We start from the raw sequence: 53,278 nt of genomic DNA on the forward strand, positions 1-53,278 counted from the left end.
TTTCTTAGAGTCCAGTGTATACAGATGGAGACAGACCCTGAAGAAGGGCAGACAGTGGTGCAGAGCAGGGACATAGGTGTGCAGAGAAGCTGTTCTGCACCGGAGGTTGGGGAGACCTCTCTGCGTGGAGGTGGAGAGGCGGGCAAGCGGCCCAGGCAAAGGGTCAGAGCTGGTGGAGGCCAGGTGAAGGGAGCAAGGCCAGGACAGGTTCCAGTGTTCCCCACTGCCTTCCTCTGAACAGCCCAGTGGCCCTTGTGTGTATTTGATGAGTGGATGCTGAGACTTTGAAGGGTAGAAAACCCAAGGGACCCACGAGTTTGGGATGTGGTAACTGGAAATGGGCAATTTGCACAGGAGGAAAGTGGTTAGCAAGCAAGATGCTGAAAGACAGATCACAAGATCGGTTTAACAGAGAAATAAGCCTTTTTCTATGAAAGAGAATGACTTCTCCTGAGGCTGGTGTCAAGATTTATTGTCACAAGCAGTTAATGAGGCTCAGAACCAGGCAGGCCCGATCTGACCTTGGAGGGAGGGGCTTTTCTCCGGAGCCTTATCTGGGTCAATATATCTGAATGTCACAGCACTCTGCTTACACAGTGTTGGGGTCATAAAATGTATCTAGCGCCTTTTGTATATGTACTTTTTTTTCTCTGCCCACCAGAATCATTTCATAGCCCTAGTCTTCCTTCCACTCTGTCATCAGAAGACATGGACCTACGTTCTCATTAGTTCCCATAGCCAGCCTCTTTAAAAGTACCTCGTGGCCAAGCCCAAGTCCAAAGGCTGAGATCTGAGGATCATGGATTAAAACCACACTGGAGCCGGTGCAGTGGCTCACTCCTGCAATCCTAGCTACTCAGGAGGCTGAGATCTGAGGCTCAAGGTTCAAAGCCAGCCCAGACCTGAGACTCTTGATCTCCAATTAACCTCTACAAAATGGGAAGTGGGGCTTGGCTCAAGGGTAGGGCAGTAGTCTTGAGCTGAAAAGTTCAAGGACAGCCCCCAGGCCAAGTTCAAGCCCTATAACCCACAGGGGAAAAAAAAAAAAAGCACCACACTGGGCAGGAAAGGAAAGTCTGTTAGACGTTGCACAAGCTTTGTCTCCAGTTAACCCAGCAAAAAGCTGGAAGTGGAGCTGTGGCTCAAGTAGTAGAATGCTGGCTTTTAAGCTAAAAAGCTAAGGGACAGTGCCCAGTTCCAGCACCAAGAGGGAAAAAAGACAATTATCTTATGCCAAGGCGGAAGTGACTGAGGTGGCTTGACACAAGTCAGGACATCCAGGGAGTGCCCTGGAAGACCTCCCCCCTTCATGCCAGCTCCAATACTGTGCTGAGCCATCAGCAGTAACCACAGGCTACGAGACGGGCACGGTGGAATCTAAGGCAAATCTGAAGCATTTCTCTGTGGGAGATTTATTGTGGTGCCAAATGTGTGTGTGTCTGTGTGTAAAATACATAATTCCTCTCATATGGCCTCATAAATCCAAGAGGGTTGGCAGTAAGTAGAAGAAAGTAAAAAGAAATTACAGACTAATTTGTTCTGAAACTAGAAGGGATTTAATAGGAAAGGTGTAGCTCAAATGTGTTCTGAAATAATGCACGCAGGAAAGGAGCTGGTTTTCCCTCATTGGTGCAGAACCGGACGTCTTATGTGTTCCCGGGGGGTCTGGGGACAGGGTGGGCAAAGGCAGAATAGTGGTCCTAGCTGGCACCTCTTCCACAGAAGTGTGTATCTGGGGAGCTAGTACTGCCCAGGCCGCCAGCCTGCGGGGCACTCGCACAGAGCTGACCAGGGGTGAGCCTGCTGGCCTTTGAGGGGCTAGCCAGGGAGGGACTCCTGCCCAGGAGTTAAGAGGCGTTGTGGGGGTTTGGCATTGCCTACCACAGCAATTGGGACAAGGAGCTTTGTGTCGCGTGTCCTGGCACCTCGGGGCTCTGCTTTGGAGGTGTTGTTAGGTTGCTGGGGAGAAGGGAGGCAGCCAAGACCACTCCCTAGTACTGAAGTTCCACTTCTCCTGGGCGTGGTGGCTCACGCCTGTCATCCTCGCTACTCAGGAGGCTGAGATCTGGGGATCAAGGTTCAAAGCCAGCCCGGGCACAAAAGGGCCTGAGACTCTTCTCTAATTAACCTCTAGAAAATGGGAAGTGGGGCTTGGATCCAGGGTAGGGTGGTAGCCTTGAGCAGAAGAGCTCAAGGACAGTGTGAGGCCCAAGGGTAGGGCAGTAGCCTTGAAATGAAGGGCTTGAACTGACAGCACTTAGGTCTACTTCAAGCCACAGGACCAACAAAAAAAAAAAAAATCTTACTCCCCGAGCCGCTAGTACTGACAGAGAACTTTCCCTGGTAAGAATGTCTGTTGAGGGCTGGGAGTTTGGCCTAGTGGTAGAGTGCTTGCCTAGCATGCACGAAGACCCGGGGTTCGATTCCTCAGTACCACATACGTAGAAAAAAGCTGGAAGTGGTGCTGAGGCTCAAGTGGTAGAGCTCTAGCCTTGAGAAAGTCCAAGGACAGTGCTCAGACCCTGAGCTCAAGCCCAGGACTGGCAAAAAAAAAAAAAAAAAAAAAAAAAAGTCTATTGATTCACAGTTCCCCTTTTACCCCAGCCACAAAAGCCCCTCCTACAATCAGACTCTGCACGACCTCTCGGGGTTCACCCAGGGGGTTTACCTGGGAGCACACCCCAATCAACTTTCCTCTACTTGCCTCATTTCTTCCTGTGAGCATTTTCTCTCCTAAAACCTTACAAGTGTCTCTCTCACCCACTGAAACCTCAGTGTACAAAAGCCTCGGGTCACAGAAGCTGAGTGCTAAGTCAGAGGTACACTTGACCGGCTGCTGGGGGATGGGGCGCAGTCCCCGAGGCGAGCATGCAGCACCCATCTGCCCTACCCACCCAAGGCAGGACCCGCTAGCTCAAGAAGCAAACTGCGGGGACAACTTGGTTTCTATGCTAAAGCTCCTTAGTCTGAACATTTTAAAATGGTTAGCTTTTCTTTCTTTTTCCTTTTTCTTTTGCCAGTCCTGGGGCTTGACTTCAGGGCCTGAGCACTGTCCTTGGGCTTTCTCAAGGCTAGAGCTCTACCACATGAGTCACAGCACCATTTCTGGCTTTTTCTATGTATGTGGTACTGAGGATTTGAACCCGGGTCTCTGTGCATGCTACACAAGCACTCTACCACTAGGCCAAACTCCTGGCCCCATAAAATGGTAAGTGTTTAACATTGTATTTTTTTTTTTTGCCAGTCCTGGGCTTGAGCTCAGGGCCTGAGCACTGTCCTTGGACTTTCTCAAGGCTAGAGCTCTACCACTTGAGCCTCAGCACCACTTCTGGCTTTTTTCTATGTATGTGGTACCGAGGAATCGAACCGGGGTCTTAATGCATGCTAGGCAAGCACTTTAACCACTAGGCCAAACTCCCGGCCCTTAACATTGTATTTTTATAATCTCTAACAGTACTTGCCATTCAACAAAGCAGTTTATGAATACAGTGCATTTTAATCACTCGCCTCTTTTGTCATTTTCCACCATTCCTTCCAACCTCCTACTCCCCCCTGAAAGGTAAGTTTTGTGGTATGTGGGTTGTGGTTACGTCTTAAGAAGTTAAGACTAAGCTGGTGATTGTGACTTGAGACTGTAATCCTTCTCAGGAGGCTGCAATTTGAGAATCATGGTTCAAAGTCAGCCTGGGCAAAAAAAGTCTATGAGACTTTGATTTCCAATTAACCACAAGGAAAGCTGTGGCTTTAAGTGGTAGAATGCTAGTCCTCAACTGAAGAGCTCAGGGGCAGCTCAGGCCCAGAGTTCAAGCCACAAAGGAAAAAAAGAAAAGCAAATTGGATGTGTGGTAAATGGCTGATGATCCACAAAAGCCAGCTACAGATGAACGGCGGATGATATAAGCCCATACAATGCGTTCATGTACAGGTGTGTATTGTCCCAAACCGCCCCAGCCACGAAAAGCGCAGAGGAGGAGACTGGACTCTGGAGACAGTTTGGGGGCACCAGGGGCCTGAAGTCTTCCTCCAGCTTCAGGTGTCCTGGGTCCATAAAGCCAAGTATTTATTGTGTCGATACAAGGGTGAACATGCAGGAAGAGTAAGGCACAGTTACCTTGAAGTTACAGCAACAATCAGGCGATATAGTCAAGTGACAACTTATCTTAAAAGGCAGGTACAGCTAACACAGATGGAAGTCTCTCCCAACTTCCCAAAAGGTTGGTTATAGAATTTGCCTACATCTAGGCTGGGGATCTGAGGTCCTTCAAGGACTTAGAAGATTCTCATTCTGAGAGTTTAGCATTGCTAGATTTTGATTAATTCACATGAAGGGCAGAATCTCGGGTCTTTGTAATGCCAACAGCAATAGATCTTTCTCAGGCCACTCCCAGGTTTTTGTTGTTTTTGTCAATCCTCGGGTTTGACCTCAGGGACCAAGGCACTGTCCTTGGGCTTTCTCAAGGCTAGAGCTCTCCCACTTGAACCTCAGCATCACTTTGCCTTCTTTTTCTTTCCTTTTTTTTTTTTTGTGGGTCTTGGGGCTTGAACTTGGCCTGGGTATTGTCCCTGAGCTCTTCCACTCAAGGCTACCACTCTACCCTTGAGCCAAGCCCCACTTCCCGTTTTCAGCTTTTTTCTATGTATGTGTTTCTGAAAAATTGAACCCTGGACTTTGTGCGTGCTAGGCAAGAACTCTACCACTAGGCCAAACTCCCAGCCATACTATGCCCAGCTTTCTAGGAGTCAAGAGAATGGCATTCCAGTCAGGCGAGGGAGCTCCTAGCTACTCAGGAGGCTGAGGTCTGAGTATCACGGGCAGGGTTGAGCTGTAGAGCTCAGGGACAGCACCCAGGCCCAGAGTTCAAGCCCCACAACCAAGGAGAGAGAGAGAGAGAGAGAGGGGGAATGGCATTTCAATTCTTCTTGTTAGACCTCATGGCACATACACATGCAGGCATATATACCACTTTGGGCCATGATACAAAGCCTCTAAGAGGTCCAATCATGTATGTAGGCCTCATTGCAGGAATTTCTGGCTGCCTTGGAATCAGAAAGCAGACCAAAATCTGGAATTGACTGCAGGATTTGCTTTAAAACTCCTCCCACTGCCACCCCCCCCCCCATACAACTCAGGACAGAAACAAGTAAACCACAGAAACAGGTCGTACAAAGTATGGCCCCTTCAGAGGTGTGTGGGCTGGCTTCTGGAACGAGGTCTGTCACACTGGGATGCTTTCTGTGTTTGTGCCTGTCCTGGGGCTTGAACTCGGCCTGGATGCTGTCCCTGAGCTTTGTGCTTAGGCTAATATGCCGCCACCTGAGCCGTATCTCCATTTCCTCACCAGTTTTCCTGAGATTCCTAAAGACAAGTCAGCCAGAAAACTGGTCATCCAAAGCACAGCCCATTCAGAGGACTGTAAACTGGCTTCCGGTGCTATCATGTGGAGATGCTTAGAGACAAGCCAGCCCTCTGAGGATCGGGGCACCACAAAGCCTCTTCAGGGGTTTGAAGGAGTCAGATGATCATCCTGTACAGCTAGCTGCAGGTGACCATTCAGTATGACCGGTCCACCCTGGTAAGTCCAAGGGCCTCACACACAATGGCATCTCAGGGGTGAGTCCCTGTTGGCACAGAAGATGCCCCTAGACTCTGTCCTGAGGGGTTACCCCAGAAAGCGCAGCCAGGGAGACACACAGGATCCTCCTGCTGAGCTGGCTGGACACCAAGTCCACTGCCCTGGCCCCTTCTGAGCCCTGCACCTCAGCACAGGGGCCTGAGGCAGGGCCAGTGTCTCTGTCTCTGCCCAGGGAACCCTGGAGCGCAGGCTGGTCCTGTGCCTGGTGGCTCAGGCTTCTCTCACCATCCTCACCAGCGTGCCAGCTGGACCCAGCCTGGCCAGAGGCCTCCAACAGTGTGGGGTCTAGGGGAGGGGCTGCAGGCCAGCAGAGTGGGGATACGGATGCTCCTGTGTCTAAGGTGTTCCCTGACCCTTGCTGGCCCTCAGCACCCTGGAAGTATTGTACCCCTTTCTTGGACCTGCCCAGGTTACCCAAGGCCCTGTCCAAGGCCGAACCAGCATAGAGTCCCGAGTCCCAAGCAGAAAGCTGGGGCTCCCATTGGGTGCTAGACTGTGTGTCTGTGAGCCGGGGCTCCCGCTGAGGGCTAGCCACCAGTGGCCTTGTCAGACCCTCTCCCCGCGTACAAGCCATCTGGAATGCAGTAGGGGACTTTGCTGGTGGCCTTGGGACACTCCCAGAGGTACTGCCTATATCCTCCCTCAGAGGGCTTGCTGGCCAGTCCCGGGGTTCAGACCACCTGCTGCAGGCAGCTTGATTCCCTGCTGTGGAACTAGATGTACTCAGTTTACCACTAAGGCTACTGTCTTGCCCAGATGGCTCCAGGCAGAGCCCAGATTCCTGGGGCACCATGGTCAGGGCCTCCTCCAGGGCCTCCTGGGACAAGGAGGACAGGTCCGGGGTGGCACTGTTGGTGTCCTCCCCCAGGGGGGCCTCCTCCGGTGGGGAGGGGAAGTCTGGGCTGGCGATGGTCCCCCCCTCCTCACTCTCTGCTCCAGGGCTGGGGGGTGGCGGAGGGAGGTAGGCATCTCCACAGGCAGAGGACGGGAGGTCCCCGCTGCCATAGGACAGCTCTTCATCCACGGGAGACAGGATCTCAGTCAAGAAGCCACTGGCATCCCGGGGACCAGCTTTCTCCAGGACGAGAGGGGCACCACTGCCCCCCAACCCGGGTGCCTGACTCTCAGGTATTGGGGAGGCCTCAGGAGGAGCCTGTAGAGATGTGGGGACCCCGGGCTCAGGCAAGACCTGCAGGACTCTCCGCTCAGTGGGCAGACTCAAGTCAGCATCTGGGAACCCCAAGGGACAACGCGGTGATAGCTCTAAGTCACTGGCGCAAGGGGTTGGGGCCTCGGGGATCGCCTGCTTGGTTTCCTCCGTATGTGATCCCCTAGTCAGGCTCTTGCTGCTTCCGGAAGCTTCCTCTGCTGCCCCAGGGTCTGAGGAGGAGCAAGCCACACCGGGCTCTGCACTGTTTTCAGTGGAGGAGGCATCTGTGGGCCAGGGGCTCCCTGACACGGGCTCAAACCCACGGCCCAGTTCCTCTGGCGTCTCCCCACTGTCCTCATCCCAGATCCTGCTGGAGGCTTCCGACAGCTCTGATCCTGACCTTGGAGGGGGGGCCTCTGGGGAAAGCAGAGGCCAGCCTGCACGGAGGAAGCGATCCTGGGGCCCTGGACCTTCTGCCACTGCGGCTTCCTCCGTGGAGACGCACGGGGACCCGGATCCCCTGCCCTCTGCCCTCTTCTCAGCCACTAGTCCCTTGTCCCCACCAGTAGCCCCTGGAAGTGGGTGCTCCCGGTGGAGGCCACAGGACACAGGCCAGCCCCACTCCTGCTGGGAGTCCAGAGCAAAGAACCCTCCAGACCCGCTGGGGTCTGCGCCTGCGGGGACCTCAGCCTCCAGGCTGGAGGGGGAGGGGGAGCTGTCAGACAGCTGGACCCGGGTGGCTGTGACCTTCTGAAACTCCTGGAGAGAGGAGCAGGTCAGACTACTTGCAGAACTCACAGAGGAAGTGGGGGAAGACAGACCCAAGGGGGCAGCAGGCTGGGGTTGGGGGCTGCCCGGGCCCTGGGTGACGGGCATTGTCTCCTCTTCTGTAGCTGCAGGAGCTGCGGACACAAGGCAATTTGGTACACAACCCACTGTTATTACACCCAGCACTGCAGACCCCACCCTGGAGGCAGCCTGGCCCTCTGTGGCAGCAAGAGCGGCCCCCCACCGCCAGTGCCTGTGAAGCAGGGCAAGGGCAGGGTGCTGGCATATTTGGCCCTTGACTCCAGCTAGTTGTTAAGTCTCCCAGAATGGGGGTGTGGCCTTCACTTCCCACTGGGCGCCCGGAGACAGTGGTGTGAGCAGAACCTCTCCTCCAGAGGGGCAGCAGGGAAGGTCGGCCTGTGTCCCGCCTTTGACTTAGCACCTGGCCTTGAATGACCCTCAAGTGGGGACTTGACAGTCACTGAGTTATCCCTGGAAGTCCCTTGAGCCATGAGTGCATCACCTGGGCAGGCAGCGGGCTGGGCAGCTTCCAGCCAGAAGCAAGGGCTGCTGGGGTCCTCGTGCTGACAGGCCTGCACCCTGCAAGCAGAGGAGGATGCCGTGCGAGTGTGAGCCACACACCAGGGCTGGCACACAGCCCTGTGGACCGCCTGAACCATCTGGACCAGCAGCACACAGGCTCCCGCGCTGTGGGTTCCAGGTACAGAGAGGGCAGTCACGGCGGGAGGCAGTGCCCCATGGCAGTCTGTGCACACCTTGGGTCCACTCACTGGACAATACCATTGTTTCCAAACTGGCACAGGAGGTGGGGGAGGCAGGGTACACGGGGTGGGGGGGCAGGGAAGGGGTCAAGGGTGTCATGCTCCCGCCCGGCCCTTCCAAGTCCCGCACCTCCGCTCCCCCAGCTGCCTGCTCTGGACTTCCTGGGTGTCTCCCTGAGGACTCCTGGCAACATCTGCGGCTTCCGGTGGTGGAGAAATGACCTGTGGGGGTGGTTGCTGCTGGGCAGGGCATCCTGTGCTTCCCAGCACCATCCCGGAGGAACCGAGGTCACCTCCTGCTGGGCTCCTGTCCTGGCCCTTCCCGGGCAGGGGCGGGGTCACAGCCAGCCTGGAAAGTCTGGGAGACTCAATTCCAATTCACCAGCAAAAAATCCCTGAAGTGGAGCTGTGGCTCAAGTGGTACAACGACAGCCTTGAGCAAAATGCCAAGAACTTGTGTCCAGGCCTTGGGTTCAAGCTCTAGCGCCAGCACAAACACATGCGCACGCACACCCAGTCCCTAAATGCAGCTGTGCACACTCCCTCTCCAGACCCTCCTCCAGCCACGGAAGAGACCCATCTCTGTCCAGATGCTGGACCCAGCTGAACCCCTAGAACCAGCGCCGCTCAGAACCACATGAGCTCCCCTTCCACCACACCCAGACTCACAGGGGCTTCCGGGGGACTACGAGGTCCCTCTCTGCTCTGTCCATGGAAACTTCCAGGATCAGTATCGCCATCTGCTGAGGAGCTGGGCTTGGTGGCAGCATCTCCTGCAGGGTAAAGGGACTGTCAACATTGACCGGCAGACAAAGGCAGGGGCCGAAGGAACAGCCGTCAGGAATTCCAAAGCTACCTGGAAGAAGACTTGGGAGGCACATGGGATTAGTTTGGAGACATAAAACATGTGATTATGGCGGCCGCTGTGTCTCACGCCTGTAATCCTAGCTACTCAGGAGGCTGAGATCTGAGGATCATGGTTCAAAGCCAACCTGGGCACTGAAGACTGAGAAACTCTTATCTCCAATTAACCTCTAGAAAATGGGAAGTGGGGCTAAAGCTCCAGCGTAGGGTGGTAGCCTTGAACTGAAGAGCTCAGGGACTGTCCCCAGAACAGAGTTCAAGCCCCATGACCAACCAAAAAAAAAAGTGTTGTATTTGCTCCTAAGATAATTGTGTTGGAAAGTGAGAAGTCCCAGTAAAAAGCCTATAGGAGCTGGGCCACATAACTCCTAGAAAACGAGAAGTGGGGCTTGGCTCAAAGGTAGACCAGGGCACAGAGCCCCCTCATCACACCACCAACCCTACACCTCAGCCCCAAGGCCACCAGCTGAGGACCCCAAGCTCCATGCTAAAGCTCTCATCCACACGCTGGTCATGGTGGAGGCATTGGGGGCTCTCGGGAAGGACTGTGGAGAGCCTGTGAGCACCGTCTTCTGGCCAGAGAAGAGCGAGTGCGGGGTCAACCGACCCCTGGAGGGTCCCAGACCCAGCACTAACCAGCTCTAGGACCAAGGACCATTGCTCCAGCTTCTCAGGCCTCAGTCTCCTCAGCTACAGGGTAAATGTCATAAGTGCCCTCTGAGTGGGGTGCAGACCCCACTGCCCCCCCGCCCCCGCACATGGCTATTACACATGGGCGTGGACAGCAAGGGGACTGCAGGGCGGACAAACATGGAGGACGCAGGAAGGGCGGTCTCCCCAGGGCAGGGCCCCTAGGCGACCTTGGTGCAGGAGCAAATGCTCACTTTCCCAAACTGGTCTGACTAGGACCGGTTCTCAGGTGGCAGCTGCCAGCCCCGATCTGGAAACCAGCCAGTGAAAAGTGTCCTTCCCGCTGGAGCCAGAGGCTGGGTGGAGACTGGGGAGTCTGGGGAGCTTCTGGGACCCGGCTGGGACCTGGGATGGGGTCCCCAGGGTGGTCTCCAAGACGGGACTGTGCAGCCCCTCACTGCCCGCCACAGCTGTGAGCAGCTCTTCTCCTCCCACTGAGGTCTGGGCCTTGGCTGGCCGGGAGGGAAGTAACCGGTTCCTGTGAAACCTTCCTGCTACTAAGGAAGGCTCTCCGTGAAGCAGATTTCCCAACATTTAGAGAATGCATTCTAGACAAGGGCTGGGCACAGGGGCCGTGGCTGTATCCCAGTGGGGGCTGTGTGGGAGGATGGGGGTTTGTGAGACCCCCCCACCTCACTAGCACATACAAGCCCATCACTGACCCCAGCTATAAGAGAAACAATAGGATTGCAGTCCAAGCTGCCCCAGGCAAAAAACAGATTAAGGCAAAAGCAAAAACGAAAAAGCCTGCATGGTTCACCTGGTAGATTGTCTATCCAGTACAGTGTCTACCTAGCAGGCAGAAGGCTCCAGTACTAGTATTTAAAAAAAAAAAGTATGTTCCAAGCCGGACGTGGTGGCTCACGTCTGTCATCCCAGCTACTCAGGAGGCTGAGGTCTGGGGATCAAGGTTCAGAGCCAGCCCAGGCACTAAAGACCATGAGACTCTTATCTCCAATTAACCTCCAGAAAACGGGAAGTGGGGCTTGGCTCAGGGACAGGGCCCAGGCCAAGTTCAAGCCCCATGACCCACAAAAAAAAAGTGTGTTCCATATAAACCAAGTTGCAAGTAAAGCAATCCAAACGTGACACATTTTAATTTCTCTGGACGGGGCCGTGTCACCTCTCACAGGAGGTGGAGCCAGCCATTCGTCTGGCTGTGAAGGGATCTGCCATCAGGGCAGGGGGCCACCAGGGTCTAGTTTCTTCCGCCGTCCTCCGGGGCCTCCCTGTTCTTGTCTGGCTGGTGGGTCCCGGCCTTGGACAGGGTCTTCTGGACGGTGGGGACGGCCCTGGCAGGGTCCTCCCTGGGGGTGCCCGCGAGCTGCTTCCAGGGGACTTACCTGGGGGCGGATCCGTGGCCTCCGGTGGCCTGAGCTGGGCTGGGGGACTCCCCTCTGCCTGGATGGCCTGCAGTGACAAGACAGGAACAAGGTCGGGCAGGGTGCTGAGAAGCAATGCCAGAACAGGGGTGCCGGGGAGCCCCACCCTCCAGCACCGCAGGAGCCAGGCTGCAGGGTGCCCCGGGGCCCCCTACAGAGACCAGGCTGCAAGCTGGCACCATGGGAGGCGGGCACGTCAGTCAAGACGGGGGCAGGCGCTCCCGGGGGGCTTGCATACGGGAAAGTCCGGGCCTGGCAGCTGTGCAACGTCGGGAGAGCTTGTGTGCAGAGTGACCCGGGGCTGCTCCTCACATGCTGGAAGACACGATCCAGAGAGTCACGGGCGCAGCCGGCCTGATGGGTCTCCAGACCCGGAGTCACCTCAGCCGGGGGGGCCGTGCAGCCGGCCCCTCACCGCTCCTCCACGGGTCCTGGGCCTTCACACACCCCAGGCTCCCACTTCTGAGGCCCCACGGCCACTCCTAATTCCCCACTCGTGCTGCCTGGTCTGTCACTTGTCCCCTCCTGGAACATCCCTCACTCCCAAACTGTACCAGGCTGTCTTGGGGTTCCGAGATACGGCCCAGTGTTCACGCTGGGGCCAGAGGGGTCCCGTGAGCCGGGCCCTGAAGCCCCCTCCACTTACTCCAGTTCAGCACCCTCATGCCACATCTATCTGCTCGCCATGGCTCACTGCCATAAGACAAGCACCCTGGAGGGGGAGGGGAGGCGAGGGACAGCAAGGTCAGTCAAGAGCGTGGGGAGAAGCCGGGCGCGGGGCTCACGCCTGTCACCCTCGCTGCTCAGGAGGCTGAGATCTGAGGGTCGAGATTCAGAGCCACCCGGGGAAGGACAGTCCCTAAGGGTCGAATGAACCACCAAACATCCAGAAGCGGTGATACGCCTGCACGCAGTGGAGCACTAGCCTTGAGCAGCAAAGCTCAGGGACAGTGTGCAGGCCCTGAGCTCAAGCCCCAGGACTGACACTAGGTGATAAACAAGAAGAGCTGGACACAGTGGCTCACAGATGTCAACCCTGGCCACTCAAAGAGGCGGAGATCTAAGGATCTCAGTTTGATGCCAGTCTGAACAAACAAATCTGAAAGACTCTTATCTCTCATGAACCAGCAAAAAAAAAAAAAAAAAGTTGAAAAGCCAGAAAGTGTGGTGCAAGTAGTAGAGAGCCAGCCTTCGGCTTAGAAGCCATGGGAGGGACAAGGAGGTAGACAGAGGGGAGACGCGCAGCCAGGGAAGCCAGAGCTGTCTGGGCCCCTCAGAAGCTGCAGCGGGAGGAAGGCCTTCTAGAGATTCCGCGCGGGGCCGGGGCCCCTCGTGGGGCAGCAGGCATCCTTTGTTCAAACCACCCAGTTTGTGGGCCTCTGTCACGCCACAGAAAAGGCACGCATCTCCTGATCCCAGAAGGTCAGAGGGGAGATCGAGGTCAGGGAGAAGCACAGAACGGGGCTTCAGGCTGCCGTGACCACCAGTTCCTTGTGGGACAGACAGCAAACCAGCCAGCCCGTGGGCCACCTGGCAGCCGGGCCCACGTCTGTTTCTCTACACTCCACCCACCTTGCTGTGCTCCCGTCTAGAGCCAGGGTGCCCCTGGCTTCCATCCAAGGACAGGCAGGCTGGACCTAACCCTCCTTCCACCTTGGCGAAGGCTGGATGTGGCCAGGTGCCGTCCCTCTGGCTGGTCTGTGTGCCTGGACCTGCCTGGCAACAGCCTCAGGCCTGTGTGTGACTGCCAGCCAGGGCCATAGCAAGCAGCCGTACCTGCCAGGAGCCCTCGCCACGTGGCAGGGCCTGTCTGGGCAGCTCCCTGCTGGCACTGCACGCTCTGCCTCAGAGGCCCCTCTGGAAAGCTTCCTGTTTGCCCAGGTGAATACAGGGAGGCCTGGGGGTCCATATCACACTCCTGACAAGGTGGTCTGATCATGTGGTGAATGCCACCCCACTGAAGGAGGGATGGCCCGTGTCCTTGGCTGGTCCCTGCCACTCCCCTGCCACCAACCTTGGGGGAACTGGCCGCCACTTTCCACCAGCTGGCCGCTGCCCTCAGATGCGCCCTCTCCTATTGGCCTCAGGGGCTGCAGCTGGCCATCCGCCTCCCATGTCGTCTGTGAAAGGGTCACCTCTTCCTCAGAGTAGTGGCTATAAGGCAGGACAGCGGGAGATGTGACTGCCCACTCAGCCCCTCCCACCCAGCGTGCCCAGTCTTGGCAACACACTCCACAGATCCTGATCCCCCCCCCACACACACACACGCCCCATACCGAGGCCAGTCGTCAAGCAAGAGACAGGGTTCTGGGCCCTTCCTGCCTAAATGCTTTCCAGACAGAGCGTGGGTCCCCAAACAGGATGGCTGCTGTGGGGTTTGTGGCCGGGCTCCCTGCAGGAGGCATCTGCCTGTCCGCAGAGGCTGCGTCAGGTCCCTGTCTGAGACTCACATTCTGTGGAGTAGCACCCAAGTGTGCAGGGCTCCCCAACCTGAGCTTGGGGGTCCAGGCCACACCCATGCCTGCTGCCAGGCTCTGGGCACCTTTGGTCTTCCTTCCTGGGACCCAATGCCAGTGCAGTGAGAAGCCACCCCATCACAGTCTCCGGGTGGTGACGAGGGGGCAGGGTTCCTAGAAGCTGAGTGCTGTGCCCTGGGGCATCTCCCGGGGCCGGGAGCAGGAGTCGGAGGAGCTGGGCTTATGGGAGGGTGGCCAGACTGAAGATGTTTCTAAGCCCTTATGCCCAAACCGGGAGAGATGAACCAAGTCTGCCTGTTTCTCTGTGTGTGACCCCCAGCAAAGTGTCAAAGGTCACTTGTTTTGGGTAGGGCCTCAGGACAGCCCAAGCTGCTCCTGTCCTGTCCTCCTCTATTTTCTAACTTCTGGACCGTACCCTTGCCTTGCTGGAATGACAAGCAAAGCTCAGGACTGGCCAGAGCATCCTGAGATTGGCCAGCCCCTCCTCTTGGCCCTACAGCCACCCAGCTCCCCCTGGGCTGGCCTCCAGCTCGCCCTGCAAACATTTTGTAGCCAAGAGCATGGAGTCTGCCTGGAAAGCCCCTGCAGGTCATGCTGAGAAGCCTCCCAGGAGAAGCCAGGGCAGCGGTGGCTTGAGGCTGGGCAAGCCATGGCTTCCTGAAGGGGGGGGGGTGACCTGGCCAGGACAGGCTCTGGGTCCTCGGGAGCCCCTCCCTATGGAAGAGACAGCTCCCTGTCTGCCTCACCCCAACATTGCTCAGCATTTCCGGGGTGGGGAGGCCAGGAAGCCCCCAAGAGGAAAGCCGGCTACTCACAGCGCCAGCCCCAAGCGCACAGAGGGGCCGCCCAGCGCCCCAGCCCCACTGCTTTACCTCCAGCCGAAACCCCACTTCTCTTTTGCTATTGACCAAGACCAGGGGCCATGTGGCGAGGCCTCATAAAGGGCCCAGGTACTATTGGCCTCAGAGCAGCCTGTGGAGGTGTCCGGAGGCTGGGGCAGCCACACGAATGCCATGTGCTGCCCTGGGCTGGGCTGTCTGCCTGTTCTGTCCTTCCATATCCCCTACAATAGCCCTGGGAGTCTTTCAGAGGCCAGCTAGCCCGGAGCCAGTGAGTGTGGCTGACTGGCAGGGGCTGGCACCCCTGCCTGCAAGGTCCTCCCGGGTGGGGCGGGCGAGATGGGGCCACAGGGCAAGCAACACACAGAACACTTGTGATGGAAGTACCAGCACCTGGGCCCCCGGGACGCACTCACCTTGTGACTTTGGAGCTTTCAGGGCTCGTCCAAGCCTGGTGGTTGGGCAGTGTTGGGGGCGACAGCACCCTCTGTGGTTGCTGGCTTGCCACAGAGCTCCCTTTCAGGTTGGTCTTGACTCTGGGGCTGGGACTCTAGGAGAAAACACAAAGCGAGCCTGCTACGGCCACGCGCGTCCCTTTGCTTCTTTAGAAAAGCACAAGGCAGGGGCCTGTGGCAGCGCCCCGTGGCAGTGCCCCGTGGCAGGGGCCCCTAGGGCAGCCTCGGCCTGGGGCTGCACCTGCACGTGGACGTGTTCCCGCAGACACCTGCTGGAAATGGTCACCAGTCCTGGTGGGGCCACACGTCCACCGGCAAGTGCAGTCCAGGGTCTCACTCCTGCAGGCTAGCCTCCCCCGCTCCCTCCCTCCCTCCCTCTCTCCCTTCCTTCCTTTCCTTTTCTGAGTACTGAATTCAAGGCCTTGCCTGGCAAATACTCTTCCACTGTGTTAACTCCCCAACTCCATCTATGATGCTGCTGCAGCAGATGAGGATGAGTGTGTGTGCGTGCGTGCATGTGTGCGTGCGTGCACGTGCGTGCTCACACGCACACACACATGTGCTCATGCTGGGGCTCCAACTCAGGGCCTGGACATTGTCCCTTAGCTTTTTCACTCAAGGCTAGCGCTCTATCTCTCGAGCCATGCGTCTACTTTGCCTTTTTTGTACAGCTAACTGTACGTTACCGCCTGGGTTGGTGGAAAACCACAATCCACAGATCTCCCCTCCTGAGGAGCTAGGATTACAAGAAGGAGCCCCCAGAGCCCAGCAGGGGTAGGGGCCTTCGAGAATAGAGTTCTTTCTCCTCCCTCCCTTTTTCCCTTCTTTCTTTCCTTCCTCTTCTTTCTGGAAGTACTGGGTTTGAACTCTGCCTCACCATTTGAGCCACCCTGTCTGTCAACCCTTTTAGACAAGATCTCACACTGGTGCCAGGAACTTGCCTGTACTGTAATCTTCCTATTTGTGCTCCCACAAAATGAGACATTGCTGGGGTGACAGACACATCCCATTGAGCCCAGCTAGTGATGGAGATGAAGTCGTATGAGCTTGTTTTTTTCTTGGGGGGCGGGCTGGGCTGGCTAGCTCCAGGGTCCTCCAGACTCTCTGCCTCTCAAGTCACCAGGACCACCATACCCACCATACCCAGGCAGGTCCAGCTCCTTCCATCCTCACCCTGACTCTCCTCTGGTAGAGGGAACACAACTTGCCTACATAACTCCACGGGAGGCAGCTGTAGGGAGGCTGGCTCCGAGGACGCAGAGTCTGCCCTGTTCTGTCCCCTACCAACCAGTCGCAGGCCACTGGGCCTCCTCTGCTCCAGGGAGATGCCCAGAACCCCAGCTAGCTCCTTATCTTCCAGCCCTGGCCTGCAGCACCTTCCCCAAAGGCTGCGAGTCTGGGACTCGCAGGTATCCAGGACACCCAGGTGGGAGACACCCAGCAGGTGACCCTCCTGCCCTCCACTTGCACTGCCCACCTGGGGTGGAGCCTGGAGCTTCTGCTCCAGATGGACAGCGGACCTCTGTGCTTCCAGGATGGCTTTCTGATACTGCAGGAATTGCTTCCTGTCTTGGTGCAGGGTCAGGTGACAGTTCTTCAGGTGTTGGACTTCCCTCTGAGCCAGCCAGAGGAGAAACAGCAGTTAGCATCATCCCCACCCTGCAGGAACCCAGTGGGAAAGAGAGAAGGGCCACGGGGCAGCGAAGGGCGCGGGGCACGCCCGCTCTCCTGCTGCCTGGCTCTCCTCTCCTCCACATGCCCTCTGTTTGGCTCTCCTGGCTCAGTCACTTGGCCACTGGCTTCTGGGTTAGCCAAGGGTGCAAGAGGCAAGAAGGTGGCTGAGGGGCTCATGTGCCATGCGCCCCAGGGGGCCGGCACAGTCTTCCCTTTCTCCAGGTTTGGAGCCTGGCTCCGTCATGACCACCCATCTCTTTATTAGGCCCTTCCAAGCCCCAGGAAGGACACTAAGGTTCAGATGGGAAACTGAGGCTGGGAGTCTTGGCCAGGGCTGAGCCTGGCCTGGAGTCGGGGCTGCAGGCCATACTCCAGAGTCTAGCCGTCCTCCCGGGCCATGGCTCTCAGGTGCCGCAGGGGTCGTGGGGTGGAGAAGGATGGGTACCGTTCTCCAGTGGTTTGCCCCGTCGCCCCTCTCCATCCAGTCCAGGCCTACCCGCTCTTGCTCCAGCCTGCGGATGACTTGCTGCTTCCTTTTTGACAGTTCAGCTGTTTTCTTTCCCTGGGCCTCCAGACACCTGGAGGAGGTAGAGGTCTTCCTGTCCATTTAGGGAGCCCATCTGGAGGTGGCTACAGAGAGCCACAGACAAGTCCCAACAGCCGTCGCCTGGGGCCCCAGCTCCCACCGCCAGGCCATGCCAGAGAACAGAGATAATATGGGGAAGCTGGAGGGCCAAATTGCCCTCCACTTTGACTACTTTGGGGTCCAAGGGAGAAAAGCCAGGCGGTGCAGCATCTCCTGTCCCGGATCCGGCCTAGACTGGAGGCCATTTGTCCCTCCTCCCTTGAACCAGGACCCTTAGAGAGAGCAGGTCCACAGCCTGGGGTGTGAACTGGAACTAGAATAACTCCATAGAGGCCAATCTGCCCAACATGGAGGCTTCCCCTATGCTTCCACAGGTCTGGAAGTTCCAAGAACCCACCAGAAGGAAATGGACTCTTGGATTTTAATACTGGCAGACAAAAACACAGCCATGAGACCCTGCTGCTGGGGACAAGCTAAGGGACCTGTGAGGTGGGGAGAGGCTTCCCTCACACTGCAAAGAGAAGTCCTACGAGCACCGAGAGTGAGGTGGGGCGAAGACCCAGGGCTCAAGTGTGCATTTCACATCCTGATGGGACCCTGGAAGGGGACCCTGGAAGACAAGCCGATGTATCCAAGAGGTGACACTGTGGTGGGATTTGTTTTTTGTTTGTTTTGGAGTACTTTCCTATTAGGTAAATCTCTCTCCCTCCTCCTCATCTCTCTCTCTCTCCCTCTCCCTCTCCACCAGTCCTGGGCACTGTCCCTGAGCTTCTTTTCCTCAAGGCAAGCACTCTTCCACTTGAGCCACAGCACCACTTCCAGCCTTTTCTATGTATGTGGTCCCGAGGAATGGAGCCCAGGGCTTTGCACATGCTAGGCGAGCACTCTACCGCTAGGCCAACTCCAGGCCCTACCTAAATGTCTCTCCAGTTGTTACTGTTTGGCTCAGCATATTATACTTGTGTGTGTGTGCGTGTGTGTGTGTGTGTGTGTGTGTGTGTGTGCGTGTGTGTGGCAGGCCCACCCGTGCGTGCGCTCACCCTCTCTGGTGTTCCAGCCAGGCCAGCTCTGTACAAGCCTTCTCCTCTAGCGCCAACTCACGCAGGCGCAGCAGCACGGCCTGATGCCGGGCCTGCAGCTCCTCCGCATGCAGGCTCTGTTCCAGCATGGCCACGGTGACGCCACCGGACTCTGGAGCAGAGGAGAGAGAAGCTCAGATGGCAGCCCACCTGCACTGCTCCCACACTATGGGAGACTGAGAGGGGGCCGACCTCCAGGGCCAGCACCAAGCAGGGAACAGACGACAGCCGAGCCCAAATGCCCCGTTCTTGCTTCTGACCCCCGCTCTCTTGTAACTGCCCGACAGATGCCGGAACCACAGGAACCCATCCAGGGGAATTGTTCTCCTCCAGGAGAGGATAACAGGATGGGATTCCAGATTGGACTTCCTTCTGAAACAACTCAGAATGTCACTCGTTTATGTATCTGTGTACATAGGTTCACGTACAGGTAGAAAGAACATTCTCGTAGACACCGAGCAGCTAACAGCCTAGCAGAGCGATCACTGATACGCAGAAACAACAGAAGCAAGACCTGTAACATCTTGGAGTTTCTAGGCTGTAGTACATGGGGGTAAGGTAGGTGGAGCCCCTCCCCACCGACCCCTGCCTGGAGGAGATGGAGCTAATCTGGGGAGAAGATACCAGCTAACACTGACAGAACAGAGAATCCGAATGGGAGAGCCCCTCAGACCCCACGGAGCTGCGCCGTGTCTGCTTTGAGTATCCAGTAGAGATCTGATCAATTCATATATGTAAAGAAGCGACCTAAAAACACCTGTAATTTCAGCCATTCAGGAGGTTGAGATCAGAAGGATTTTAGTTACAGGTCAGTCCCAGAAAAGTCGTAAGACTCGATATCTCACTAGGAAAACTAAAAGAGATGGGCACAGTGGTATATGACTATCATCCCTGTTATGGCAAAAAAAACTATAAAGAGGAAGAGAAACTGTTTCTAAAATAATAAGAGCAAAAGGACTGTGGAAGTGATAGAGTACCTGTTTAGTTGAAAGTACAAAGCTGAAGTTCAAACCCCAGTGCCAGGAAAAGAAGAATATGTGCAGAAATACACTCACCTGCTGGCGCCGGCTCGCCGGCCTTGCTCTTAGGCGCCTCAGGGCTCTGGGAGGTGGCAGCTGTGTCTCTGCCCAGGGGAGGCAGTGATCTGCTGGGGAGAAGACCCCCAGGCACCAGTGCCTTCGCCGCCAGCATCGGATACCACCCCAGGGCTGACCACTTCCCTCTCCCCTACCCTGGGAGGGAGGGGCAGCTGGTCTCTCCCTCATCTCACCTGGAACTGGCTGTCACAGGGCTAGGAGAAAGTGTTGGCTCTGAGCCCCCCTGCAGCTGTAGCTGTTCCAGGTTCAGAGCCTTTTCTGGGCTGGCCTGGGCTGAATGTCTCTCCATCAGCTCCTGTGAAGACAAGGAGGCAGGTTCCAGCAGGAGCCTGTGACCCAGCGCGTGGACAGCCTCAGGGACGTCACGCTGAATTCTTTTTTTTTTTTTTTGCCAGTCCTGGGCTTGAGCTCAGGGCCTGAGCACTGTCCTTGGACTTTCTCAAGGCTAGAGCTCTACCACTTGAGCCTCAGCACCACTTCTGACTTTTTCTGTGTATGTGGTACTGAGGAATCAAATCCAGGTCTTTGTGCATGCTAGGCAAGCACTCTACCACTAGGCCAAACTCCAGCCCCATTCACACACTAAATTCTTCTACAAGTACATGTACACACACAGACACACACACACACACACACACGCACACACACGCACACACACACCTTCCCTGCGGTGTCTTTCTATGCTGGAAACACCTAAAATTTTCTGTAAATATGTACCAAGATCCCTGAACCACGGAAATCACAAAGCAAGGTTTGTCACTGCCCAGGTTTGTCACAGCCAGCCAGCTGTGTTGGGTCAATGGCCCTTGGCCAGAACCACCATCCGCTCCTGGTGCAGGTGCTAGGCCACCCGGGGCTACCCAAGCTGCCTCCCTGATGGGCTCAAGCTGGAGCAGCATGGCCTCTTCCTCCTCACCAGAGACTGCCGGGGCTGTGTGCTGCACACCGCTCTGAGCTCTGGGCTCTGAGAACAGAACTCAGGTGCTGAACCAGCCTGGAATAGGGACTCACGGGAGGCTGAGATGACCCAGTGTTTTGTCCTTCCTGGACACAAGGAACCAAGATGTCCTATCTCTGCTTAGAGGCTTTGCTGCCTTTCTCTTTCCTTCTTTCTTTCCATTCTTTTTTCTCTTATTTCCTTCCTTCCTTCCTTCCCTCCCTCTCTCCCTCCTTTCTTTCCTGCCTTTCACCTGCCAGTACCAGGGCTTGGACTCAGAACCTAGGTTCTCCCTTAGCTTTCTAGACAAGGCTAGCACTCTTCCTCTTGGGCTCTGCACTGGCTACTAGGAGATAAGATTATCACAGGTGTTCCTGCCCAGGCTGGCTTTGAGCAGCCATCCTCAGACCTCAGCCTCCTGAGTAGCCAGGGTTACAGATGCTGGCCCCTGGCACCGGCTCCTCAGAGGCTCCGCTTTAGGGTGGAGTCCTGGGTAAGCCTGACATGCAGTGCAGCCGGGCATGCATGAGCTTACCTCTTTTGGACACGGGCAAGGGCCACGGTTCACGGGCTCCCATGGCCTTTAGAAGTGTCCCCTTTCAAAGGGCCACGGGCTGGTGTGGACCTCGGACTGGGCAGAGGAAGGAGAAAGAGGGACTGGAAGGGGAAGGGAAGGGGGTTGGAGCCTCAGGGCCAGCCTCCTGACCTCCAGCTGGTGTTTGAAGAGCAGCCCATCCAGTGCCATCTGCGTTTCCCAGACCTCATGCTCAGCCCGCTGCCGCAGAAGGCTCAGAGCTTTCTCCTGCTTCCACTGGTCGTGCTGCGAAGAATCTATCGCTCAGGGTTGGCAGAGGGAGCCTTCTGAACTCAGGGCAGGGCCCTTCCACAGCAGACTCAGACTGGGGCGTCCCCACCGGGACCTGGAAGGCTGGGGGCCCACCTCCAAGTCTACCCACATGTGGGGCTAGAGGGACCCTGCTTCTAAATCCTGTAGCTTTCTACTTGGGGTCCTCCACTCAGCCTCAGGAGATGAAGCCCCACATAGAAGAGACCTCAGAGGGTCACAGCGGTCCTCGGCCTGGTGTCACATGTGGGCCATACCTTGAGGGACTGGAGGAAGCTCTGGGACTTCAGCTGGAGGTTGGCTAGGAGCTGGCCGCTGGGTAGGTCTTCAGGATGCGGTCCCTGCTGACCTACAGCAGGAGGAGGGGGCAGCTGAGCGGCGCTCTGTCCTTCTGCAGCCTCAGCACTCTGCAGCACCTTAACGCAGCCTCTCCGCCTGCAAAGAAACTGAGGCACAGAGGACAGGAGGGCCCGACTCCTGGGGCCGAGCTGGCATTGACCCCATCAGAAAAAGCCCCTTCCCTGTGGCAGGATGGGTGGACAGGCCGCTGCCACGGTGCCTTGCCCGGCCCCAGGCTTGTGCAGCGAACCTGCCCACCACTCACCTCTGTGGAGACAGGAGCCACACACGGCCCTGCCATGCTTTCGGCAGGTAGCCACTGGCCAGCCAGAGCCCTTGGGGACACAATTCTACTCCCTATTGAGGGTCCAAAGTGGCTCTCCCCGCTGCCAGCCTGATAACCCCATAGGGTGTGTGCTACAGTCAGGGCCCTGCTTGGATTTCTGGGGTTGTTCTAGAAATTGTCCGCTCAGATCAAAGGGCAGTGAGGGTCTCCTCTTTCTTTCTGGTGGTCCCCAGGGGCCTCCAGCCCAGAGGCCTCCTCAGGAGATGAGCAGGCCGGGCTGAGACCTGCCCCAGAGCCTCCGGCCTGGCCCACTCGAGGATCACCCTCGCAGTCTAGGCCAGGCCCAGCTGGTCTGATGACAGGGCCCTCGTGGTGGCCCCAGTGCAGGGAGAAGACACACCGTCCTCAGAGGCCCAGGCTCCCTCCGGGGCCGGGGCTCAGCTCCTCAGAGTGGGAGTAGCTAAGAGCAGGGACGTTTCCACAGCAGCAGAGAAGGGCCAGGGGGGGTGGAGAGCTGGCCATGGGGCCCGTGCTGAGCCTTGGGGTGCCCCTCAAGACCCCCTCTTACTTAGTGTAATAAGAACCCAATGGCAAGCTCTTCTGTCTGGACTCAGAGGAGGGGACTGTTCTGAGCAAAGATTCCTTGGTGGAAAGAAAGCTCTGTCGCCTCTGGCCCTCCAGGGAAGCTGGGGTCTCTACTAGGTTTCTACCGGGTCTCTACGCAGCCTCCTTTAGGATCCCGAGAACCCCTTATCCTCTCGGCCACGTGGCCTGAGGACGGACAGGCCAGGACCTCTCCGCAGGTCTCCATAGAGCGGTGGCGTGTGTTTTCCTGAGCTTTGAGTGGGAACGGCCTGCCCCGAGCCTGCTGGAGCCGCCCAGCAAGCAGAGAGTGACCCCGGCCTCTGTCCCAAGTTCCTCTCATTCAGCAGTGAGTGAGGAACCCTAAGAATTCAGCCCCACTGCCCCAAAGCTGCAGCCCCAAGAACATGCATTCGTCCTGACCATTTCCCTAGCAGCCACCGCCCGGCATGTGAGCACTTGGGTGGGAGCGGCTCGGGTGTGGCTAGGGCCCTCCTCACAGCCTTCCCCAGGGGCCGGGGAGAGCCGCCCTGGGCCAGCTGAGCTCTGGGTCCCGCGAGGCACACCTGCCCTGCTGTGCACGGCTCACCTTCAAAGACATCGACCGTAAAGTGCACTCCAGCCAGCATGGCCACATCTGAGGCTCCAGAACGCCACAGGGACACGGGTGCCTCATTCTACCTCCTCTCAGGAGCCTGCGTGAGTTCCCTCAGTGGGTCTGGGTACTGAGGCCTAGAGCATTCTACTGGACAGTGCTACGTCCAGTGGTGGAAGCTGGAGCTGCTGTCAGGCGGGCAGTTGGCTCCTGCCCAGAGGGTGACGAATGAGGCCCTCTCTGAGGACAGCCAGGGCCTGGCCTGACCTGCTGCAAGAGACTGGCCAGGTAGACACCTGCTGTGGTCACCATGGTGACCCACCACAAGCTCAATCCGACAGCTTGCAGACTCTGGGATGGCAGAGCCCTGGCACCTGGCAGCTCACTGTCCCTCTCCGGGGCATGGTCTGATCGGATGTCACCTCCTTAAGCCAGGTCGATGTCTGATTGTCATGGCAACAGGGAGAAAGGTGACCTGGGGCGCCAGGGCTCTACCTGGTTGTGCTGCTGCAGGGGACAGCGCACCTGTCTCGCTCGCGTGCCACCAGGCGGCCGGGAAGTCCCACGAGGCCCCAGAGCTATAAGCCACGAACTCTCTGTTCTACATAAATCACTCCAGTGGTGTTACAGCACCAAACAGGCCAAGGCAGGCTGGGCTCCCCTGGCTGGGGCTCCCCTGGCACTTTCTGCCCTTCCGACTCAGAAATCGAAGTGCTCTGAATTCTCATCTGCTTGTCTTCTGCTGCCTGCACCCCTACACATGGACACCGTGAAGTTCTGTCTAGGCCATGCCAGATGCTCAGCAGTGCTCAATGTGTGTCTGTGTGTGTGTGTGTGTGTCTGTGTGTGTGTCTGTGTGCAAGCATGAGTATGTGAGACAAATCTCACCTCCCCCTGCAGCCCAGGCCTCCAGCCCATCCAGCTGCTCCACTTCAGGCTGGAAGGAGCTCTAGGAACCAGAGGCAAGGGCTCCCCCACACCCACCCACACCCCACACATGAGGAGTGAGCCCAACACGCCTCTGACATGCCATGGGGCCCTCTGCCAGTCCACACTGAGGAGCCCCACCACAACTCAGTATCCAGTACTGAGCCCAGGTCTTTGAGCGAAGCCTTGGGGCTCTGTTAACGGCCCCGGGCTTCCTCAGGCCTCATGACCAGCCTGCTAGCTAGGAGTGTGTGCTCGGGGTCTGGGGAAGGGCTCCACACATGACTCACGGCTGGGAGTGGGGGAGGGTGATACCGTCTGAGCCAAGGCCTCACTACGTAGCCCAGGCTGATCTGGAACTCGCAGTCCTCCCGCCTCAGTCTCCAGAGTCTCAGGATCACGGGACGGATTGTTAACATACTCATATGCAAAACCTGCTCTTGCAGAGAACGTCCCACCAAAGACGAAGCTGTGGCTAACACACTGGCCTGGACCAGGGGATGCAGAGCTGGCCTCAGCTCCCCAGTACTGCTGCCATGGGCCCCCACCAGGACACAGCCTGAGCACAGGCCAGGCTTGGTACGACCGAGGTGGCTCCTGAAGGCAGGCGGGGTGCCCTGTCCCCACTCCAGGCAGCCGTCCACCAGCCCCAGCCCACTCGATTAGCCAGAGAAAGGACTGATAGACGTGGGGCGGGCCACACGAGCCAGGTCCCCGGGCCAGGGGCGTCGCTGTTCTAGACACGTGACGGCCCACACCACAACTGGACAGGACAGGGTGGGCAGCGGGGCCGGAAGCCTCCAAAACACTTTAATATGAGGTGTGGATGCGGTCCACATAGAAAAGGATCTCTGCCCCACAGGGCCGAGCTCATGCTAGGCAGTGGAAGGGGTCCCCAGAGGGACCCTCTGGCTCCCTGACCAGCCAGCCCAGGGTCTGTCTGCCGTCTCGCCCTTACCGCAGCTCCGGCCCGTCCAGGGCCTTCCCAAGCCCGCTGCTCTGGAGGATGGCACTTCCTCCAGCCAAAGGGAGGAGCTGGCAGGGTTCATTGTGGCTGGTGTCCTGAGGAGGCGGGGAGAGACAACACACAGTGAGCAAGGCTGGGCTGGGGGGGCCATTCGGGGGGCTGGGGAATGACATCCTCACTCAGAAAATTGGGGACCCAGGGCCAAGGCAGTGCGTCCAGGGTGGGACCCTGGCAGGCACAAAACTGTAACCTGTGACCTATATGACCTGCAATTTGCCACCTGTGAGCAGAAACATGCAGAAGCTGCAGCGCTTCAGGCCTGGGGCAGGGATTCCTCGTGCCCTCGCTGGGCCCTGGGGCTGGGGCCAGAGCCCCCTTTGCCATATGGCCACCCTAGCCACCTCTGTCAGCTGCTGAGGCACTCCTACCACCTAAAGCAAATGACGGCTTGGCTTCCACTTTGACTCAACCCACCTGTTCTCAAGCCTGGCACTGCTACCTGCATGGAGAGCAGGCAGGGCACACTCAGGCTATGGGTGGGGTTGAAGAGTTGTTGGCACATACACACTTGCACAGCCTGGCTGACACCTGCTTTAAGGGCTAGGAGACAGGACTGGATGGCACCAGTCCCTTCTCAGGTGGCAGCCGCCATGGTGGGTGGGAGCTGGTGGCAATCTGCGCTCACCAGCTGCCAGGACCAGAGGACAATGGGCCCGGCCCCCACCCAGGGGTGGGTGGTTACCAGTGCCCCACCTCGTCCTGCTTCCTCCCAGCGCCTCCTGTCCCTGGCGCAGTGGCCCTAGATAGACTGAGTCACTGAAGATGCCACCCACACCAGTGTCCAGGCACCCACAGGGCATGGATATCTTGCTCACACCTGCTTTGGTTGGAGCCATGTGTGGATGTGGTACAGCGGAACTAGGTGTGATCTGACCCCTGTCCACGTGTGGTCCATGTTAAGACCACCAGGGCCTACATGGACCATGAGAATACGGACTGGAAGAAAATTCCAGAAAATAGGAGCAACCCTGAGACAAACCCGGCTGGGTGGACCTCCCAGGGCCCCTGGGATTGAGAGCTGCAGGGTCACCCAGCCCTGGGCTGGGAGAGGAAAGGCAGCACAAGCCAGAAGCTGGTGAGCAGGAATGGTGGGGAGCCACGCCCCAGGACGGGGGGGGGTGCCAGCCTAGGTCCTCAGGGGTGAGGTGGCAGCACAGCTGGGCCCAAGCTTAAGAACAGATGGAGAGGGGCAGCTACTACTTCAGAAGGGGAAAGTGGGGCTCCAGAGGGCCCCTCAGTCTGTCCTCACACCCCGAATCCCTGTTCCTCCAGAGCCTCGTCCTGGAGGGGTGCAGGTCCCGTCTCTCCCGCCCAGAGGGGAGCTTGAGGCCAGAGGCACACGCCACAGGCTCCTCTGTGATGGGCCAGGAACGCATGGACCTTCAGGGCCTGGGTCTGGACTGCAGGGGACAGACCTAGCCTGGCCACTTTGCAGCTCCTCTCCCACCCCACCCCTGGCCCCCTCTCAGCCTGTGTGGTGTGGGGTAGGGAAGCTGGCCCGTGAGTAGAGGGGCCGCCCAGCCCCACGCCGCCCTCTACAGGCCACAGTGAGTGAGGCAGGACACAAAGAGAAAAAGGCTCTGGCAGGTCAAGGGGCGTCGCCAGCAGGAAGGGAAGTAAACCCGGCAGGGCCTTCCCTGGGCCACTTCCGGCAGGCCTGGGAGCCTCTGACGCTGGGGCATGTCGTCCTCTAGGGCAGCTGACAGCTGGGCTTCAGCCTGGCTCACACCCCCCACCCCCCGCCCTAGGCAGTCCTAGAGGACACCACGCCAGGCTCCCGCCCCAGGCTGAGACCACCGCAGCCTCAAGCAGCGAGGGCCTGGCTCAGCCTGGCTGGGGCCCCTTTTGTGGGAGGAGGCAGCCCCTTGAGCCCACAAATGGGCTGCCAAACAAGGATAGCCAAGGCGAGGCCAGTGCCTCAAGCCATTATTGGGGACCACGCCACGGTGTCCCTAGAGGGTGGCAGAGTCCAGATGTGGGGTGCACCAAGACTCCAACGCCCCCCAACCTAACAGGGCAAGACGTGACCTCTGAGCTCCAGAAGCGCCTCCTGCTGTGTGTGTCTGTCTAGACACAGCTCTGGGACACCCCTCAGATCCTGGGGCCTGAACTCTGGGTTTCTGAGCTTTTGTGTGCAAGGCTAGCACTTTGCCACTTAGAGCCACAGCTCCACTTCTGGCTCTTTGTGGTTAGTAGGGGTTAAGAGTTTCATGAGCTGGGGTCAGGAGTTTGGCCTAGTGGTTAAAGTGCTTGCCTAGCATGCACGAAGACCCGGGTTCGATTCCTCGGTACCACATACATAGAAAAAAGCTGGAAGTGGTGCTGAGGCTCAAGTGGTAGAGCTCTAGCCTTGAGAAAGTCCAAGGACAGTGCTCAGGCCCTGAGCTCAAGCCCAGGACTGGCAAACCAAACGGACAAGCCTTGAGCCTCAGTGCCCAGATATGCTCGGTGACAGAGGGGAGCACACGGGACTCACCTCTGCGTGTAGGCGCTGAGGGCCTGGAGCGGGGCTGAGGCCCTCCGTGGCCTCTTCTCCAGCTCCCAGTCGTCTTCCTCCTTGTCCAGGGCAGCTTTGGGAAGGACACAATGTTTCACGGTGACCGGCAGGGCACGGCACGGCCAGTCAGTGTGGGGGGAGCCTGAGAGTCTCTCAGAACTACAGGGGACTCACACACATTCTTGCCCCTTGTGGGTGACAGGACAAGGGTGGCGGGCGCGGGGACTGCAGGACAGACCTCACCCCTCCTCCAGCACCAACAAGGCAGCCACCCCCACATCCCTGGACCACCACTGCCTTCCCATCTCCCTTTCTAGAGAGGAAGCCGAGGGACATAACACGGCGTCCTTTTGCTTCGTGCCACCCCGTAGTCCTTGTGCCCGGACCGCAGCCCCACCTTTGGCCTGGCTCTGGAGGTAGGCTGGTGTGCTCAGGCTCTGCAGCTCCCACCTTGACCTCCATGGCAGCATCTCAGCGTCCGAGAAGCAGGAGGCAGGGAGGAGGGAGCGGGGCTGCCCGTCCACTGTGTCCTGGGGTGCCCCTCTGCCCCCACAGGGAACCAGGTCCTCGGGGAAGGCAGAGGAGGAGAGTGTGGGGGTGGCAGGCTCTGTGCTGGGCCCCGAGGTGGGCGCATCCAAGGCCAGGCTCCCGACAGCGTCCAGGGACTGCGGGCGGCACAGCTTGGCTGTCAGGATGTCAATACGCTGCCTCAGGACATTGGCCATTGTCTCCAGCGCCTGCAGCCGGGCCTGCTTGTACTGGAAGTGCAGGGGGCCCGAGCGGCTCAGGGCCTCAGCCTCGCTGGGCTCCACACAGATGCAGAGCCCCGGGGGCAGGTCCTGGATCTTCGAGGGCCCCCAGGAGGCCCCGGCGGGCAGCAGCAGAGGGGCATCACTCACGCTGTCCGGGCAGACTCTGGAGTTCAGGGTCTCGGCACGGTTCCAGGCTCTGTTCAAACACAGACAGAAGCTGCAGGAAGAGAAGAGCGAGCAGGTGCTCAGCCCAGCCAGGTGACCCACGCGTCATGCCAGAGGCTAGAGGGCTCGGACACCACGTGCTGAACCACGCTCGGCTAGCAGTCAGATGGGACAAAGAGTGGGGGCGGGGGAGGCACGGCCACACAGGCCCACGCTGAGGGTGGCTGCTCCGAAACAGGACAGATGCTGCAGCTCACGCCTGCCGTCCCCCACTGGGAGGCGGACATCACGCAGGGCTGGCTGCAACTCAAGGGTACTAGGTCAGGCAAAATGTGTGTGAGGTCCTACTGCAAAACAATGGCTGAACGAGGGGAAAGGCACCGGGTGTCATCATCCAGACTCTAGCCCCCAAATCACAGACCAAAAAGGGCTGTGGGGAGTGTGGCACCAATCAAGCAAGCCTAAGGCCCTGAGTTCAACCCCCACTACCACAGACTCCCCCAAAGTACTGGAAGCACCGCGTGAGCAGACATTTGCACCCCATGTTTAAGCGTAAGTATTCACACCAGCCCAAAGACAAAAAACAACCCAGTGTCCCCCATCTGGGCACAAAGGCCCCCGCAGGCCTGGTGCTGGACATCAAAGGGGCCCGACAAAGTCCTGCCCAGCACTGGCTGCCCGAGGCAGACCAGGGACTCCCGAGTGAGCCAGCGGGACCCCTCCAGCAGGAGGGCCTAAGGGCAAGCCACATCCTAGCCATGGCTCCCGCTCCACGAAGACAGCCCGTGAGGGAGGGCCCAGCCCCAGGGAGGACCCCCCTTCCCCAACCACAGCCAGCACGGGAGAAGCAGGCCCAGCCGAGGGAGGGGAGGGACACACACACGCACGCACACACACGACAGCTAAATCAAACCAAACCAGGGCAAGTATGTTGGCACCTGTAGGATCATGAGAACACAGCCTGGAATCACCTAGAAGAGCTGCTACACAGAGAGCGGCCATGACACCTGGCCAGCTCTGCTCCCCCGTACCCAGTGCAGTTCCAGTCCTGTAGGCCCCATAATTCTAGAGGCTGAAATCCTGAAGGAACAAGACCCTACAATCCAAAATCTCAACCCTGAAAGCCTGAGCTCTTGAGCAGGAGAGTCCTGGCACGTGGAGTGAGAACTCCACTGCTGCATGAGGCAAGCCCAGCGCTGCGGACAGGATGGTCATGGCCTGTCAGGCACAAGAAACCCCTACAGACTTGGGAGGCCTGCCTGGGGGTGGCAGATGGTGGTGTGGCTCAGCAGGTGAGAGGGGGTTTCGCCCCGGGAATGAACTGGGCCTCCAGGAAAAGCCAGGTCCTTAAAGCAAAAACAACAACAACAGAGCAAGCAGGTGCCACAACCCACTCTTGTCACCTACTTTTTCATGTCAAGCTTCCGCTTCCAGGTGACTGATTACTTTTTGAGTATCTCAGCATGAGGAACTCACCGGGTAGCCATGGCTGGCCTCGAACTTGTGATTCCCCTGCCTCAGTCTCCCAAGTGCTGCATTGACAGGTATGCACCCCCACACTCAGCTCTTTTTCTTTCACATTTCCCCCCCAACACTGAAAACATATCAGCATCAATACATACAATTCCCTCTGCCTGAGCGCTGTCCCTGAGCTTCTTTCGCTCAAGGCTAGCCCTCTACCACTTGACCCATGGCACCCCTTCTGGCATTTTCTGAGTAGTTTTCTGAGATAAGCGTCTCCCGGACTTTCCTGCTCAGGCTGGGGAACCTCCATCCTCAGATATCAGCCTGCTGAGTAGGGAGGGTTACAGCTGTGCGGTACCAGCACCCAGCCATGAGCCTCTGATCTCCAATCAACCATCAGAAAACAAGACGGCAGCCGGGCGCGGTGGCTCACGCCTGTCATTCTAGCTACTCAGGAGGCTGAGATCTGAGGATCAAGGTTCAAAGCCAACCGAGGCACTAATGTCTGTGAGACTCTTATCTCCAGAAAATAGGAAGTGGGGCTGTGGCTCCAGGGGTAGGGCTGTAGTCTTGAGGGACAGCTCCCAGGCCCAGAGTTCAAGTCCCACAACCAAAAAAAAAAAAATATGGCCATGGAACCATGGCTCAAGTGGTAGAGTAGTAGCCTTGAGCAAAAAAGCTCAGCAGTAGTGCCAGGCCCTGAGTTCAAGCCCTAGAATGACACAGAAGAAAAGAAGAGAATTAGTGAGACTCAGCCAGGCACAGGGGCTCTGACCTCTCACTCTAGCTCCTCGGGAGGCTGAGGTCTGGAGGATCACAATTTGAAGCCAATCCAGTCAGAAAAGTCTACCATCCGAACAAGCACAGGCTGAGTTCAAACCTTTACACTGGCCAAAAATAGGGCCAGGAGTGTGGCCTGGTGGTAGAGAGCTTGCCTAGCAGGCACAAAGCCCTGGGTTCCACTCCTCAGTACCACAGATACAGAAAAAAAGCCCAAAGTGGGGCTGTGGCTCAAGTGGTAGAGGGATAGCCTTGAGCAAAAACTGCCCAAAGACAGTGCCCAGGCCTTGAGTTCAAGCCCCAGGACTGGCAAAAAAAAAAAAAAAAAAAAAAAGCAACTCCCTCAGTATGTGAAGGGTATCAGTGACGGATGAGATTTCTCAGTGTGTCCATAGCTCAGGCCAGTGATCCTAGCTGAGATCTCAGAATGACACTTCAAAGCCAGCCTGGGAAGGGACATCCATGAAATTCTTATCTCCAATGAGTTGCCACAAAAGTCGGAAGTAGAGCTATGGCTCAAATGGCAGTCTGTCAGCCCAGAGCAAGAGAGCTCAGGAACAGTGCCCAGGCCCTGAGTTCAAACCTAGTAGGGGCACACACAGGGATTCTTAGCACCTAGACGCGGCATGGCAGCGGTGCCAGGCTGGCTCCTGGAGGACTGTGAAGGACCTGCCAAAGACAAGACCGTCCCTCCCAGGCTGCAGAGGACAGGCTGCAGAGCTGGTCCACCAGGCCAGCAGCTGTCCGCTGAGGCGCATACCTCTGAATTCAGACCCATTTCTTTGTAAATATGGCTGCTCACAAATGCTTGCAAAAAAAAATATGTGCGCAGTGACACCTGTTTTACTGTGTAAAGGGGTTCATAGAGTGCCATGCTCTTACATGTCTAAGTCCCCCTTGAAAGTGAAAGCCATGTCTCCTAAAGAACTTTGAAACAATCATTTCCAGGATTTCACTCTTTCGGGGTTGTGATCTGGTTTTTAGAGAGGGAAAACCAGGCCCCCAGGTCTCTCCCTGAACATCAGAAGAGCAGCAGCTCAGAGGCCGTGGCTGGAAGCAGGGAGTGGTCTCCCATCTACACGCGCGTGCCCTTCCCTGGGGCCTCCTCAACGCTCCCAAGCTGGGTGTTTAAAAATGGACCGTTTAAGTCTGGCACTGGTGGCTCGCCCCTGTAATCCTAACCGCAGGAGGCTGGGATCTGAGGGCTGTGGGGTTTGGGGATTTTTTTTGTGGGCCATGGGAGGCTTGTGGTTTGAACCCAGCCCGGGCAGGAGGCTGAGACTCTTGTCTCCAACAAACCATCAAAAACCCAGGTGTGGAGCTGTGGCTCAAGGACTAAGATTGCCAGCCTTATGTGAAGAGCTGGGGCACGCACTCAGCTCACTCTCTAGAGCCGTAAGTTCAAGCCCCAGTACCCGCAGCCTCCCCCTCCCCCTCCCCGCTGCTGCCTGCTGGGACCCTCCCCCAGGAGAGTTGCTGTGGCCAGTGGTCAAGTCCCCAGATCTTATCCCGCCTTGGGGTCCCTGCACCTTTGTACCCACCTGCCTGGGGCCTCTTGGTCACTCAGCACCTTGCCAGAAGTCACCTTGCTCCATTCGAGCACGGGCACATCCGGGTTTCCAGGGCTTTCCAAACCCTACAACAGAGGGCCCGGGTCAGAGTCCTAGGCCAGAGGCCCCACAGCCCCAGCTCCTGAAGTCAGAGGCTGGACCAAAGCCCCAGCTCGCCCACCCAGCACATACCCTGGCTTGTGCAGAACTGGGGACAAAGGTGACGATGCCAGGGTTTGTCTGGGAGACCAGGGGGACCACCTTGCCACGCACGGCCTCCCTCTGCTTCCGGTAGACCTCCTGCAGCCTCTGGTTCCTCAGCTCCAGCGTGTGCGCCGCCAGCGCCTTCTGCTCCAGGGCCTGCTGCCGCCGGGCGTGGGCCTTCCTGCGCATGAAGTCTCGCAGGGACTCGGAGCCGCCGTGCGGCTGCTGGAGGGCCTGCTGGGGCCTGGGGCGGGGCGCATCCTGCTGCTGGGCGGGCCTCTGCCAGGCCTGCTGGGCTCTCAGGGGAGGAGACCCAACCTTTGGCACAACGGTGCCGCTCCAGGAGGACTGTGGGGAAAGGCGCAGCCCCCCCGGGGGGCTCCAGAGTCTGGGGACAGAGCCCCGCTGGTCCTCCCAAGGAGCCCAAGGGCTCAGGGTGCTCTGAGGCTGCCGGGAGGAGCGCAGCTTCTCAGGAGGGCTGGCAGGCCTCTGGGAGAAGTCCTGCCCTGCAGCTGCCCGGCTCCTCTGTGAATAGGGCTGCCCAGCCAGGGCACTCCAGGGGCGCTGGGGAAGCAGGCCTGACCCCTCCGTGGGGCCCTCGGGCCTTGGGTAGGAGAGGTCCCGGGCCTGGGCTGTCCAGGCCCTCTGTAGATTGGGCTTCCTTTCAGCCGCAGAGCTCCAGGGCTTCTGGGTGTGGAAGCTCCTAGCTCTGCCCAGCGAGGAGCGCGACCCCTCTGTCAACACCGTCCACGCACTCTTGGGAGAAGAGCCCTGCGGGGGCTGGGCGCTCTGGGGGGACTCCTGCCTCCTCACCCCGGGGCTCTGTGGCTTGGGCTCCCAGGAGCCCCTGGGGTGCTGGGCCATCTCCAGCCCCGCCTGGATTTGCTGGCGGAGGTCCTGCAGAATGGCCATGGCTGTGTGCATGGTGGCCGGTGGCTCGTAGGATGCCAGCTGGTCGCTGTGGGCAGCGGTGGGCCTGGACGTCCAGGTGGGGCCCGGTAGGCCCTGGGCCGCAGTGGCTTTACACTCAGCTCCTGCAGAGACAGACAGTGGCCGGGTCTCCCTGCTGCAGGCCGCCGCAAAGCGGGCCCCGAGGTGTCAGCAGTTGTCATCTGCCCAGTCCCCGAGCCCCAGCACCACGCCCAGACAAGCCACTCGTTCCACCTGTGCAGACTGGGCACCCACACAGCACACACGGGGGGGGGGGGCGTGCAGAGTGAGCACCCACACAGCACACACGGAGGGGGGCGTGCAGAGTGAGCACCCACACAGCACACACGGGGGGGGTGCAGAGTGAGCACCCACACAGCACGCACTCAGTGGTGCAGAGTGAGCACCCACACAGCACACACGGGGGGGGGCGTGCAGAGTGAGCACCCACACAGCACGCACTCAGGGGTGCAGAGTGAGCACCCACACAGCACACACGGAGGGGGGCGTGCAGAGTGAGCACCCACACAGCACACACGGGGGGGAGTGCAGAGTGAGCACCCACACAGCACGCACTCAGGGGTGCAGAGTGAGCACCCACACAGCACACACTCGGGGGGTGCAGAGTGAGCACCCACACAGCACACACGGGGGGGGAGTGCAGAGTGAGCATCACACATCACACACTCAGGGGGTGCAGAGTGAGCACCCACACAGCACACACTCAGTGGTGCAGAGTGAGCACCCACACAGCACACATGGAGGGGAGTGCAGAGTGAGCACCCACACAGCACGCACTCGGGGGGGTGCAGAGTGAGCACCCACACAGCACACACGGGGGGGAGTGCAGAGTGAGCACCCACACAGCACACACGGAGGGGGGAGTGCAGAGTGAGCACCCACACAGCACACACGGGGGGGAGTGCAGAGTGAGCACCCACACAGCACGCACTCAGTGGTGCAGAGTGAGCACCCACACAACACGGGGGGGAGTGCAGAGTGAGCACCCACACAGCACACACTCGGGGGGTGCAGAGTGAGCACCCACACAGCACACACACGGGGGGGCGTGAAGAGTGAGCATCCACACAGCACACACTCGGGGGGTGCAGAGTGAGCACCCACACAGCACACACTCGGGGGGTGCAGAGTGAGCACCCACACAGCACACACTCGGGGGGGTGCAGAGTGAGCACCCACACAGCACACACTCGGGGGGTGCAGAGTGAGCACCCACACAGCACACACACGGGGGGGAGTGCAGAGTGAGCACCCACACAGCACACACTCGGGGGGTGCAGAGTGAACACCCACACAGCACACACACGGGGGGGCGTGCAGAGTGAGCATCCACACAGCACACACTCGGGGGGTGCAGAGTGAGCACCCACACAGCACACACTTGGGGGGGTGCAGAGTGAGCACCCACACAACACACACGGAGGGGGGTGCAGAGTGAGCACCCACACAACACACACGGGGGGGTGCAGAGTGAGCACCCACACAACACACACGGAGGGGGGTGCAGAGTGAGCACCCACACAACACACACGGGGGGGTGCAGAGTGAGCACCCACACAGCACCCCAGGGGGGGCTGCTTGCCTCTGGAGCAGCCCAGGGTGTTGGCTCCCTCCCATTTCTTAGTCTCCCCTCCTCTCACGTGGGGCGGAATCCAGGGCCTTGTGCTTGCCAGGCGGCCAATCCACCTACCATATGAGCCACATGGCCAGCCCCCCTCTTTTTGCTTTTTTCTCTTTCTGGGCTTGAACTCCAGGCTGGGCGCCGCCCCGGAGCTTCCTTGAGCTCAAGGATAGCACGCTACCACGGGAGCCACAGCTCCATCTCTGCGCGTGTTTTTTGGTGTGGGGTTTTGTGCGTGGTTAATTGGAGGTAAGCGTCTCACACTCTGCTGCCTGTGCTGGCTCTGAGCTGAGATCCTCAGATCTCTGCCTCAAGGCAGAGTCTTGATCCATGCCTGGGTCCGCCTGAGCTGCGGTCTTCCTATTTGTGCTCTTGGGTGTTGTTGAAGATGACAGGCCACCCCTCACTGCCAGACCCGGCGCTGCCCAGACCCCACGCTGCCCAGACGCTGCACTGCCCAGACGCCGCACTGCCCAGACCCGGCGCTGCCCAGACCCCACACTGCCCAGACGCTGCACTGTCCAGACCCCGTGCTGCCCAGACCCCCTGCTGCCTCTGTGCCAGCCATTGGTTGGAGTCTCACAAACTTGTTCTGACCCGACCCCAGCTGCTCTGGAAACATGATCCCCTGAACTTGGCCTTCCGAGTAGCTAGGATTTCAGGCTTGTACCACTGCGCTTGGCTTTTTTTTTTTTTTTAAACCAGTCCCAGGGCTTAAACTTAGGGCCTCGGCACTGTCCTTGGGCTTTCTCAAGGCTAGAGCGCTACCATTTGAGCCACAGCACCACTTCTGGCTGGTACCAAGGAATCGAACCTAGGGCTTCATGCGTGCTAGGCAAGCATACTTTACCACTAGGCCACTCTCCCGGGACGCACCCTTCTGGGGGGAAGGGCTTGAACTTAAGTCGTAATGCTGTCGTGTGGCTTTTTTACTCAAGGCGGGTACTCTACCACTTGAGCCACAGCTCTACTGTCTGGCTTTTCGGTGGTCACATAGATTTTCCTGCCTGGGCTAGCTTTGAACCATGTATCATTCCCGCATCTTAAGCTTTTGAAGGTAATTATCCTCAAAGTCACTTCCCAGGCAATGAAGTTGAGTGACTGACAGGTCTTGCACCACCTTTGCCAATGGCATTGAGCTGGGGTATGGGGCATGTCTTCTTTCATGCCCACCCTACCACCCCCGGATGCCACAGCAAAGCAAGACAGAGCCCCTGACAGAGGCAAGAGATACCTAAGTCCGTGGTGGGGGCCGGGTCTCTGGAGGGTGACTTGTTCTGGAGCCTGGGGCGTGCGGGAGGGGGCCCCAGCAGCGACCGCACCAGCGCTTGTCCTTTCCGCCAGGCGTAAACACCAACCAACTCAGAATCTTAAATAGAAAAAACATCGCCACACAGCCAGGCGCCACAGTGCCCCAGGGGTCTGGATGGGGAAGGAGCTGCTCTGCTCTGCCCACCAAGGGGCTTGGCAAATCCTTCACTGGGCACAGAGCTGAAGCCTCTGCCCCCAGGCAGCAGCTCCCTGTGCCAGGGACCTGAGCAGTGTCCTGACTCCTCCAACCCTGAGAGGGCAGGAAACCTCCCTGCTGCACTGTCTGGGAAGCCAGCTCCGCCCCAGCCCCAGCCCCAGCCCCAGCCCTGCATGCCCAAGATGGGGCAGCTGTCCCAAGACACACACAGCCACACCTGCAGGTGCCATGTCAGACTGAGCTCTGGCTGACCACACCCACAGTCCACTCTAAAGCCAGGCAGAGTCACAGACCCCTGTGGATCAATGGCTGAGCCCGGGCCTTCTGGAGGAGGCAGAAATAAACAACTCAGCACGTTCCAGACACAAATTGCTCTCCTTCCCTCTGTGGTCAGACAATAAATGCCACTCGCCAAGCTTTTACTTTATAATCCTACATTCCATTCGCCAACCACCCATGCCAGCCCCTCCCCCGCCCCGCAACACCACTGCCCCATTTCCCAGGACCCAGCAAAGGCGGGAGCAGGCCTTCTACTCACGCGCTCGCATGAGCGCGTGCACTCACTCGCATGCACTCACACTCGCTCCTTCAGATGTTCACATAGAGCACATGCACGCTCACACGTACGCACACGCATCTGCACGGGTGCACACTCACGTGTGCGCACATATATTCACGCACGTACACACACAGACTGGTCGGGCCCACTCTTTAAGGCACGGTGGCACTAACTTGAGACCTAGCACAACGATGTCACCAAGGGCCAAGTCGCTGGGTCCTTGAAGGCCCCAGAGCAAACCACCTGGCTGAGCAGAGTCCACCCTGGCCCAGTCCCGAAGCTGCCCAGGCCCCCCCTCAGCCACCGGCCCAAACTGCCTTCCAGGATGGGCCAGGCCAGGCAGCCCCCAGGCCAGCCCCAACCCGGGGTGGAAGGGACGGGGTCTTCAGGCTGTCCAGGGGTAACCGTGCTGGCCTCAAGTCCTCGACAGGGGTTTTCAGTCTAGCTCTGCCTCCACTTCCCCATTGTGCCTTAAGAACACCTCTTCACAGGGCCCTGCGGGCGACAAGGACGGCTACCATCTTAGGAGGAATCCAGACTCTGCTGGCTCAGGGTGGGGGCCCAGGCGCCGGAGCTCTGAGGGGCCACATCTGGGTGTCGGTGGGGTGCGGGGACCTGCAGGGACCTGCCGGGCTGGGCTTCTCCCACGAATCCCAGTGGCTGCCCCCTGCATAAAGCTGCCCCATGTGGGGAGGGCTGCCACCTGCCGCCCCCCCCAGCTGCCCGGCCTCCCCGTAGCCCACCAGCAGTGCCCGGTCGATGAATGGGTCCTGATGGGCACATTTTTTTTCTTCCACTGAGCAGTTTAATGGCAATTAATTTTTTTACGAGCGGATTTTTAATCTGTGGAAATGGATGGAGTCCCCAAGTGCCCTGTCAACGCTCCGGGCCAACCTAATCTATGATAAAAAATGCAAAGCAAGGTGATATAATCTGAGATTAAATATCAGCCTTAATTTTCCTTTGGCTCGGATGGATGAATATTTTATAACTATTGTGATTTAATTTTTTGTTAACTACAGCAAATTTCTAATTCATCCAATTCCCAAGTCCTGTGGTTCTGACCTCTGAACCCCAACTCATCTCTCCTTAGCCCAGCTGTGACTTCGTCACTGACAGAAACTAATGGTCACCGCGGCCGGGGTGACAGGATGCTTAGGGTGATGAATGCGGCCCGTGGCACGCCCTTCTGACCCCATGTCAGACAGAAGGCAGGTCATTTTTCAAGCAGGCCATTAAAACCAAACGCACCAAAAAGCTGGGGGCGGGGATGATGAGGGCATGTTCAGGAGTCTTCTGGAACCTTTTGGAGCCCTGACACTGTCTCTGGCCTGGACCCCTGCCCTGAAGCACCTCTGGACGCTGAGCAGCCTGCCTTCTCTGCCCCACGGCGCAGGCCCTGCTCACCCCGCCCCTCTCCCCCGGCGCCCTCTGCTGGACAGGGTGTGGAGAAGCCAATCTCACCCACTGAGATGCCCAGAGCCGGCTCAGGGCTTCGAGTTGGCCACTTGTGTAGACTAAGGGTCCCACAAAGCTGGCTGCTGCCCATGGGTGCTCTTCTCACATGGGGCGCCTCCCTGGTGGTGTCCCCAGAGCCCAGGTGCCCAGGCCTGAGCAGAATGTGAAACCTCCCCTGAGCCTCAGTTTCTGCATCTCCAGCATGGGCACAAGCCCAGCTCACTCCAAGAGAGCTGCGAGGACAACGTGGGTCCATGTCCTGGAAGCCAGCATCACACATGGCCTGGCCTTGCGGATGTGCTGAGAGGACCCGGCGAGGGGGGGAGATCCCAAGGGCAAGAACGCAGTCCAGGCCACCCCCGACTCCAAATGCAGACCCCATCTCAGAGAGGAGCCCGAGAGAGAAACCCACCAGGTCCACCTCCACCCACAGGGCCACTGAGGACAGCCCTCCTGGACACGCCATGCAGACACTGGACTGGCTTGCACCCCAGATCCCGGGGGCGGGCAGGGTCTGCCTGCACCTTCTTCCCTCCCGTGCTTGTCCGAACATCTATTTTTCTTTGTCTTCTTGTCAGTTGTGGGGCTTGAACTCTGGGCCTGGGAGCTGTCCCTGAGCTCTTCCGCTCAAGGCTACCACCTTACCCTTGAGCCAAGCCCCACTTCCCATTTTCTTAGAGGTTAATGGGAGATAAGAGTCTCAGGTCCTTCTGTGCCTGGGCTGGCTTTGAACCTTGATCCTCAGATCTCAGCCTCCTAAGTGGCTAGGATGACAGGCGTGAGCCACTGTGCCTGGCTTGAAAGTCTATTTTCTGTGCATGTTGCCCACAATCCTAGATCCCAACTCAGCAGGAACCACCTGCCATCTCCGTGGGCTGGGGACAAGACCCTGACACTCCGGCCAGGCCCTGTGGATCCCAGGTGGTCCCCAAGTCCTGCAGGGCTGCCTGCCCCTCTCCTCACCAGCCACCAGACCTGAATAGTAAATCTCACCTTTGCTTTTGGCAGCTCTGCCGGGGATGGGTGGCCTGGAAACCTTCTCGCTTTTGTAAGAACTGTTTTTGATCCTTTTGTTTTCCCAGGGAACTTCAGGGAAGAAAAAAGGGGAAGAGAGGAGGCCGGTCAGCTCCTGGCACCCCAGGCTCCCCGCCAACGGAGCCTGGATTCCTGCGCTGGCAGCAGCAATGACAGCGCAAACTGCGTCTGGAGGGGGTACATGGCAAGCCACCTCCTCCTCTGCGCAGCCCAGGAGAAGGTGGAGGGACACAACCCAGGGCTCCATTCTTTGGCTGGCACAGGCAAAGCTCCTTTAGTCCTCCACAGCAAGCAGAGCGACTCTCCAGGGAAAGCCAGTCCTGAGGCAGGCCTACCCCATTCCCTGGCATCACTGGACCTAATTTAGGCTCTGTGCCTCAAGCCAAAACACAGACCAGCCAGCACGCCAGGCCAGGCTCAAAGGAAGACTGTGTCCCAGGAGTCTCAGGCTTCCCTGACACTGGGTCCATCTTGATCTCTCTCATGGCTCAATCTGACCACATCCTGTGGGCAGGAAGGGACTCAAGACTCATGTACTCTTCAAAGGATTGGTCCTCAACCAGGCATGGCAGTGCATGTCTTTAATTCCAGAACTCTGGAGGCTGGGGCAGGAGGATCCACATTAGAGGCCAGCCTGGCCTCCAGAGCCAACCACCACCACCACCACCACCACAAAACAAAGAGTAAAAGGACAGTCTTGTGAGATTCCAACCACGTGATTTCTCCACGATTATGAGCTGCACAGAAACAGAAGTAGTTGGAAGTGGATGCCACATGGAGTGACGGAGAGTAAAGTTAGTGGGCGCAGAGTGGCAGTGTGGGAGAAGAGGGGCTGTGGTGGAACTGGGGAGGGCAGTGTGTGTTTACCACAAGGATTTGAACTCAGGGTCTCACATGTACACTGCTGATGCTTAACTACTTGAGTCACGCCTGCAACCTGGCCTTTTGCTGGTCATTTTGGACACGGAGCCTCTCATCCTCTTTTCTGTTTGGATTGGCATCAGATTACAATCCTCCAGGTCTCTGCCTCCTGAGTAGCTAGGAAAAGAGGCCCCGGATGCCTGGATTACCATAAAACTCTATGCATGGTTCTAGAGAGCTCTGGTTGGCAGAGAGGGGCTAAGGCCGCTGAGGAGCTGGTGGCCAAGGGTCCCAGGGCACTGGGTCTCCCGCATCCGCCAGTGGGCCACCTGAAATGAGGGGGAGGGACAGCCCATTCACTGACCCTCAGGGGAGGAGGAGGCGTGCAGGCAGTCAGAGCTGGCTCCGGGAGACAGCCCACCCCAGCCACCAACCTGCCAGCCCAGGCTCCTGCCATTTGGCTCCAAGCCGCATGGCGGATGCACCCCGTGCATGCCAGGGCCTGTCGTCCGACTGGTGTCCAGTCGGGGTGTTTTCCAGCCCTCCTATCCCAGCACACCCTCCCGGGGGGCCCTGCCTCTTCGGCCTCTTCTCACAACTCAGAGCGCACCCCTCCCAGGCTGATAACTCAGAAGGCAAGGCTATCTGGGGTGACCTAGGGGGACCCCTGAGCCTTTCCTCCCACACCAGGCTCTCTAAGGTCCTGCAGGTTTGGCCTGTGGAGTCAGCCTCACCCCTGCCTGCCCAGGACCGCCGGACATCCTCAGGGGATCCCACCGTAGGGTGAGGCCGGGCTGCCCCACAGGCCCAGCCCTCCGGGTCCTGGAGTGGGGCCTGTCCACCCCTCCCTGTCCCTCTGCTGTCGATGAGTGAATGAAACCCTGGCGGCCCCCTGGGTTCTCAGACTCACCCTCCCATCCCTGAGCACCTCCAGGCCCAGGCAGGGCTGCCCCGGGTCAGTGCCACCTGTCTTCAGGATGGGACAGTGAGCTTGGGGTCTTCCCAGGTTCCCTTCCCAGGTCTTCCCAGAGTCCCCCCCAGAGGCAGAGCTTGGAGCCCAGACCCCAGAGATCAGAGGCGGGCTCTCATTCCCACTTGAGGGGCTGTGCTCCCTCCATGCCCTCACCTGTGAACAGGCCTCTACCCACGGGTCCGTACAAAGATCCAGGCTCCGACCCAGAGCGGCTCACCGAGAGGCCCGGGAGAGCTCCCACAGCAGCGCCGGCCAGCACGCCCCCCGCCCCCGGGCCTCCACCTTCACAACCTGCCCCGTTCTGGCACAAACCACTCGCTCTGGAGGCTTCATGGAGCCAGCCTGGCCCTGCACTCCTGCTGCCCGGCGCCAAGCGTGGTTCGGGCCACACAAGGGCAAGGTGTCACAACACACGCACTAAACCCTGATTTTGAGCCAGGAGCTAATGGCCGCTCAGGCCCCACCTGCCATCCTAGTTACTCAGAAGGCTGAGAGACAGGAAAGTCCCTGAGACACCTATCTCCTCCAATTAATCAACCAACCCAGAAGCAGTGCTGTGGCTCGAGTTAAACACCGGCCTTGAGCCGCTGGTAGAGCCACAGAGAAATGATTGGGGACCTCCGTGTAACGGATTAACCTGTTGATAGAATCAGGATCCGGTGGCCTGGCTGGGAAGTGATGGCAACCAGGGGTGGGGCCTGGCTGGAAGCTGCAGCTCACCATCCCCACTGTCCCCACTTCCCCCCACCCTCCCATGACGCTCTCTGCTTCCCGGCTGCCATGAGGTGAGCAACCTTCCTCAGCCACATTCTCTGAAGTCATGAGTCAGACTTGAACCTGTACTCGTCCCAGTGATGAAGACACAGAAGGTGGTAGAGAAAAGTGGGTCGTAGCTAACGAAACCAGCCAACAGAGCCTGGGCGGTATGTAGCTGTCACGTGGCTCCCTCTCAGCCCACGGCTGGGTGCAGCAGCGCCTGCCTGTTGTCCCAGCCGCGGGGAAAGCACAGCAGCCGGGTGCAGAGGTGTGTGCTCAGGAAAGCACGGGCGGGCAGACCCTGTTCAGGCTGGCCAGGGCATAAATCCACACCCTCCCTCCAACAGAACCAGGGCCGTGAGGAGCTGTGGCTGCAGCTCCAGTGGTAGCCTGCCTGCTAAGCAAACGTGAGGTCTGACGTTCACTACCAAAAGCACAAGGAGAGGTGAAGATAGTAAATTCCATGCTGTATGTTTTTAGAATAATATTTTTTTTTTGCCAGTCCTGGGCTTGAGCTCAGGGCCTGAGCACTGTCCTTGGACTTTCTCAAGGCTAGAGCTCTACCACTTGAGCCTCAGCACCACTTCCAGCTTTTTTCTATGTATGTGGTACCGAGGAATCGAACCCAGGTCTTCATGCATGCTAGGCAAGCACTTTAACCACTAGGCCAAACTCCCGGCCCAGAATAATATTTTTAAAGTAAGATTTTTTAATCTTAAAAAAAAGAAAAGTCGTGGGCCTGGCTTAAGTGGTTGAGTGTCTGCCTTGTGAGCACCAAGCCCCAAGTTCAAAAACTAGCTCCCACCCGTAATCCTAGCTATTCAGGACGCTGAGATCTGAGGCTCTGGTTCAAAGCCCCTGAGATTCTTATCTCCAATTAAGCACTAGAAAAGCAGAAGTGGCTCTGTGGCTCAAGGGGTAGGGTGGTAACCTTGAGCTGAAGAGCTCAGGGACAATGCCTAGGGTCAGAGTTCAAGTTAGTAAAGAATAAAAAAAGACATTTTCCTCTGTCCTTAGACAGAACAAGGAGACAGGGTCTCCATATCCCACCAATGAGACAGTTCTTTACCCTTGCCACAGCCCCCCCATTTCTTTACCCTTGCCCTAGGCCCCCCACTTCTTTACCCTTGCCCCAGCCCCCCTCCACTTCTTTTTGTGCCAATCCTGGGGCTTCAATTCCTCAGGGGCTGGGTACTATAGCTTTTGTGCTCAAGGCTAGCATTCTACCACTTGAGCCACAGCTCCACTTCCGGCTTTTTTTGGTGGCTGAGAGATGAGTCTTACAGCTTTTCCTGCCCTGGGCTGGCTTTGAACTGTGATCCTCAGATCTCAGCCTCGTGGGTAGCTGGGGTGACAGATATGAGTCACTAAGGCCCAGCTGGCACCATGTTTTCTGGGAGGAAACATGAGGGTCTTTCTCTATCCCTCACTCCACTCAGTCACCAAGACCGTGGGGACAGAGTCACAGACCCCAGGCCCAGGACCCCGGCTCCCCTCCATGACCACCCCCCCACCGCCCCCTGGGCGCTCTGCAGCACCGTCCTTCCCGGCACCCCCCACGAGCCCTCATCATCCTCTCCCCAGCGGCTCTGCTGCCACTGACCTGGGTGAGCAGGGGCTGCCAGGGTGCCAGCCACCTTGCGGGTCTTCCTCTGGAGGGCCGGGGTGGGGGCTTTGGAGAAGCGGGAGGTGCTGAAGGGCAGTGAGGGGCCCAGAGAGGCACAGCTCGACTGCCACTGGGCCTGGGCCCGGATCTTGTCCCTCAGCTGCTCCAGCCGTGGGTCTCTCTTTCTGGGCTGCCGGGGGTGCGCTGACACCTGGGGTGGCCTCTCCCTCCAGAGCCCGTGGGGAGGACAGGGTTCATGTCCGCCGGAGGAGCCGGAGATGGGGCCTGATGACACCGACGACGCAGAGCTGCCTCCCTCCTGGTCTTCCTGGCCTGAGGTCCACGTGGGCAGGCTGGGGCTCCTGGCCCAGGGGCCCGACTCCTCCCCGTACTCAAACCAGGCTGGGGCAGGGACTGCCCGAAAGCGGCCAGGCTGCTGAGCTGGCCGGCGCTGGTGTCGCCTCAGGGCGTCCATGAACTCATCCTTGGCTGCAGGGAGATGGAGTCCGTCTTCCCTGGAGGACAAGGAGCAGCTGTCAGGATGGAGGTTGAGGCCTCTCTGGCCGGGCAGCCATCTCTCAGCCTCAGGGGGCCGGGAGGGACCAGGTGACTGGGCCCTGACTTAGTCCTCGGAGACAGAACTCCAAGGCAGGGTGACAACAGCTTAACCAAGAGGGGCTGAAACCTCAAAAGCCTGGGTTCCAAGCCAGCAAATTGAAGCAAAATTCTGGAGTGGAGACTTGGCTCAAGAGGTAAAGCATCAGCCATGAGAGGGAAAAAAAAAGGCCAAGTGAGACTGTAAAACCCTGGGTTTAAGCCTTGGTGCTGGCACACAGACATGCATGCACACATACACACACACACACACACACACACACACACACACACAATGTACAATGCGATCAACCCCGTCTACAGAGGGGATCGGTAAGAGGGACAGCAGGCAAAGCTGGGGTCCAGGCATCTGTGTTCCCCTCCACGTCCTCCTGCTCCCCCACCCTGGGTCTGAGCAGCCCGTGCTCACCACTGCATGGACACAACCCAGACAAGCACTACCTGGGCCCGACACCGCCCTTCCCGCCAGCGGCTCTCCCCAGGGAGGGGTGGCCAGGCTGCCAGCACTTCCTCTGGCAGGGCTGCCGTACCGTCCCCATGGACGCAGGCTGCAGGCCCGGGGAGAGGAGGCCCGCGACAGGGGCTGGCATGATGGTCTGGTGGAGGCCGGTGAGTGCACAGAATGAACCCCAGCCACCACGGGGCCTGGGCCGGGCAGATTTCACATCATGGCCTCCATCCGAGGCCACGCTCAGCAGCAGACACGGCTCACCAGGTGCTGGCTGCTGGCCTGTGCTGATGCCCTGGTCCTCGGGGAGTCCCCGGAAGTCACTGAAAGTGGGTGGGGATGGCAGGTGTGGCCTGGGACTGGCAGTCGCCCGGGGGCTTCCTCCCTGCTGCCCCTCACCAGCATGGAGAGAATTCCAGTTGGCCATGACAGCATAATCACCCCGGGTCACTCAGCGACAGCGAGGCCTTCGACCCTCTGAGGCCTCGGACAGCACCCCAGGGGCTGCCTGACTGACGCAGGGGCCCCGCTCGCTTCCTCACCCCTGCCACACACCTTCGCGACGACCCTGGAGGGCGCCATGGTGGGGGGGGTACGGCTCTGCGGTTGGCCAGCCCTGGGTTCAGCATCACCCCGCTGAACCAATCCTAGCTGGGCCACAGCCCCAGGGTAACCTTGGCACAGGGGCCCCGCCCGCCCTCCGCCCGCCCTGAGGATTGTGAAGCACCTGGGGAGCTCTGCCGTGTCACCTCCTCCCTGGGGGCCGGATGGAGGCAGTGGCGAGGACTAGAAGTCCTGCCAGGCTGGGGAATCATGGCTCTCTCTCCTCCAGCATCCCCGTGTGAGGGGCTGCCACCAAGGACTCAGACTCTAGGTAGTGTGGCCAATGCCCGAAACTCTTGCTTTTCTCTTTTCTTTTTCTCCTCTTCCTTTTTTTTTTCTCCCTTTGCTCAGCAGGGCCGGAGCACGAGGCCAGGGGCTCACCCTACCCCTGAGCCCCACCTCAGGCTTTTTCTCATGGCCTGACTTAAGGAAGGACGCCCCAGATGCCTGGGTGGTGGGGACCAAGGACAGACCTGCCTGAAGCATGAGGTGCCACCCTTGTGCCCCTCCAGCTTCCCCAGCCCTCCCTGCAGCCAACCTTTGGCCCACAGCCAGCAGGGCCCAGCCCCAGCTCATGTGTGGCAAGGTCTCCCTGGCATCTCCAGCGGGCCCTCCTCCTCCAGGCCTGGAGCCAGCTCTCCACCCCACGTGGACATCTCCCCGAGGCTGAGACGGAGCAGACCCCAGCCAGAGGCCCAGGGTGGAGCCCCCTGCAGTTTGCAAGAGGTTTGGGACCTTTCCTCACCCTTCTAGCGCATGCTATACCCAGTGGGCAGCTGTGGTGGAGCCGATGTGGGCTGCCCCCCTGCCCACCCCAGCAGGCCTCACCGCCCCAGCCCGGGCAGCAGGCCCGGCTCATTTCAGGAGCTCAGGGACAACACATGACTCCATGCCCCCTTGCCCCTGGGAGCCTGGACAAGTCGGGGCAGCCCGTGAGCTCTTCCTGCTCTCCCAGTCGTCCTGCCCCCAGGCCTGGGTAGCTCCCCTGAGGCCCTGAAGAAGGGCACCCGGGCAGGCCCAGCTCCCAGCACTGGGCTGTCCAACCGGGCTGGTCACTCCTCCTGTTGGCCCCAGGCTCTAACCCCTGGAGGGAGAGGACAGCAGAGAAGCCACTGGGGTCTCACTTCAGAAAGATACTGCAGCATGCGCAGGGCAGAGCCATCGGAGAAAGCATGGCCTGCAATAAGAGCACAGTTCTCTCGCAGGCGGAGCTCAGTGTTGAGGGCCTGCCTGGCAAATGTAAGGCCCTGTGTTCAAATCCCTGCAATGTCCACCCAAAAATTGAAAAAGATAAAGGCAAAGCTATGGAAACAAAAGCTGGTTCACCAAGTCCATGGCACAGACTGCCCACCCAGCCCCAGGACTGCCACACAGGCTGGCAAGCCAGGACTCCGCACCGCATCTCCCTCAGAACCAGCAAGGCCTGAGAAGCCACGGAAATGTCTGAGGAGCAGGGGCACCTGTCTGGCCATGCCCAGCCAACCCAGAGGCCCCTGCAGCCCAGGCTGGAGGACGGCACCCTTCGTGCCCTGCCCAGGCCCACCCTGGGGCAGGTGTCTCTCCAGCCTGGCTTCTGAGCACAGGTGGATCCTGCCCTCCTCAGCTTCCCCCTTCAACTCTCTGTGGACTTGTGGCTTGGGCCTCACCCCTGGGCAGACAGATCCTGTCCGTCTCCTCCAAGACCCTGCCTGACTGGCCACAAACACTGGCATTCACAGAGCGTCCCTGTGGACTCGAGCCTGTGCCATTGGGTCCTGCGTCAGCCTGGGGGAAATCTAGTTGTCACTGCTACTCGGGGGCTGTGGGCCCAACCTGCCACAGGCCAGGGGGCCTGGCGGAGCTGCTCCTGGCCTGCCGCATGGCTGGGGCCAAGAACAAAGCCAGGGTGGCTTCTTGTTAGGGAGGAAGCGGGAGGGGAGCCCAGCAGAGGCTCGGGTGCTGGTGCTCACCCTGGAATCCCCGCTACTCAGGGGGCTGAGGTCTGAGGATTGTGGTTTGAAGCTAGCCCAGGCAGGAAAGGCCATGAAACTCTTTCCTCCAACTAAGAAGCCGGAAGTAGAGTGGCAGCTCAATCGATCGGGAACTAGCCTTGGGCAAAAAAGCTGAGAGACAGTGCTCAAGACTCAGTGTCCATGCGTGCATTCACACACCCACCCACGGGTACACACACACACACAGAGATGTGGGCATGCCACAGAGTAACACACCCCCTCCTGCCCAGCAGAGGGAGGGCACCGTGGCTCAGACGCCGGGCACCACAGGGGAGCTGGGACGGGGTCTTGGCGTCCTAGTCTGCTTCTCGGTAGGGGCAGCCCCAGGGCCCCTGCACACCCTTGGCAGGCTTCCTGGGGTTAGCAAATGTGGAGCACTCAGCTGGCCGCACACGAGGGGAAGGAGCCCCACTGCATGGCCTCCCTCATGACCCGCCCCAGAGCCCGGGACCACGCAGGCCTGACCCCTCCTGGCTGAGAGGCAGGGTCCGCAGGGGAAGGGCCCAAGGCAGCCCCTCACCCCCGCCCCTCCACCGTGAAAAGCACAGCAGCCCAGCCCAAGGCATAGGCCGCTGGCAGCTGCAGCCTGGCGGTGCGTGGCAGGGGGTGAGGAGGGGCTGGCAGCAGCTCTGTGCGCATGAGTGTCATTGTTTATTCTCACCGCCTTGGCCCTGGAAAAGCAAACCCAGAGCAGGCCCCGGCAGGTGGCACGCAGCCAGTGGACCGTGAAGGGAAACGGGCCCAGCCCGCCCTGCCACCAGGCCAGGCAACAGGCCTGGTATCCAGGTGTTGGCATGGCACCCAACTGCCACCCTGTCCAACCAGCCAGCCATGGCCTGAGGCTGCCAGTGTAGGATGCCAGGGAACGGAGCCTCGGCCCCTGCAGCCACCTCACTCTCCACAGGCTGGGGCCAACATGGAGACGGGGTGCAGGGGGCAGGGGGCAGGGAGGGGACGGCCGAGCCCTGGGGATAACATGGAGACAGGCGTGGGGGGGCAGGGAGGGGGCGCCTGAGCCCTGGGGATGACATGGAGATGGGGGTGGGGGTGGGGAGGGGGCGCCTGAGCCCTGGGGATGACATGGAGATGGGCGTGGGGGGGCGGGGAGGGGGCGCCTGAGCCCTGGAGATGACATGGAGACGGGCGTGGGGGGGCGGGGAGGGGGCGCCTGAGCCCTGGGGATGACATGGAGACGGGCGTGGGGGGGCGGGGAGGGGGCGCCTGAGCCCTGGAGATGACATGGAGACGGGCGTGGGGGGGCGGGGAGGGGGCACCTGAGCCCTGGGGATGACATGGAGACGGGGGTGGGGGGGCGGGGAGGGGGCGCCTGAGCCCTGGAGATGACATGGAGACGGGCGTGGGGGGGCGGGGAGGGGGCGCCTGAGCCCTGGGGATGACATGGAGACGGGGGTGGGGGTGGGGAGGGGGCGCCTGAGCCCTGTGGGTAAAGACATAGACCCTGCCGAGACACACAATATGCACACTGCACACATGATAGGGCACACACAACATACACTGGACACACTAGCACAGCACCATGACTACACACACAACACACTGCCCACACAAGACACGCGTTGCACATACACCACACAATACCACAGCACGCACACGTGCAAAGCCAGACACAAGCCAGCCCGGGGCTGCTCCCCAGGGGGACAACTGCTGCCACCAGCCCAGTGGGGGAGGGGAGCCCGGGCCCCACACAGGTGGCCACAGGGTGGGGATGAGGTGACACACAAAGCACCCATTGGGGTCTGTGGGGGAAGCCAGGTGGGCAGGGGTAAAATGAGGCCGTGTGATAAATACAGCGACACCCCAGCCATAGTAGCACACGCCTTTAAGCCCAGCACTCAGGAGTCTAAAGCAGGAGAATTAGACGTCCCAGGTCAGCCTGGACTCCGTAATAAAACTGTCTCAGAACACCAAATAATAATACAGATAAACCACATAGCCAATACTTGTCTGTGCTTAGAGCCCTGGACGCTGCAGCAGGAAGTGCTGGCATTGGGAAACAGAGTCACAGCCCACCCAGCCTCCAGCCAGGTCCCAGCTCCTGCAAGGCCCGGCTGCGCAGAGAGAGCCCACTGGCACCCTGCTTCTCTAAAGCCTGGCGGCTCTTCATCGAGCAGGACCTGCTCAGGCAGGGCCCATCCCGCCCTGCCCGCCCCGGCCAGTGCACCCCGGGTCAGTGTCCGCTGAAGACCACCTGCCTTCCCCCTGGGGGCCCAGCTGGTCCCGTGAGCCACCCCCAGCACAGAAGCCAGGGGACTCGGTACACTGGCCCCATGCCAGAGCCCCTGGAGGAGCCTGCAGTGGTGGGGGTGCAGAGCCCCGGGCAGGACTGGTCACCCCGTCCCCTGGGATCTGAGCCCACAGCTCTGGGGCATGGCCCTTCTGCTCTTCCACAAGCTTCTCAGTGACTCCGACCCTGATGGGGGCTTCCAGAAGGACAGGCCAGCCAAGGAGCCAGGTCATGTGTTCACCGGGGGTGTTCAGTACAGCACGTCGGGGCCACGCTGGATGCTCCAGGTCCACAGCCCTCTTCCCATCTCACGGTGGAGGTGATGGCCTGGCTGGGTGGGACCAGATGCAGAACAAGGCAGCAGCCACTGGAGGCTGGCCGTGTCTGTCCTCGTCTCACAGACAGGTCATTTGATGCCAATCAAGTGTGGCCTGAGGGCAGAGGGTGAAGGAGAGGACTGGAGTTCTCTCCTTAACCGTCTTTGTGCGCACACACACACACACACACACACACACACACCCTTTTCACCATGCCTGAAGCCAGCTCCCGTCCTCTTAGGGGCCTGGCCAGACTGGGTAGGGCTCAGGAACGCCCCCGACCACCAGGTACTCACCAACTGGAAGGGCAGAGGATGCAGGGGGCAAAAGCCCGGAGCTGGCACTTCAGGTGGCAGGAAGTGGCAGAGAAGAGCCAGAAAGAAGCCGGGAGGGAGGAGGCAGAGCGCCAGCTGCCCCACCCCGAGGTTGCCAGGAAACCCACAGCACCATCCCTGCCAGCCTCGCCTGTGCCGCCGGGGCTCCCGGGGCTCCCTAGCCCTGTGGTTCCCAAGGGCAGGGTGAAGCAAAGACAGAAGCCTCCCCCAATCTGGGGAGGGAGTGGGCTGTGCTGGAGGCGTGCAGGGCTCCGAGGGAGGGGTGCCAGCCTGGTCCAGAGCCTGCCCAGCTCTTACCACCAGCCTCTCTGTGGCCTCACCACCTCCCCTCCCAGCCTGCTGCCCCACGACGGCCCCCAGTATGCCAGGCAGAGACAGGCAGTGTGGCGCCAGGTCAGCAGGGCCACACTCGGGGGACACAGGACCGTCCCTGTCTCCAGGCGGAGCAGCGGGCAGCCTGCGGGGAGAGGCTGAGGTGCTGGGGCTCAGGGCACTGTCCTCCAGAGTGTGGGGGGTGTTCCTACATGACCCAAAGCTCCATGCTTATCTTAGAAGCGTCTCAGAGCTTCCTGCCCAGGCTGACTTTGAACCACGATCCTCGGATCTCGGTCCTGAGTAGCTGGGGTTCTAGGCACAAGCCACCCCGCTCCCATGGGTGGCCTGACCTGAGCTTTTAACATGGGGTGCTAAACAGTGTGGGACAGGCCTGTTGCATCTACCTACCGCCCCAGCTCCAAACACAATTGCCCAGTGGGCCAGCAGTCTCCTCTGGACCCTGATCTGAGGTGTGGCAAACGTGCCCTCGCTGGGCACTGCTGGCGCAGGCCCATGATCCTAGCTACTCAGGAGGCTGAGATCTGAGGACCACGGTTCAGAGCAGCCGGGCAGGAAAGTCAATGAGACTCTTATCTCCCACTAACCACCAGGAAATGGGGTGTGGAGCTGGAGCTGAAGTGGTAGAATACTAGTCTTGTACAAGAAAGCTAATGGACGGTGAGTGCCCAGGCTCTGAGTTCAACCCCCCTCCCACGCACCCACGCACACACGCGTGCGCGCGCGCGCACACACACACACACACACACACACACACACACACACACACACAGAGCAGGGTCCTTCAGCCACAAATTACACCAGCAGGGGGCACCCTCTTCCCATCTCAGCCTGGAGACACCCGCAGGGAGCTGCCTTCCACAGCTTCAGTGCAAGAAGAGATGAGCCTCAGGTCCCTAAAACATTCCAGGAAATGTCTTTTGTCAAGAAACACCTCAGATTGGGCACCCATGAGCGGGTGGCTCATTCCTGTAAGCCTATCCGGTGGCTTGACTCCAAGCCAGCCTGAGCTGAAACGTCCAGGAGACTCTTGTGTCCAATTAACCAACAGAAAAGCCAGAAGTGGAGACATGTATGGTTCAGGTAGTAGAGCATCAGCCTTGAATAAAAAGGCCAAGAAAGAGTAAGAGGCCTTGAGTTCAAGCCCTAGTAACAGCACACACACAAAGGAAGGAAGTGGGGAGAGGGAATAAGGAAAAACAAGGAAACGCTTCAAAGGGTAGTGCCTACCAAACAAGGCCTTGAATTCAAACCTCAGTGTTGTAAAAAGAAAAAACAAAAATATCCTAGCCAGGCAGGGTGGCCCACGCCTGTCATCCTAGCTACTCAGGAGGCTGAGATCTGAGGATCGTGTGTCTTTCTTCATTGACAGGAGCAGTGTCCAGGCAATGACGGTCCCCAGGAGAACGCTTCCGCCCAGACACCAGGCTCCGGCAGGCTCTGTCCGCTCTGGTCCCCCATGCTGTCCTTGTTTTGCCACCCTGCCTCTGCAGCTTCGTCTCTGGCCAGTGATTTCAGGACCCGCTCAGGAAGGGACGGAAGGTCTCCAAGGGGCAGCAGGGAGGCCAGACCCTCCCACAGGAGTGTCTCCCAGGCGTGGCAACAATACCAAAAACTCCTTCTGAGCCAGCAGAGCCGTAAGGCCATCTGTGGCCAGTGTGGAGGCCCCGGACTGGTTTCTAAGAACCCCCTGCACTCAGAGAACTTCGCATACATGCCACCAACACACATGGCATCGGACCGACTCCCTAGGCTAACCACCAGGCACCGTGGAATGTGCCACTCTGACCAGTCCACACGGGACTGGTTTGTTTTCCTTTTATTTATTGGCAGTCGTGGGGCTTGGACTCTGGGACTGGGTGCTGTCCCTGAGCTCTTTAGCGCAAGGCTAGCTCTCTACCACTTGAGCCACAGCACCACGTACCGTTTTCTGCTGGTTAATTGGAGATAAAGTCTCGTGGACTTTAGTGTCCAGGCTGGCTTTGAACCGCGATCCTCAGATCTCAGCCTCCTGAGTAGCTAGGATGAGAGGCGTGAGCCACCGTGCCCGGCACACTGGACGATTTCTTTGCGTGACAGGTACAGCACTGGCTCCCCAGGGGTCTTTCTGAACTGTGCTGGTTCTGGGGAGCCCAGCACTTTGCTGAGTGGAGCCACCTCTTGCTCTTGTTTGGCCCATCCTCCAGCAGTCCCATGGGGTAGGGCGCTCACCAAAGATGCCTCCTTCAGCCTCTGCAGGAGCAGGAGAATGGTTGCTGGGCCAAGCCTTGGTGACTCAGGCCTGCACTTCTAGTGACTGAAGAGGCTGAGCTGGTGGTCCAGAGCCAGCCCAGGAAAACTAATCTGAACAGCAAAAAGCAAGAAGTGGAGCTATGCCTCAAGTGGTGGGTAGAGGGCCAGCCTCGAGCCAGGCAAACAAGATCCCGAGGCCCTGAGGTCAAGCCCCAGGTATCAACACACACACACACACACACACAACTCTCTCTCCCTCTCTCTCTCTCCCTCCCTCCCTTCCTCCCTCCCTCCCTCGACAAAAAAAGAAGAGAAGAAGGAAAGATGACGTACACAGTCAACCAACTTTTTTGTGTGTGTGGTCATGGGGCTTGGGGCCTGGGCGCTGTCCCTGAGCTCTTCAGCTCAAGGCTACCGCCTTTCCCCTTGAGCCACAGCACCACTTT

General features: G+C 58.9%; 1 protein-coding gene across 1 annotated transcript; it reads right to left on the reverse strand.

The window, feature by feature from the left end:
- Positions 1–5,266: 5,266 nt before the first annotated feature.
- Positions 5,267–45,438, reverse strand: Ccdc187 (coiled-coil domain containing 187). Its single transcript, XM_090330922.1, has 24 exons — positions 45,332–45,438; positions 43,711–44,228; positions 39,476–39,568; positions 36,232–36,366; positions 32,414–33,459; positions 32,213–32,307; positions 27,908–28,479; positions 27,490–27,583; positions 24,945–25,048; positions 21,515–21,606; positions 21,120–21,233; positions 19,650–19,771; positions 19,435–19,526; positions 18,341–18,491; positions 17,211–17,292; positions 16,518–16,655; positions 15,002–15,135; positions 13,284–13,423; positions 11,508–11,584; positions 11,231–11,297; positions 9,003–9,106; positions 8,464–8,555; positions 8,075–8,151; positions 5,267–7,685 (listed from the first exon to the last, which is right to left on the reverse strand). The coding sequence occupies exons 1-24, from the start codon at positions 45,403–45,405 to the stop codon at positions 5,641–5,643; spliced, it is 6,258 nt and encodes a 2,085-aa protein (XP_090187048.1). The 5' UTR covers positions 45,406–45,438; the 3' UTR covers positions 5,267–5,640.
- Positions 45,439–53,278: the final 7,840 nt, after the last annotated feature.

This window comes from Megascapheus bottae, chromosome 3 (genome assembly GCF_031878675.1).
Source record: "Megascapheus bottae isolate mThoBot1 chromosome 3, mThoBot2.hap1, whole genome shotgun sequence".
NCBI lineage: Eukaryota > Metazoa > Chordata > Mammalia > Rodentia > Geomyidae > Megascapheus > Megascapheus bottae.

What these genes read in the sequence shown, in the direction of transcription:
- Ccdc187 (XM_090330922.1), bottom strand. Translation starts at nt 45,405, where the DNA reads ATGCTGAACCCAGGGCTGGCCAACCGCAGAGCCGTACCCCCCCCACCA. An exon ending in CCAGTTCTGCACAAGCCAGG is followed by an intron (nt 32,308 to 32,413) that starts GTATGTGCTGGG and finishes CCTCTGTTGTAG; the next exon opens with GGTTTGGAAAGCCCTGGAAA. An exon ending in TGGCTGGAACACCAGAGAGG is followed by an intron (nt 17,293 to 18,340) that starts GTGAGCGCACGC and finishes TACCTCCTCCAG; the next exon opens with GTGTCTGGAGGCCCAGGGAA.